The sequence below is a fragment of the Staurois parvus genome, unplaced genomic scaffold, assembly GCF_062004578.1.
Source record: "Staurois parvus isolate SC_StPar_1 unplaced genomic scaffold, SC_StPar_1.0 ptg000056l, whole genome shotgun sequence".
Classification (NCBI taxonomy): domain Eukaryota; kingdom Metazoa; phylum Chordata; class Amphibia; order Anura; family Ranidae; genus Staurois; species Staurois parvus.
Genome location: NW_028317852.1, coordinates 1,315,789 through 1,387,877, shown reverse-complemented (window position 1 = coordinate 1,387,877; position 72,089 = coordinate 1,315,789). Strand labels below are relative to the sequence as shown.

Genomic DNA, 72,089 nt, shown 5'->3' with positions numbered 1-72,089 from the left:
TTAAGACAAGCACAGCAAGATCTAGCAAATCTTAATTCTCACGAACATAGGACTGCATGGTCAGAGGCCAAGCATCAATTTGACACATGGGCTGCTACCCAAGAGGCCATACACAAATCATACAATGACCTGTAATTTCATAAATTCGGCAATAAGCCAGGCAAATTGTTAGCAAGGCTGCGCAAAAAGCCGTTCACACCTACTCTTTTTCATCCCTGAGAGATGCACAGGGAATGCTGAAAAGCGGCCCTCTAGACATTATACACGTTTTAGAACACTTCTATCAAACTCTTTATGGTCCGGACCCTATAGACATATCTAAAGCTACCTCCTTCTTGGACCAAGTCACATTGCCACGGATAGACCCCACCTCACTTCAAGCTTTAAATGCTCCCATTACTTTATCGGATATGTATCTAGCTATTAAATCACTTGCAAACGGTAAAGCCCTGGGCCCTGATGGTTATACAGCTGAATTTTACAAGTTAATGGCTGAATCTCTTTCTCCCACACTACAATCAGTGTTCCAGACCATTCAGGCAGGAGGAGACTACATTCCCTCAGGATCCCAAGCCTACATTAAATTGATAGCCAAAAAAGACAAAGACCCGTTAGAACCTGGCTCGTATCATCCTATATCCCTGCTGAATCTTGATGCAAAACTCTTATCAAAAATCATAGCCTCCCGCCTAGCAAGTATTTTACCTACTCTTATATACCCTTCCCAAGCGGGATTCATACAAGGGCGCTCAGCAGCTTCGAATATTCGGAAGGTGATATCTGCTTTGAATCAAGCCACAAATGACACACTCCTAGACGCGGCAATAGTTTCATTAGACGCCGAAAAGGCTTTTGATAATGTTAGTTTTGAATGGCTTTTTTTAGCGCTCGGAAAGTTTGGATTTGAAGGCCCATTTATGCATTTGATTCATACCATGTACTCATCTCCAACAGCCCGAGTTGTAGCAGCAGGACATATATCTAACCCTATTCATCTTCACAAAGGCACTAGACAGGGATGCCCCTTGTCCCCGCTACTTTTCAATCTAGTCCTAGAACCGTTAGCGCGCTTCCTATTGTTTAAGTCTGATCTACACGGCATCAATATTGGACAAAAGGAATTGAGACTCACGTTGTTTGCGGATGATATTTTAATTTTTACCTCACGCCCCTCCCTCGACTTGCCCTATATTCAACATATCTTCTCTTCCTTCCGCCTTTACTCCAGACTCTGCATTCATTTTTCAGAAAGCGAGGTGCTTCCACTATTTCACTCCCGCCTTCCGGTATGGACTCAAAATTCGCAATTCAAAAGCGCTCCCAAACATATTACCTATTTAGGTAAAAAGATAGGGAAACTTGCTTCATCCTTATACACGTTAAACTATACGCCAATAATTACAAAAATTATTGGGGAACTGGACATGTGGAAGGAATTACCACTTTCCCTCCTGGGCAGATCACACCTCTTCAAGATGGTCAGCCTTCCAAAACTCCTTTACCCACTCCAAACCATACCTCTCCTGCTCAAACACAACGACATAGCGAGGCTGAACAGGGCAATATCGACTTTCTTATGGAAAGGCAAACGTTCCCGTATAGCATTGGATAAGTTGTTCCTACCAAGATGCGAGGGAGGCTCCGGTCTCCCGAATATTCGCATTTACAATCTTTCTCATCTACTTCGTATAGGCCTAGACTGGCTCACCCAATCCTCCAAATATTCTAACTATCATTTAGAATCTGCACTAGCATATCCTTATGATCTCTCGGACCTGTTACACTCCAATGTTAATTCTCTGCCATCCCACTTAAAACATAACCCACTCATCCGCGACACCCTTATTACATGGAGGGAAGTCAGGCGCAAATTGGGGGTCTCTCCGTGGCTTTCACACTTCCTTCCTATTCACCATAAAAACTCTTTTCTTCCCCCTCAATCTCACGATGCATATGATACTTGGCAATCTCAACAACTAACTTTGGTACAACAATTATATGACATCTCTACGGGTTCCCCGAGACCTCCTAATAGTATTCTACAAAACTATGGACTTCCGGCACATAATTTCTTCTACATACTACAAGTAAGGAACTTTGTCAACTCCATGGCTCCCACTAAATCTATCAGATTTCAATCGACATTCATTGACGTCTTAGCGAACTCTTGCAAATACAACATCTCAACCATATATAGTCCGCTGAATCTTCTTTTTACCAAGCCTTTAGAGACGTTCAATACAGTGAAATCCTGGGTCAAAGATTTTAATAATGCACTCACAGCTGACCAATTATTGTCAGGTTTCCAATCCACTTGTGCCTTTAAGAGCAACGAGTTCTGGCGTGAACAACAGCTCAAGATTTTACATCGTGCCTACATACCATGTCTCTACTCCAAAATAAATCCGGCTCTGTCTACCTGCCCTCTGTGTGGAATTCAAAAACCATCCCTACAACACAGATTTTGGACCTGTCCTACTATTTCGGCATTCTGGCAGCAAGTGGTTAATTTCATATCTGTCATCACAGCTTTCCGACTACCCATCCACCCGCTGCCGTTGCTCTTCGGATTTATGGAACAGCCAATCATTGGTCTCTTCTCTTCACAAACATCATCCTTCAGAGACAACAAATCCTGGATATCAACCTGTCTCTTTATTGCAAGACGTCTCATTCTCCGTCAATGGGTATCCAACTCCCCCCCAACCATGACGGGGGTCAAACAAGAACTCAACTCTCTCTTACGCCTGGACAGGCTTCACCTAATCACCTCTCCGACTACATCAAAGGAATCCCATTACTTTAGAAAATGGAACTCATATATTACAGGCTCCCTATCCATACAGGAGCAGGCCTTCTTTACCCAGATACGGACTCGCTATAACTTTATCTGTTAATCGGCCGTGTGCGTTGGTTATTTGTCTAATTGCTCTTGATTGTCTCTAGTTTTCACATTCGACTCCATAATTATTTTCTCGATCTATGATCCTTTACAAACTCGACACTATTCTTACACAATAGACCCTCATTAGCCAGATGGAGGATGACACTTCCTTCACATCACATTACATCACCCATGGTGGAACCTGTACAAATACATATATAATACATATACAATCTATAATTATTTATTTCATCATCATTACTCTCCAATTTCTCTTTGCAACTTTCTAAATACGGATCACTGACCTGTATCTCGTTGCTTTTTCCATATCTCGGTCTTTTGGTCTCCTATTTCTCTATACTATCTCTACACCTTCGAATATAATCTTCTCTATTCCTGTGTGTTTACTGATTTGAGGCCATACTATCTTATCGTTTCCATATTTCACATTCACACTGACTTCTTTGATTATTCACAAACTTCCCCCCCCCCCCCTTTTGCTACTCATTTCTTTTCTCTTTTTTCTTCTCCTTTCCCACTGTCATTTATTCCCGCCACCCGATTCCTCAGATGCTCTCTCCTGTACTGTGTTTTGGACACAGTATGGGCGGTATACTGTGGACGTCTACATTACTTAACATCAGTTACTGGCAAATTACACCATCATCAGCTCATAGTCGGATTGCATAATCCCTACTGGATGCTATTATTTTCTCTACGCACAAACCTCTTCCTTCACACCTCCTCATACTACTTTTCCTAACTGTTCAACATCACGACTAGTATACCCTAGTATTGTAATAACGCCCTTTCCTAACGGCTATCACCACTCTAGGGTTGTGTTCTGTTTATTTGCCACAATACTATACCCTGCTAGAAATGATGTCACATGGGTACCATAACTGGTTCATTATTTCTATCTGTTTGTAATTTGTTAAAACCTAATAAAATTTTTCTCAAAAAAAAAAAAAATTATAGGCAACATTCTTTGAAAATTTCCACATAATGCACTCAGTGACCTTTTTGTCTGGACATTTTGAAAAGCTATGGATGATTTTATTATTATTGTATTACAGTTGTGGCCAAAATTATTCAACCCCCAATGCTGTAAAGGGGTTTAGGGACTATAGTGTACATTTGGAATTGTATTCAGAATCAAATCCTACAAGGACGTTGTAACTACCCAAATGCAACTAAAATGACATCAATTGTTTATGTAATACAGTAGTAAATGGTTCTTATGTGGTTTCTTCATTGCCACAATTATTCAACCCCTTAAAGACTACCACTCTGAAGAACAGAGGTTCATACAGGTGCTTTCCATCAGGTATTGAAAACACCTGTGGATGTCACCGAGCAGCAATCAAGCATAATAAGCACCAATTAGGCAGCTTTAAAATGACTGTGATACTCAGCTCCTTCTAGACATTTACTGGTGTGGTTACAAACATGGTGAAGGCAAGAGAATGGTCCAGGAAGACAAGAGAAGAGGTGATTTCTCTTCACAGGAAGGGCAATGGCTATAAGAAGATTGCAAAGATGTTAAACATACCAAGAGACACCTTAGGAAGCATCATTCGCAAATTCAAGGCAAAGGGCACTGTTGAAACGCTACCTGGTCGTGGCAGAAAGAAGATGCTGACTTCGACTGCTGTGCGCTACCTGAAGCGTAGAGTGGAGAGAAGTCCCCGTGTGACTGCTGAGGAACTGAGAAAAGATTTGTCAGATGTGGGTACAGAAGTTTCAGCCCAGACAATAAGACGCACACTGCGTAATGAAGGCCTCCGTGCCAGAACTCCCAGGCGTACCCCCTTGCTGTCTCCAAAGAATAAGAAGAGTCGACTGCAGTATGCCAAAAGCCATGTGGACAAACCACAAAAGTTGTGGGATAGTGTTCTGTGGACTGATGAAACAAAATTAGAACTGTTTGGGCCCATGGATCAACGCTATGTTTGGAGGAGGAAGAACAAGGCCTATGATGAAAAGAACACCTTGCCTACTGTGAAGCATGGTGGAGGGTCAATCATGCTTTGGGGCTGTTTTGCTTCTGCAGGTACAGGGAAGCTTCAGCGTGTGCAAGGTACCATGAATTCTCTTCAGTACCAGGAGATATTGGATGGAAACGTGATGCAGTCCGTCACACACCTGAGGCTTGGGAGACGTTGGACCTTTCAACAGGACAATGATCCCAAGCATACCTCCAAGTCCACTAGAGCATGGTTGCAGAGGAAAGGCTGGAACATTTTGGAGTGGCCATCGCAGTCACCAGACTTAAATCCGATTGAGAACCTCTGGTGGGACTTAAAGAAAGCAGTTGCAGTGCGCAAGCCTAAGAATGTGACTGAACTGGAGGCCTTTGCCCATGAAGAATGGGCGAAGATACCCGTAGATCGCTGCAAGACACTTGTGTCAAGCTATGCTTCACGTTTACAGTTGTGTCCAAAATTATTCAACCCCCAATGCTGTAAAGGGGTTTAGGGACTATAGTGTACATTTGGAATTGTATTCAGAATCAAATCCTACAAGGACGTTGTAACTACCCAAATGCAACTAAAATGACATCAATTGTTTATGTAATACAGTAGTAAATGGTTCTTATGTGGTTTCTTCATTGCCACAATTATTCAACCCCTTAAAGACTACCACTCTGAAGAACAGAGGTTCATACAGGTGCTTTCCATCAGGTATTGAAAACACCTGTGGATGTCACCGAGCAGCAATCAAGCATAATAAGCACCAATTAGGCAGCTTTAAAATGACTGTGATACTCAGCTCCTTCTAGACATTTACTGGTGTGGTTACAAACATGGTGAAGGCAAGAGAATGGTCCAGGAAGACAAGAGAAGAGGTGATTTCTCTTCACAGGAAGGGCAATGGCTATAAGAAGATTGCAAAGATGTTAAACATACCAAGAGACACCTTAGGAAGCATCATTCGCAAATTCAAGGCAAAGGGCACTGTTGAAACGCTACCTGGTCGTGGCAGAAAGAAGATGCTGACTTCGACTGCTGTGCGCTACCTGAAGCGTAGAGTGGAGAGAAGTCCCCGTGTGACTGCTGAGGAACTGAGAAAAGATTTGTCAGATGTGGGTACAGAAGTTTCAGCCCAGACAATAAGACGCACACTGCGTAATGAAGGCCTCCGTGCCAGAACTCCCAGGCGTACCCCCTTGCTGTCTCCAAAGAATAAGAAGAGTCGACTGCAGTATGCCAAAAGCCATGTGGACAAACCACAAAAGTTGTGGGATAGTGTTCTGTGGACTGATGAAACAAAATTAGAACTGTTTGGGCCCATGGATCAACGCTATGTTTGGAGGAGGAAGAACAAGGCCTATGATGAAAAGAACACCTTGCCTACTGTGAAGCATGGTGGAGGGTCAATCATGCTTTGGGGCTGTTTTGCTTCTGCAGGTACAGGGAAGCTTCAGCGTGTGCAAGGTACCATGAATTCTCTTCAGTACCAGGAGATATTGGATGGAAACGTGATGCAGTCCGTCACACACCTGAGGCTTGGGAGACGTTGGACCTTTCAACAGGACAATGATCCCAAGCATACCTCCAAGTCCACTAGAGCATGGTTGCAGAGGAAAGGCTGGAACATTTTGGAGTGGCCATCGCAGTCACCAGACTTAAATCCGATTGAGAACCTCTGGTGGGACTTAAAGAAAGCAGTTGCAGTGCGCAAGCCTAAGAATGTGACTGAACTGGAGGCCTTTGCCCATGAAGAATGGGCGAAGATACCCGTAGATCGCTGCAAGACACTTGTGTCAAGCTATGCTTCACGTTTAAAAGCTGTTATAACTGTAAAAGGATGCTGTACTAAGTACTAAGATTGAATGTCACTTGGGGGTTGAATAAAACTGATAATGCTGTGAGCACAGAAAAGACATTTGTGGTTATTTCATTATAACTGTTATGTTATATTTGTCTGACCTACAAGTGCCTCTTTAATGTAAATGTAAGCAAGATGACTGAATGATCAAAAGCAATGTCAAACTGGCCAAAACACTCAATTTCAGTGGGGGTTGAATAATTTTGGACACAACTGTAAAAGCTGTTATAACTGTAAAAGGATGCTGTACTAAGTACTAAGATTGAATGTCACTTGGGGGTTGAATAAAACTGATAATGCTGTGAGCACAGAAAAGACATTTGTGGTTATTTCATTATAACTGTTATGTTATATTTGTCTGACCTACAAGTGCCTCTTTAATGTAAATGTAAGCAAGATGACTGAATGATCAAAAGCAATGTCAAACTGGCCAAAACACTCAATTTCAGTGGGGGTTGAATAATTTTGGCCACAACTGTACCTACTTCAGACAGGTTAGTATAGTATATCTACTGGAAATATGTTTTTTAAAATTGAAAGAACACTATATGTAAGGAAACACATACGGACACTACTTCATAGCTTAACACAAATATTTATTATTGATGACTCAGCAACCTGTTTAACTACATGCACCCTCCCTATTAGGTATATTAAATACAGTAAATAAAAAAATCCAACAAGGAGTGAGGGAATGCATCAAAAAGATCACAGCAGGTGTGCAGATCCAGGAACTCAATCACAGAGATTTCCCTAACGGAGTTCCCAAATGATATAACATACTGTAGATATCCAGCATCTACTAAATATTGAGATACTAGTTTTGTTGTGCTGACCATTTCAAGTCAAATTAAAGTGGTTGTAAACTTCAGATATAAAATTGGAAAGAAGCACATCCCTCTATAGTGTGTACCTGCCTCAATTAGTATCACCAATTGTCATTTCTGTCTGCTGCTTCGTTCCTCTGCTATCAACATGAATCACGTTTGACAAATTTTCCTGACACCAAGAGAAATATGGTGATGGAGAGGGACCTCCAGCTGATTGACAACCTCAGCTCTGTTCCTGTTAGCTGCATGGAGGGGGTGTGTCTCTTCCCTCCAATCATCTCTCAGAGCTCTCCTCACTTCTGCAAGTGTAACTTCAACTCCCTGTCCCCTTTTTTTCTGAGCTCTCAGATGAGCTTTCTAAATCCAGCAATTTGAACGGACATAGAGAAGAGAAAACTGCAAATAGCCAGGTAAAACATATGTGGGAGGATGTGTTTCATCTCTGTGTATCACCTGAGGCCAGTCACTGCACTGGGTATATGTAAGGGTTTACAACCATAATAATACATTTTCTTTTCATTGTGGATAGAGTTGGGAGATAGTTAAACCCCCTGACAATTTTTTTCCAATCTATGTCCCATTTAGGGATATCTCTCCACTAACAGGAAGTGAGAATAAGTTTCTCCAAAGTAAGGTAAATCCCTTCTTAGAAAGCTTTCATCAGAAAAAGTGTCCTCATTGGACGATTTCCCTCTTTTCCTTTTCTGGAGGTAACTCAACATTTTGAATTTTTCTTCACTTTCACTCCTAGTGACATTGGTCACTGGGACAAATTAAGAGAGTTAATCTCTCTTAATTGCTTTGTCTCTAGGGACAAAGCAATAAAAATCTAAAAGAGGTTCTAACCGGCCACCTCTCTATTCAAAGCTAAAAACAAGTTTTTGGTTTAGGTAGAAACGTTATAAGCAAATTGTTCAAATTTACAAGCTTAGATTATAATTATGCCCACTTAAAGAAGAACTAAAAGCTCTTATCCTTTACAGCCAAGGAAGCTGCCATGTTATCCTCAGTTTGATCTGCAGATGCCATGGTACTGCACATGTGATCAGCTAAGATTTCAGCCATAGTTTGGCTTGACAGTTAGATTTACAGCTAACATAAGCACACTAGTAACTGTTGTCACTCAAGTCATGCTTTCAATATAACAGTTTTGGGGAACTGTGAAATCGATGGGTTTTGTTCCACTTCAAGTGGTGTCCTTTAGTCAGTATACATTCTGGTGGCAATCTGTAACATATTGCAAAGACCTTGTTACCATTTTATTTTGCTTTTCCTGCTTTGTGTTTTAAACTAGATATTTAATGAGTTAATCCTAAAATTCATACTGCACTATATTTGACAAAAGCTGTGATCTAATTTTTGTGGTTTCATTATTTACTGGCCCTTGCCAAGTAGACTCATCAGCAGTGTAATTCAGTGTTTCTCAACCTTTTTTCAGTCAAGGCACCCTTTAAAATGATGGACCCTCTAAAATTATGGACAGTTTTGAGGCACCCCATTCTAAAATGTAAACAACTATTCCAATAGTTTTATATAACGCAGCAGCATCCACACATGTAGGACACCCAATGCTAGAGGTGATTTATTCTTCCAAATCAAATACTTTTGCACACTGGTACTGACTAGTATTCTCGTGTTTCTCTCAGTTTTTCTCCATCACTGAGCTAATGTGACCCCAGCACTGATGGAGAGGGGCAGGGGAGGGTCAAACTGGGAATCTGTGAAGGCAACTGACATCCTGTTTATCAACTGATGGTGTCATTGGTTGTCAGGACGTCGATGGCTAGGAGGTTGTAATGGTGCACAATGAAGACCTGCGGCTTTGTGTCTTTTAAACATTTTGCCAAGGCACCCCTGAAGAACTCTCAAGGCACCCCAGGGTGCCTGAGCACTCTGGTTGAGATAGGCTGGTGTAATTACACCTTGGAGACCAAGAGGCACAAAGCAATACATATTCATCTACAATATTAGTTTATTTTCTCTTTTAGCATGTTCTTGCCATGTAAAAATGGAAATATAAACCAAAGTTATCAGTTTACTTAGACGTATCATGTGTCTGCCGCGTGTCATAAAGATTGAGAAAGTGTCAACCCAAAAAGATTTGTTACAGGAAAGACACCATAAAAGTAGCCTATAAGGATAAAGAAATAAAATCTGGTCATATATTCATGGTGCACAAAGACTATCAAACAACAATTGTACTATGCTATCTCACCAGTATATATCCAAACCCGTAGGTACATTACCTAAATTAGCAATCAAGACAAGATACAGTACAGTATATACACACTAGCAAAGTATGCCTGTTCCTTCAATTACTAATTTGGAAAGCTGCATTTTATTTAAAGGTTAAATCCACTTCCAGAAAACAGCCTATGCAGTCGAGGAGCCCCATTAGATATTAAAATACTATGCAGTTTTGTAAAATGTTCAATAATTTTTTTTTAATCATACCTATAGGCCATTCAGGCCTCCTCCCCCAGAAGCTTTCCTAAATTATTCCCATTTGGCAACCCCCACATGCTAACTTGTTGCCAGGATGCAAAAACTGTTGGTTTCCACTCCTGCAATGCTGGGATTGAGTGTCCAACAGTTTTCACATCCTAGCAACATGGCAGGACATGGGGGTTGCCAAATGGGAGTTTTTCAGCCAAGCTTCTGGGGGACCCAAACAGCCTGCAGGTATGACAAGGACTACTGCTGGTCTGTGTACTGTTAGGCCTCATTCACACAGGCGCTGATAATGTGACAGGTGTGTGGGTGCAGGTGCACAGCCCAGAATATACAGTCTATGTTTGGGGCTGCTTACCCACACGTCTGTCACATTAGAACCAGCAGCTGTGTCCCCACAGCCTCTGTATCCTAGATTCCATCGGGTTATCTGCATGCAGCACCAAGAAGTTGAGATACTGCAAAATACAGCCTACTACAGGTAAGTCATATAACACTTGTTTTAAGCAGAGGATCTACCATCCGCAGCAATCCTGGAACCTCCACCTCTCCTCTTATTGAAGTTGGGATACAATCACAGATGAGGCATATGGAAAATAAGGGAGATCTGTTATAGTGTAAAACTGATTAACTTTATTAAAACATATATATATATATATATATATATATATATATATACTGTACATATATATACACACCAAGGTATCCCCTACTCACATTAAAATGCATTAAGGATAAATCGCATGTTGCATGATTCACGATTAGTGGCACGTTAATGATTTATAAAAGGTAATACACTATTTTGAGTTTATTTTTTTGAGGTACAAGAAAATCTGTATACATCACAGTGACTAAAGTAAAGAGATACATTGATTTTGGAGGAAGAAAAGACTTTATTATATGGAGACTGATTTTTAATAAAAAAATTTTGGGGGGAATATATTGTGATTGAGGACATTTGGGACACTTATGATTGGGTGCTGATATAGGTTTATTGCTTGAGAAAAGGTTTTATATTTACACCTGACAGCTTGCTTCCGAGCTGTGCTGCCTGTGTCCATAGACACAGACAGCACAGCTCGGCCCCACCCCCCACTCCCTCGTCACAGGATGTGATCGACAGCAGCCAAAGGCTCCTGCTGCCTCAGCAAAGCCTGTGAAACCAGAAAGTGAGAGGAGAGAGTCACTACAGATGGGTAAGTATATGTGGGTGTTTTACCTTAATGCAAGGAATGCAATAATGTAATAAATGTTTAGGCTTTAGAACCACTTTCAGTCCCTCTTCATGAATATGTTTCAGTACATTCTCCAGTTGTTATTTGTGTTCTTCAAGCATTCTTCCAAAAATTATCAGGTTATCTAGGTTTACCAACAATTTGATTATATTCATGTCTTGGGATGACGAAAGCAGTCTTCTCTCTATCTTCAAGGTGCATAGGAATCTGATGGTACCTGTTCCTCAAGTCGAACACGCTGAACCACTTGGTCCTGGAAAGGCACTGTAGTGCATCTTCTATTTGCGGATTGGTGTATGGACCTGGAATAGTCCTCCAACTGAAAGTGTGGTACTTGATGCACATTCTAATAGATCCACTACATTAGAAACATCAAGACTTCTAGACTCTCGGATGATCCCAGTCCTCTTCTGTTCTGCCAGCTGTTCCTTTGGGCCCTCAAAATTTCCTAATGGAATCTGCCAGGAGCTCTCTCTAAATGGTTTATCCTCTTGCAAATAAATTGGTGCTTTTGGCACACCTCACATCATAATCATTCATAGAGAACAGTTGTTGCTACTTCAGGAATAAAGCTGAGAGCCTACCTTTCCATTCAGGCAAGATCTGAGTATTTTTTGTGTAAAACTGTTCTACCAAAATGTCACTTTCAGATCCCCACGCCAAAACAGATGTTGAGATGGGGCTGCTTGAATTTACCTGCCCCAGCAGCATTTGGGCCTGAAACATCACACGGGAGTCAGTGATAGTGTGGTGACTGACCAAGATTGTCTACAAAGCTCTAGTCGAGACTACTTCAAGAATCAGCTCTACTCCAGAGTCCATCTCTCCCTTTAGACCAGATTCAAGGATGTAAGGGCCTGGCTGTTCCAAGCTCAACTTGAGTGAAGGCTGGAGACAAGCCACTTCACCCAATTTCAGTACCGTTTCCATTATTTCTAAATAAGATGAATTATACAGTTGTCTCTGGAATATTTGCTCTCATTGGGTAATTTATCCTCACCTCTTGCTTTAGTGACAACAACTCTGAAATGCTGGGCTTCTCCTGACTTTCTGTCTGGGCACAATGGTCAACAGGACAGAAAGAAAAGGGAATCTTGGCAGCTGAGACAAAGGATCTAACCCTTCCTTATTTTATTCAATACTAAAAAAAAAGCCTTGCCTTTAAATACACTATACAGTAACTACTTATCGACCACCCACAGTATTTTTTGTGCGGGCAGGTGGAACGTGCAGGCACAATAACGTACATGTACATGATTGTGCCAGCAGCAGATCACTGTTACTAATAACTAGGTATCATGTGATCGTACTGATTGGTTATAACGATCACATGGTAACAATGAAAACAACTTGTCTCAAATGGGGTTCCATTAATGAACAGCTTGCTTACTGTTGTGATCTGTGATTGGTCCACAGCAATCACATGGTACTTGGCTAGCTGTACCATGTAATTAGCTGTAGCCAATCACAGATCACATTCAAAAGCAAGATGTTCAATAATTAACCCGTTTGTGACAGCTAAAACTATTGTTCATACAGTGATCTTCACTGTATCGGCAATAACAGTGTAAAACAAAATCTATGATTAACCCCAGAGTAGTACTGTGTCTAGTGTGTCACTATGGGGATGCTGAGCTACTCTGATGACAGAGAGTTAAAAAAAAAATTAGTAAAATAAATAAATAATGCTAAAAAAAATAAATGTATAAAACTTGCATTAAAAATTATTTTAAAAATTGTGAAAAAACACGTTATTTGATTTTCCAAAAAACTGTGACAAAAAAAATTACAACTTCAAAAAACTAGCCATGCCTCTTACTAGACACCTCAGTCTGTCTACTTTCCAAAAATGGGTCACTTGGAGGGTAATTTGTACTGTACTTGTGTTTCAGAGCCTGAAGAAATGAGATAGGCCATCAGTACATCAAGATTCGTCAATTTTTAAATATACTGTATATACCATAGTTTGTAGACGCTATAACTTTCACACAAACCAATTAATATATACCCTTATTGGGATTTTTTTTACCAAAGACATGTAGCAGAACACATTTTGGCCTAAATTTATGAAGAATTAGATTTTTTTATTTTTTTTATTGGATACGTTTTATAACAGAAAGTATTTGGGTTTTTTTTTTTCAAAATTTCAAATGTTTTTTAGTGGTCAAATACCACCAAAAGAAAGCTCTATTTGTGTGGAAAAAATTATAAAAGTTTCATTTGGTCACAGTGTTGCATGACCACACAATTGCCAATTAAAGTAGCGAAGTGCCAAATAGCCAATTTGATCTGGTGATGAAGTGGGTAAAACCTTCCAGAGCTCAACTGGTTGGTGATTTCTAGGTACAGTATATACATACACAGAGTAACTTAACCCTCTATTGAGGGTATTATGATTTATTTAGCAAGGCAGCAATTACACTATCAGTATAAAGGATAGTGAGCGCTCTTATATATACAGCAGCTAGAACACTTCAGGTAACCACAATACCTCTAAATCTCAATATAACCGTAAAAAAATCAAAGTGCAGCGTTTAGAAAAGTATGTATGTGATTGACAATAGCAGAAAGTCAATAAAGTATCCACAGCGTTTCTCTGGAGTAATGCGATGCCAGAGATAGTGTAGTATTGTCTGGGAAATACTACACTATCTCTGGCATCTGTTTTCTGGGGCTCCTATGTGGAGTTATTACCCCCACAGAGAAAGCATTTTGCCACCCAGAGAAGAGTTTTGTGTGGAGCACCTGACTGACCTTAAGGGGACCCCTGGATCTGATTAAAGAGTCTGTGATGACCCACCATGAGGGAGATGCCTGCTCTCTAACCTTTGATGTACCTATCATCTGGGATGTTTGATCATATATGCGCATAACCCATGCGTTTCTGGTGAGTGCGCATTTCTGTTATTTGAGGCAGTAAAGGCCGTGGAAGTTCGCATTACTCCAGAGAAACACTGTGGATACTTTATTGACTTTCTGATATTGTCAATCACATACATACTTTTCTAAGCGCTGCACTTTGATTTTTTTACGGTTATATTAGCATTTACACTATATCCAGGCAAATAGCTTTAAATTTATTTGTCAGGTCTTTCTTATGCATTTATCTGCTACAACTTCTGGCCATTTTTACATTCATGACTGACTGACTTGTTCACTTAATCGTGGTAACCAAACTCCAGTGCTCATTTGATTAGTGAAGATTAGATATTGAAATTCATCTCACCATCATCAGAATTACATAGATATAAAATGATGTAAGTTTGTGAATACATACTTCAATATATTTAGTCTTCTCTTTATCAACTTAGCTTCAAGAAGGGTAATATTTGATGGCAATGACAGAGGTGATGACACTCCTGAGAATCAGCATTTAATCTGGAAATTAACTGGCAACTGGTTCTAGAAAATGAAGTGTCTTAGTCATAATAGCTGTTCTATTGTCTGAATGGCTCGCGAGTGTATATAAGGGTCTGCAAAGAATTCCACATTCACTAACTGGCCAGAGGATTATCTCCCTGTCTGCGAAGCAGTTCCTAATCTTCACTTACAAGACCCTGGTACCCTACTTTCTTGTAAGTACACATTTTTATTTATGCAATGCCTGCTTAATAATAGTTGATGCAACAAAGACATGATACAAGCATTGTGCTGTATACATATAGTCAATAATACATGATGCATTGGCAAATGTAGCTTGGAGAAGGCATGGGGATTGTTACAAAGACAGATATTAGGACACTGATTTACAGTCCATATACCTGGCATATAGAGGGTCCAATGAGCCAGCAGACAGTCATAGAGAACCCTACAGAATAATATTATAGTCATAAAATGGACATAGACATTAAATAAGTACACATGAAATTATGATTCTAAAGGGTACTTTTAAAGATTGGTGAAAAATGTGCTTGAAAATACATTCAATATATATTTGTGATATCTATTAGTATACCTTTTAAGAAACAGAACAGTAACCATTAGGATAGTAACAATTACAAACTAACAGTTATTTATAATACAAGTAACAGTCAAAAGATCAATAAGACGATTGTGATTTTAAAAACATTACCATTGTTAGCTAGTGTTCAAAATGCAGCTGCAGGTTGAAGATGCTTCTAATTAGCAAATATTTAAAAATAAAAAAATAAAAGAGAAAAAAAAATCATAAAATTTTCATTATTAAGGATGATTGTGGAGAAGGGATCTTTACTGCTTATTACTGCTGTTTACGTTTTTCTTCAAAACTGTATGTACTTTTCCTTTAGAATTGTTTTATGCATTTGTATTATCTGTATAATTAATTCTTCTTTTAGGTTCACTATCGCAAATTATATTATGTTGTAAAAGTCCTTAAAAACAATCATCTCAAGTAGAGCAAAGCTCTCAACAATTTAGTGAGACGATTCAAACTTAGAATAAGACAGACAGAGAGATAGATTAGATAGATAGATAGATAGATAGATAGATAGATAGAGAGATAGAGAGATAGAGAGATAGAGAGATAGAGAGATAGATAGATAGATAGATAGATAGATAGATAGATAGATAGATAGATAGATAGATAGATAGATAGATAGATAGGTTATGTTAGATAGAGTAAACAGTTATGTTTAAAAAAATTGAAAATTCCATGTGGGTAAATGTTTTCCTGTGGTTTGACTTGGATGACCTTTACAAATCTGCAGGTAGACTAAAACACATCTATAACATGATAATATTCCATAATACTTGGAACAGATGTCAGATGGAACTGTTGTGGGAATAATGGGAAAGCTCATGTTGTTAAAGAGGAACTCCAGGCAAACAGATAAATATATGGGTGAGCTTCACATTTTGTGGTTTTATATGTCAAAGGATTTGACAGTTTGTTCAACCAGTCTTATGATTTACACAACTCTACCAAACTGCACAAACAGAAAGGATCACTGACCACTACCCAATACAGCTGTCTGGATCACCTTCACGCTGTACAGAATTACAAACCCATTGGCAGCTGTAATTCAGGTGTCTATTAGTCATTTGCCTGGAGTCCTACACTTAATATATGAATTGATAAGTGCAGGTAAGTTTTACTACAGTGTTCTTTCTTGTAGTTATACAGTCATGCATAATATTTATATACATAGGTGTCCATTTATGACACAGAGAATAGCTGCGATTCAGAGGATCGCAGCTATTCTCTGGTCATTCACAGTTTATGACACTCAGGAGCAGGGGCGGACTGACTATTTGGAAACTCGGGCACTGCCCGAGGGCCCGGGGTCAGTAGGGGGCCCCATGAGATGCCCCTGGTACCTTTTTCATAGGCTTTTTTGAGTTTGAGCAAGGACATAGGGGCCCCATGATCCCCTATTGCCCGGGGGCCCCATGAGTTGTCAGTCCGCCCCTGCTCAGGAGAACAGCGGAGAACATGTTCAGCCCTTCACTGGAGATCTGTGTTCTCCCTCCAGATTCTCCAGCCCAGAGCTGGAGAATCGGAGGAACCACAAACTAAGCAGAGATAATTTACCTCTGCTTAGTAAACTGATCTTTTACTGTAATCTCATGAGATTATAGTAACATCAGCCGTTTTCCAGCATTTGTAAACCGTTTTCCAGCGTTTGCAGATTGTTCTCCCTTTGTTTGGAGAAATGATCTACACCGCTTCATAAAAGGCATTCACAGGAGAACGGTGTTCTCTGAGAATGCCGGAGAACTAAGCAGCAATCTATTACCGCTGGTTCATAAACGGACACCATAGTTACACAGTTAGTCTGGCTGAAAAAAGACAAAAGTCCATCCAGTTCAACCATAGAAAGAAAAAAAAAATTATAATCCTATACCCACAGTTGATCCAGAGGAAGGCAAAAAAAAACCCCAGCATATATCACAATATATCACACAAATATTATATACCTAAACGAACTTTGTTAGGAACGAATACTGAAAACTCCTGTTGGTACCTAATTTTTAACAGATATCTAAACCCAAGAAAAAAATGGAATATACTGCAGTTTATCAGCCCTTAGATGCTGTGTCTATAATGGTTTTCATTTGTCAGGAAAAAGAGCATTTTAAGCATGTACAGAAAATATTTGCTGAACTTGCCAGAAATTCAGTGTTCTTGTCACTGCCTGTGAACTAAACTGAAAGCACAAACAATTTTATCTTCCTTCTGTAAACTAATCCCTCCAACACCCATGTAATAGAGATTAATTGAGGAAGCCGTCCATCCAGGGTGAGAATCATGGCTCCGTACAGTGAGTGAGCATAGCTATCCAGAGACAAGAGGTATGTTGTTCACAGAATTACCAAGTGAAAATAAAGAGAAAAAAAAATAAAAATTAATGTTGACACCTCATCTAAGGGCAGGTAAGCTGCAATAAATTACATTTTTACTTTTGGGCTAAGAGCCGTACAGCTGTCATCCTCATTTTTCCTTTACTACATAGCAAATAACTGACTGAGAAACAGAATGTAGCCAGTGCAGTACTTTCCATTAAATTAATGAACTAATTCTAATTACTCTTAGAAGTTGAACTCTGTTCAGAAAGGTTAAGGTAGCTTTGGGAATTACATGTTTTACCTTCAACAAATATGGTCATCCTTTATAATACAATGGTGAAGCCACTGTAAAATCACTACTAGAAGTCTGCTTAATAAGGGCTCCGTATTCCCTATTCCCTGTTTGTATGAGTAGTGGCTGCTGTGCCCACTCCTTTCATAGGCCACTGGTTCCATAGCATCCTTTGTCAAGTAACTGTATAAGGAGCCCAAGAGGATGAGGTGACCTCTTGCACAATTCTCATCCAAGCCCACGTAGGAGTTAAGATGGGACCTGCAATGGTGATGGAAGGGCACAAGTGTCTGGGTGCCAGGACTGGTGACTGGATCTTGAGGCGGTGGTACCAGATGTGCAGGAATACAGCTGGTAATCCACAGAGGAAACAATAAGTTCAAATGTGAGGAAAGTCAGGTAACAGGTCAGGGTTCAATAGGCAGAATTTTGGTCAGGCCGAGGTTGTTAACTGAAGCGAACAGCAATCATAAGCAGACAGAGGATATCCAAATGCAGATGAGGTGGAAGATGAGTCAGCAACAGGGGCGGACTGACCATTTGGAAACTCGGGCAATGCCCGAGGGCCCGGGGTCAGTAGGGGGCCCCATGAGATGCCCCTGGTACCTTTTTCATAGGCTTTTTGAGTTTGGGCAAGCACACAGGGACCCCATGATCCCCTATTTCCCGGGGGCCCCATAAGTTGTCAGTCTGCCCCTGGTCAGCAATGAAGGTCAGGCACAAGTTCATAATCAGGAATCACAGCGGTATACAGACAAAGACCATACCATACAAGTCCATAGGCATGTAGCCTATGCAGAACTCAGGTTTAAATTGCCAGCTTGGTACTAATGTCTGTGGTAGACATGTACGCATGTTGCTGGACAAGCTGTGATGTGCATGTGATAATTAGGCTTCTATGCACAAAAACATGTATGCTTATGCACTTGTGTGTGAGTCTGATGGCTGGCACACTACTCACGACATCCCCGCTGTTGTTTTTTTCCTTACCTGTGGTAACCTAATCACATCACAGCTAGCTGTAGTGGGAAGTCTTGGGCATATCAGACTCCTGCTTTGTCCTGACCACCACGACATAATGTTAAATGATTATTAGGGCAGAAGAATTTACTCATTTACACCCACAATCCCACACACATTATAGTTAATTGGCAGCAATTCTCATTTGATGTTGGAAATTGTAGTTTGTTCCAGCAGTGTCCTGTATTTATGTAATTTTTTTTTAAAAAAAAGATTTATTTGTAATAAAAATAAGTTAAAAACAAAAAATCAAATATGGAGTTAATGCTACTGCAAAGGCATCAGAGAACATCATACAGTATACTATTATTTTTAAGCTTTTAAAAACTGGCATTTTTTCAACAGTTTGCAAAATATGATGTTTCAATAAATGCTTATTGCTATTATTTATTAGGTATAACTGCTTTTACCACACTTGATATTTTGGAGCAGAGCTACCAGCTCAAAAATCTGAATGAACCCCTAATCTTACTTCTTATTGCTTATCCTAAACCCCGAAACAAAAGCCTAACCTTAAACCCAACAATGAAATGCTTAACTATAACAACTGACAGTAATCTGCAACCTACATTAACCCCAACAACTGACAGTAATCTGCAACCTACATTAACCCCAACAACTGACAATAATCTGCAACCTACATTAACCCCAACAACTGACAGTAATCTGCAACCTACATTAACCCCAACAACTGACAGTAATCTGCAACCTACATTAATAGACATCAACCTAAAACTGGCTATACATGGATCAAAGTTCAGCCAAATTTTGATCAATCTATAGCTGTTCCAGTTCATGAGAAGCTGATCTATCGATCAACTTCTAATGAATGATCCTGCCAGAAAATTTCCATTTGATCAGTGCTTGCAGCCAATCGGCTGAAGCACTTACTAGTGTAATGGCTAACCAGTGTACAGCGATGCTTCCAACACTCCATTCCTATCGCACTGTCCTTGCAATCTGCTGCGGGTGTCGTGTCAGTGCAAAGTTAACGGCACCCCAAACACAGGTAGCAAACGCAATGTGTTTGCGCACCAGCCCACCCCGGATTGCAGGGTACAAAAGTACCATGCAATATAGTCACCGTGCATTTCAAAAAGTAGTGCATGCACTACTTTTTGTGCAGTGCGCTTTCACCCTATTCAAAATGAGTGGGCTGAAAATTACACTGCATAGAACTGCACGTGAATCAAACAGGAGCCACACAGCGTGGCACGTCGCATTGTGAGATTCACATGCAGTTCCTAGTGTGAATGGGCCCTTAGACTTGCAAGGTTGTACTGCTGTTTCCAGGAGATAGGGGTTCTGGTACCAAAAAGGCCTTTAGCCAATGCAGGATAATGCCACATACATCCATTATGTTTCAGTTTTGTATCAAACTGGTATCAACAGCTTGAAAATAAACTTAGAGGGGAGGGGAGGGAAGTAATAGAATTCATGAAAAGAATTTTAAAATAGACATATGCGATTCGTTTCATCACATCTAAATTTGGATTAAATTTTCATTATTTGGAAATTCAGATGTATCCAAATTTTTGAATTACAATAGCAATGAATTCAGTAATGAATCGGAAATATATTATAACAAAACAAAATATCCAAATTTGAAAATGAATTTGAATTTGAAATGGAAACACATTGCAATAAAGACAGTAAGGTATAAAAGTGAAGTAAGATGATGAGTCCTACTTAGGCTGCTGATTAGAATGGAAGAGAATATAATCTAAAACAAAAGAATAGAACAGAACAGAAAGGAATAGAATAGAATATAATATAATATATTAGAATAGAATAAAATAGAATAGAACAATGAAAGCCGTTTTATGAAATTCGAATTTCAATATTTGAATTTCAAATTCAAATTTTGAATTTGAATAAATTTGAAGATAATGAATATGTGGAAAAAAATTTGAATATACGAAACAAATTCCAAAAATGAATCATTCTAACATAACAAATATGACAAAACAAAATTATTAACTAAACAATAAATCCAAAACTAAAGGAATTTTTCCGTCATGCATAGCTCTATTTTAACCACTTGGTGCCGGCACCTCCCGGGTCTTTGAGGGATTTCAGATACCTAGAGTCAGGGCGGGATTTATGATCATGTCACTGCCATGTTTGGCTGTCAAAGTGGTCACATGACCAGAAAGCTCCCAATCGCAAGTGATCGGGAGCTTTCCATTAGCCGCCAGTAACCGTGCCAGGAGAGTGCAGGGTGCACACTCTCGGCCCAGCTATATTTACATTTTGGTACGCATACATGCAGCCTCTTGGCATTAAGACCCACCCAGCGAGAGGCTGCATATATGCATACTTGGCGCCAAGGAGTTCAGGTGAGTATATAAATCCTAATATCTCATCCATTGAGGGACACAGGAATTTTCAGTATACTTAAACTGTTGGTCATCCAAAAGCAATATAGCAGAGAGGTGGGCAACATAGTTACAATGGCTAATAGACCCAAGCAAAAAAAAACTGGAGACTGCCATCTGAAAGATACAATGCCTGAAGCTGGCATCAGATGAAGCTTTAATATCTGACCGGTAGAACTTAGAAAAGAGCATAAGACCAAGTGGTGGTTATGCAAACCTAGAAAGGATGCTTGATGCCATAAAGATCAGGGAGCACTCACAGATCTAATGAAGTGCACCTTGACAGGAAGTAGTGAAAAACAATCCTAAATACCATACATCTGGATGATGGTCAGCTTGAGTCACATAGAGAATGTGGGACCAGAAACCAGTGTACCCCTAAGGGAAACAAAGGAATAAGTCTTCATGAAGAAACAGTGGCTGAGAGATAGACTCTCACAGCCCAACCAGACAATGACGGGTACTGTATGTTCCTTTTGTTTTACTGGAGCCAGAGAAAGAGAGACAGGAGAACAAAATCCAGGTAAAGGTGACCACAGAACCTCAGCAGGAAGGAAGTCCTGGGCCTCAACACCACCTTGTTCTATGCAAAACCAGAAAGGGTTGGACAGAATGAGGCTGCACCTCACAGAAGTGAGGGCTATAAGAACACAGCCTTGTGGGTGAGAGTAAAGAGAGGAGGAGGAATATCTCTACTGGGTCAAATGGCAGTTTCTGAAGCGCAGAGAGGAGTGAAAGGCCAATGGTTTCTGAAAACAGAATAGAAAAGGCAGAAACCTTGCTCTAGACAGTGCTGTAAGCTAAACACAGGTCCATGCCTAGCTTCAGGAAGGATTGTTCCTACAGAGAAACTCAGAGGGTGGAAGCAACAAGTGGAAAATATGCATTCAACATCAGATGATAGACTTAGCAGGAACTAACCTTCCTAACCTGAAGCATTGCAGAAATCCCAGATTCAGAGATAACTATCTATATAAAAACCTGGGCTTTAACAGTCAGTAACAGGCTAGCGACTGTGAATCGGGATGGTAAAACTGACATTGAGACAAAGGCTCCCGACAACGTGATAGAACCCATATATAACCCATATAATGTAAAACATTCACTTCCATCTTGACGAGGAAGAAGTTACAAGGGAGAAAAGTCAAAGAACAGGGTGTGCTGATCCCATGGAACCATTAGAACATCCACTGCTTCTTCTAGATGATCCCTGTACCAAAGAGTGCAAAATCTGATGCAGCTGTGCATAGAAACCAATTAACTTTCAGGTTTTTTGTCAAAGCTTAATTGAACAAGCTGAAGCTGGAAGCTGATTGACTACCATGCACAGCTGTACCAGATTTTGCACTCTCCGCTTTTAGTAAATTAACCACCATATGTTGGCAAATGTGCTCCTTTCCACAGGTCTTAACAGATTCAGAGGGAATGGGAGGAACTGTGAGGATTGTGGACAGTATATATGTGTCACCTAGGTTTCTCACCTACACAGCTGCATGTTTGCTTTGGGGGACCCAATAAGGGCCATCCTGTTATTCAGGAACTGAATTCAGTTTAGTTGGTTGTTTGGATGAGCACATGTTTTGTTTGTCTATACCAGGGGTGGGCAACTGTGGCCCTCCAGCTGTTGGTGAACTACAAGTCCCATCATGCCTCTGCCTTTGGGAGTCATGCTTGTAACTGCCTCATGGGACTTGTAGTTCTACAACAGCTGAAGGGCCACAATTGCCCACCCCTGGTCTATACTATGGACTTGCTGTACAAACCCCTCTAGCATTAAAACTTTTGTTTTCTGCCTTGCTGAATAAAAGTTAAGTCAACTCTGCTTGGACTGTTTCCGGGTATCCCTGTCATACATGGTTTACTGCTACCACTACAAGTTGATCCTGACCCCTTACTATTTTGTGGATGTTGCATGCGGCATCTTAAAGAGACAGACACCTATTGTTGAGTAAAATCGAGGAACTTCTAAAGCAGCTTTTGTTGGCAAATGCTAACCAACAGCACATTAATCAGCTACAGCAAAAGGTGAACTGCTTAACCATTGTACAGATGCAACAGCTAACTGAACTTCACCAGGCCTCCTTAGAGGGACAGCAGCAAGTCATCCTGTCTCTACATCAGCAGATGCAGGACCTGTCAAAGAGGCAGATGGTGCCACGATCGCTGATCTGTACACTGTGACAGCTGGTGCACAGCACTTTACATAAATTGCCCCAAAGGATGATTTTAAAGCCTGCCTTTGGTTCATTTGTCCCATTTTACATGAGCCTATGGAATGTGACCTGGGGAGGCATATGTCACTATTTTACAAGCCTGTCATTGCAGACCACTTAGCAATTGAGAATGGAAGGCAAATATATCCTCTCACCATAGGACAAAAGGTGGAGTAATTATTAAACTCCTGAAGCATTATCATCTTGCCAAGCTTGGCTCAAACTGAATGGCTATGCTAAAGACGACCCTCCTGTAGTGCTGTTGGTGAAGATGTCTAGTGAAACTGTAAAGCATGTCATGGGTGTGGTTAAGAAATTGCTATGGAGTGCAATACTGCACTGTGATTTCCCTTTATTTTGAGAACTGTGGAGTAAAAACTAACAGGCAGTTCTGTAAATGATGCAGGATCTCAGCTTGGCAAATGCATAGAAAATGAAAAAGTAATAGATGGAGTACCCCAAGAACCAAAAATTAAACTGGTATATCGTTGTTTTCCAGTATCCAATGACATACTGTAAAATGCAAATAAAGAACAAGAGAGAATTGTGCAGCAAATGATGGTACCACTCTCATACAAGAATGGTACTGGATTTAGCCCATTCTCATGTGTTGGGTGGTTTATTTAGGGGTTAAAAATCAAAAGAGTGAATTGAGCAGCAATTTCTATCAAAAAGCTATCAAGGTGTATTGTAAATCATGTTGCCACACCCTTCTTTTAAATGCAATTGGGATGTGTCTCAGCTTTCTGTAATACTACTCAGAACAGACTGAGACTGGAGGTCAGCACTAGTCGGCATTTGGGTTCTGTTGACGTGCATGCTGCTGTCAATATATATTCCCATCCATAATTCAAACCAATTGTTCAATAGTTCTATAATCATATTTATTTAATATGCAATCATATCTACCTAACATTGAACCATGTAAAGATGTTACTAGGATTTAAAAGGACCTGGGGCATGCCTGCCCATACCAAAGACTATAAAAGCTTAATGTAAAAAAACACTAGAACCAGATACTGTAATATACACCCGACAATCCTCAAAGAACTTAGCCTTGTTATAGTCAAACCATTGTTCCTAACATTTAAGGACAGCTTACTGATTGGAACAATACGAATAGATTGGCAGAAAACAAACATAGTATCAATATTCTAAAAAGGGCTGAGATATATACCAGGAAATTACAGACCAGTCAGCCTAATATCATGTGTAAAGTATATAAAGTATTGGAAGCAGTTGTAAGGGACCATATCCAAGAATTTGCCAGTGAAAATGGTAGCTTTAGTAGTAATGTACAGTGCTGAGCGAACTGTTGGCGCTATATAAATACTGTATAATAATAATAATAATAATAATAATAACCAGCATGGATTTATTAAAGGCAATTGTTGCCAGTCCAATCTTTTAACATTCTATGAGGAAATCAGTAATTTGGATAGATGGAGGCCCATAGACGTAGAGTACCTAGATTTTAGACAATTGATACAGTACCCCCAAACACTCAATTTACAAATTAAAGCAGTATTAAACTTATTTTGGAGGCTTTTTTGCTTTATTTTCACCAGATCCAGCCAGTAACATGCCTTCTGCCTTAGACTATCTCAACTCTGGATGGAGGAGCAATGGAGACACTGATGGACAGAAGCATTGTCAATCTGGAGTGAGGGTAATGTTAGAAGAACTAACAGATTTAGGTTGAAAAGACTAAAAAATGAAAGCAAAGCTCCAAATAACACTTTTTAAGCAAGTTTTTTTTCCCTTTTTGTAAGAAAGAGGAATAAAAGTTGACCATTGTAACCACCCGACAGTTAAAATAAAGGGAAAAGCCTAAAATAAAGCAAACTAATGAACATCTAAGAATTGGTAATCTGCAATATAATACATTTTTGTTTTTTGCATACTGCTTTAACTACTTCAATACAGGGCACTTTTACCCCCTTCCTGCCCAGGCCGATTTTCAGCTTTCAGCTCTCTCGCACTTTGAATGATAATTGAGCAGTCATGCAACACTGTATCCAAACAAAATTTTTATAATTTTGTTCACACAACTAGAGCTTTCCTTTGGTGGTAGTTAATCACCACTGGGTTTGTTATTTCTTGGTAAGTTAACAAAAAGAGGCTGAAAGTTTGAAAAAAAAACACGTTTTTGCAAATAAATAATTGTTCTTCATAAATTTTGGCCAAGATGAATTCTGCTACCTTTCTTTGGTTAAAATAACCAAGTCAGTATTTATTATTTAGTCAGTAGGAAAGTTATAGAGTCCACAAACTATGGTATATATCTGAAAATCAATCAGTCCTGAAGTACTGACGGCCAATCTAATTTCTTGAGGCCCAAAAATGTCAGGACTGTACAGATATCCCCCAAATGACCCGTTTTTGCAAAGTAGACAGTTTTTTGAAGTTGTAATTTTTTGTCATAATATTTTGGAAAATGCATAAATTAAAAAAAACATGTTTTCACAATTTTTTTTTACATACATTTGTAGTACAGCGTCATCATATAACTGGTTTTTTTTCATTTTTTTATTAAATTTTTTTCTTTTTTTATTGATTTTGTTTCATAACACACTGTGACCAGAGTAGCGTAATGTTACCATAGTAACATTGTACTACTCTGGGGAAGTGATCAGTATTTTTTTTTTTTTACACATTGCACATTCAGGGTTTTTTTTGTTGTGAATAGTTGTGATTGGCCCAGTCTGTACCATGTGATTACTATGACCAATCACAGCTAGTGACACATTTGTATACAATGGATGGCATGAAAGGAATCCATCCATTGTTTACAATTGTCATGTGACCTTTTGTGATTGGGCACAGAGGTTACATGGTACTGGCAACAGGCCGGTTCACAGATCTGTCATCAGTGACAGGTGACAGATCTCGCCACAGCACAGCCCCACGGGCATGCGCAAGGCGCAATTTGGAAAGACGTCATATGATGCCCACCTGGATAGACGAGCATCCTGCTCGGCCTTCATTTTGCTATTGGCCGGGCGGGAACTGGTTAAGGTCTATTGGCATTGAATAAATTGTATGTATATCAATAGAAAACTGATTAAAATAGCAGTGTGCCTCCGGGCTCTGGCCCAGGACTAATTTTGTTTAACTTATTCATAAACAACGTGAGGTTGGAATCAATAGTTCAATCTCTGTGTGTGCTGATGATACAAAGCTGAACAGGGAAATAACTTCCCAACAATATATCAATTTTACAAGAAGGCCTAGATAAAATAGAGGAGTGGGCAGCTATATGGCAGATTAGTTTTAATATAAGAAAATGTAAAGAAATGTACTTGGGAGCTAAAAATATGCACACATATTATCCACTAGAGGAAGAAGCCCTGGGAGCATCAAGGATGGAAAAGGATCTGGGGTCCCAGTAGATCACAGACTCAGCAATAACATGCAAGGTGCAGCAAACAAGGCTAGCAGACTTCTATCAGGCATTAAAAAAGATATTTATTTGAGAGATAAAACTATAATACTATGAATTAACAAAACTCTGTATTAGCCACATCTTGAGTGTTATGAGGAATGGCTACAAAAATTAAACATACTCCCTGTAGAAAAGGCACTTAAGGAATATATTACCCCAACATTTCATATTCCTGATATGTGTCTGTTGTACCATTTACTTGTGTTAAATAGTATCCTGTTCTCTTTGTATTACTTCCTTTGTGTAGTCCTGCCAGTCCCCCTGCTTTCCTATTTCAAATTGACCACGCTAGGCATGAGAGCACATCCATCCTAGCATTGCCAGTTTTCTGGCTGTGCTGGGCGAACAGCCTGCCTGTCCTCCAATGGATGAAGACTTGTGCTGATACACCTGTGTGTGTGTTGCGGGGGCTGGGGGTTCAGGGAGGTGCGGTGGCAGTTACAGTAAACTGAACTTGCAATAAAGTCAGAGTTCAAACTTTACAAACAACCACATGATGGCTTTGTTTGAAAGTCCATAACATTCCCAGCAGGGAGTGGTTGAACCCTTCACAAGATCCATTACCCTGCAGGTGATAAGGAGTAGTGTGTGATTTCCGGATACCACTGAGGCAGCCCAGCTCAGACAAAATTACTGATTCAAAGTTCGGGCCTTGGTCCAAAAGTATACATTTGGGGCATCAGTATGCTTGGAGTATATGCTCCCAGAACAATATAGCCATGGTTGGAGATGTCTGGTAGTGAATACCGCTATGAACTTGGTGAAGTGGTCAACAAAGACCAGAGCATAGTGATACCTTAGGGATGAATTGGATTTTGTCAAGAAGTACATGCTAACCAGTTCAAAGAGCTCAAAGGTGGTGATAGCCGTGGATGTTGCCTTTTCAGAGGGGGCCTTATGCAAACATGCAATATGTAGCACTTGGCAGATTTGTAGGATGTGCGACTAGGGGATCATGACCTGTAGGATGTCCCACTATTCATTAGGAATGCGTGCCTGCTGATAAAGCACTTTGTCCTGCATTTCGAGGCAATCCCACTGCCTCAGGATTGTACGAGCTGTGTTGGATAGTTTTTTACATTCACGCGAGAAAGGCTTATGCACCACGACAGGAAGCATTGTAGTAAAATGTATACCTTATGATGCCACTCCAAGCTCTGTGACCAAGCCCCGTGAGCAGGGCAAAACACGCCAAAGGGCACGGCCAGTACAGCGGCTGAGGCCATTGGACTCCTGAGGTCGGTTGAGCAGCGTCCATCCCTGCACTTGTATTGGCTGACACAGGAAGCATTGTACCTGCATGAGATCGGGATCCTGCTGTTGGATTAGTGCCCATTCTTCTTGGTTGGTTGTAAACTCCGGAAACTTTCACCTGGGGGGCTGCAATTTGCTCTTTGAGAGAGCATGAGATGATGGACATACAGTTGCAAGAAAAAGTATGTGAACCCCTTGGGATTACGTGGAGTTTTGCATGAATTGGGCATAAAATGTGCTCTGAACGTCATCTAAGTCACAACAATAGAAGAACACAGTCTGCTGAACATAATACTACACAAACATTAGATGTTGCCATGGTTTAACTGCACATAACATGTAAACATTCACAGTGCAGGGAGGAAAAAGTATGTGAACCTTTGGACTTAATAACTGGTTGACCCTCCTTTGGCAGCAATAACCTCAACCAAACATTTCCTGTAGTTGCAGATCAGACCTGCACAACGATCTGGAGTAATTTTGGACCACTCTTCTTCACAAAACTGTTTCAGTGTAGCAATATTCTTGGGATGTCTGGTGTGAATCGCTCTCTTAAGGTCATGCCACAGCATTTCAATCGGGTTGAGGTCAGGACTCTGACTGGGCCACTCCAGAAGGCGTATTCTGTGCTGTTGCAGCCATTGTTTTGTTGAATTACTTGTATGCTTTGGGTCATTGTCCTGTTGCATCACCCATCCTCTGCGGAGCTTCAGTTGGCGGACAGATGGTCGTACGTTTTCCTGCAGAATGTCTTGATAAACTCTGGAATTCATTTTCCCTCAATGACAACAATCCGTCCAGGCCCTGAGGCAGCAAAGCAGCCCCAAACCATGATGCTCCCTCCGCCATGTTTTACAGTGGGGATGAGGTTTTGATGTTGGTGTGCTGTGCCTTTTTTTCTCCACACATAGTGTTGTGTGTTCTTCCCAAACAACTCAATCTTGGTTTCATCTGTCCAAAGTATATTTTGCCAGTAGTGCTGTGGAACATCCAGGTGCTCTTTTGCAAACTTCAAACGTGCTGCAATATTCTTTTTGGACAGCAATGGCTTCCTCCGTGGTGTCCTCTCATGTACTCCATTCTTGTTTAATGTTTTCCTTATTGTAGATGTGTCAACAAAAATGTTAGCATGTGCCAGAGATTTCTGTAGGTCTTTAGCTGACACTCTGGGATTCTTCTTTACCTCATGCAGCATTCTGCGCTGTGCTCTTGCAGTCATTTGTACAGGACGACCGCGCCTAGGGAGAGTAGCAACAGTGCTAAACTTTCTCCATTTGTAGACAGTCTGTCTTACCGTGGACACATGAACATCAAGGCTTTTGGAGATACTTTTGTAACCCTTTCCAGCTTCATGCAAGTCAACTATTCTTGATCGTAGGTCTTCTGAGAGCTCTTTTCTGCGAGGCATGGTTCACATCAGACAGTGCTTCTTGAAACCAATAAACCCAAAACAGGTGTGTGTTTTTTAAGGGCAGGACAGCTGTCAGCAACACATCCAATATCATCACACTGATTGGAGTCAAGGTTGGCTCACTCCTGGCTCCAATTAGCTCTGGGAGAAGTCATTAAGCTAGGGCTTCGCATACTTTTTCCTCCCTGCACTGTGAATGTTTACATGTTATGTGCAATTAAACCATGGCAACATCTTATGTTTGTGTAGTATTATGTTCAGCAGACTGTGTTCTTCTATTGTTGTGACTTAGATGACGTTCAGAGCACATTTTATGCCCAATTCATGCACAACTCCACGTAATCCCAAGGGGTTCACATACTTTTTCTTGCAACTGTAGGTAAGACAAGGGATACCTAGATGTCTTCTTGGCTAGAGTACATATCTTCCCCAGGGTATTCCATCAGATCACCTGCATGCCCTTTAAATTTCCAGGTCTGTAGTGAAATTTGAGCTTGAATTGCGCTACTGCAAATGTCTTGGTGATGGCCCACACTCTCTGTAAAGAATAGGCTGCAACTTGCATAGGCAATCACTCGTTCACAACCATCCTGCACCTGGGTTAGGACAGCTCCTAGGCATTGTATCCTATCCGTATACACATGTAAGTGCTTTGAGTAGTCCGCATAGGCCAGCAAAGATGCCAAAGTCAACTTTTCTTTCAAGGCTTCAAAGTCCTATTGCTGAAGGTCTTGCCATTGTATGGATGGCGATGGTCCACTCTTCTTTTTTGTAGCATGCCCACTCAATAGCTGGGTAAGAGGGGCAGCTATTTTCGTGAACCTTCGGGATGAATCGAGGATAGTACCCCTCCAATCAAAGAAAAGAGCGGAGCTCAGTGGCAGTCTTTGGGAGATGCCAGTCATGCATGGTCTGAACTTTGACTAGGTCTGGGGAGGGGAGACCCCCCCCCCCTCCAGATTCAACAATGTGCTCCAGGTACTGGATCGTCTGTCTCATTAGATGGCATTTACTAGGCTTGATCCATACTGTCTTACTTGAGTGAACAGCCAGTCTAAGTACTTAACATGATCCTCAAAGGTTTTGGAGAGGATTATGATATCTTCCAAGTCCAAGACTAACACAGTCTCAAAGTTGAAATCTCACAGGCATCTCTCCCTTAGACAATGGAATGAGCTTGGGGCCTTACTTAGCCCAAAGGGCATGCAGCTAAACTTGAACAGTCCCAGGGATGTGATAAAAACAGTATTTGCACAATCTTTGTCCCTTACAGAGACTTGCCAGGAACCACTGTCCAGGTCAACGGTGGAGAAGTTTTTGGCTTGGCCCAATGCCATAAGTGAATCCTCCACCCTGGGCAATGGGTAATCATCCTTGTGTGTGCAGGCATTTAGCTTGCAGTAGTCCACACAGAATCCCAGGCTTCCATCTTTTTTTCTTACCATAAACACTAGGGCAGCCCAGGGGCTATAGCTTTCCCGAATCATCCCGCCTGTAGCATGTTGCAGAGCAAGTCTTAGACTTCTTGGAACAGGGCTGGGGGAATGTGACGGTACAGCTCCTGGATGGTAGAGCATCCCCTGTATTACTCAGGTGATCAATGGCCTAGTCTTCTTGACTGGTAGTGAAGATCAGTAGATTTTTCTACAGCAGTTGATGAAGCAGCCACTGCTGTGGTACGGGAAACTCCTGGAAGGGGATGTCCAGCTGTTCCAGCAATTTTTATTAGGGTTAAACTAATGAAGCCACAGTTACTTGCAGAGGGGCACAAACTGCTTCCACCTCTGGTTGATACAAGACAAGGCACCATATAGAGGTTTGTTATGGTGGCATGGTTGGAGAGTGATAATCGAGGTTGTCCCCAGTTTGATGAGCTGCACCAGGATTATCCCTTTAGGAATCTTGGATAAGGCACTAGCAACTAGCCACTCCCCTAGCACCACTGAGTCCTTGCAGGCTTCAACAATCACTGTGGCCCCTTGCAGCTTTCTGTGAGCCCCGCTGGGTAGTGACCAGATCACTTCTTGGAGAGATGCCAGGAGTAACTTTTGTTTGGGGGGTGTTCAAAAAAACACCACCCGCTCAGGATGTTTCTTTGCTGCCCTTTGTTGAGCCTCATAGGCTTACGTTCAGCCGTACAGCTTGAATTTGGCCAGCAAACGGGGCAGGTCCAAGTCCTTCAGCACATTGGTACTGCAGAACTTATTGGGCTTCAAGTCAATACTACCCACTAATTCTACCACCTGGTCCTCTATCTGGATCCTCATCCAGGTGATACCTTCTACCCAAGATAGGTAAGTTATTGGCCACCTTGAGGGATAGCCACGAGGGGTCCAGCTGTTCTCATATCCCAAACAGATGGGCGTAGAATCATTCTCCATGACAGTGACCTCTGAGCCTGTATTGCTCAAGCATTGGACCTCCTGGTCATTGATGAGGGCAGACACTACTGAGCTTGGCATGACCATAGACTCCAGTTTGCTGGGACCTTGTGTCAACTGTCCCAGGGATCGTCCCGCTGCCCTGGGAGAAACTAGTTAATGACAGCTTGCGTATGCTTTTGAACTCAGGCTGACCACAGTTCTCGGTCACATTACCAAAACGCCCACATCACCAGCATTTCCGGTCACTCTGCAATGGATTCTCGCCCTTAGAGGGGTAGGCTGAATCCTGTCTGAATGAGGACATTTACTTTTTCTGGGTGGCCATGTCTTTTTTGAGTCCCCTCAACACCGTCTGTATAGCTGACAGAAGTGAGAGGGCTAAGGCCTCCTCTTTCAGGTGCAACAGATCATACCTCTTTGTCACTGCCACTGATGCTTACGTATCTTCTTGCTCCTGCAGAACCGTATCTAGCACAATGTCTTGGAAAGAGATGGGTTATGCTCCAATCCTGACTGGGCCGACTTTCATGCCCACCACAAACTGATCCCTTGGTAGATAATATGAAGCATTAATATTGACATAGCCACACACATTTCTCTTCTCCAGGCATTTCCAGAGATTCTGGAGTAAGGGAAGCTCATCTTCCTGTTGCCTCCAGACAAAGAATCTCTGCCTCAAGTCATGTGTGCCACAATCTATTCCAGGGCAGCCTGTTCCTCTTCCAAGAGGGCCATACCCGCTCGTCAGGCATCATCCTCTAGGAGTTAATTGCCAGCTCCACAAGCATCTGGGCAGGAACCTGATACAGGTGCGCAGCACTTTCTAATCTTTCCTCCCACTCAGCCAGAAGCATGTTGGAGCCATTAAACTTAGGCACTAGAGCCAGGGCAAATTCTAACCTGCAGCAAGAAGGGACATATCCTGCCAAGTGCCGCCAATTGTAGGGGTGCAGTGTGGTGTAGCTGTTCAATCTAAGGTCCGTAAAGAAGACACTTAACCACACAAGGAAGTTGGATGAGAAGTGGTCCAGTCGTAAACTGTGTAAGGGGTTCTTTATTGTTAAAGCAATAAAGATGTGGAACTCCCCACCACAGTTAGTGGTGTCAGTAGATAGTGTTCATAAATTCAAAAAACTTTTAGATGTGTTTTTCACCACAAACAATAAACAGGGATGTGGAAATTGGTAGCAACATAAACACACTCACACTCTCACACACACACACACACACACACACACACACACACACACACACACACACACACACACACACACACACACGTATAGGTAGAACTGGATAGACCTGTGTTTTAATTCAACCTTACCAACTCTGTAACTATGTATGTAAATCTTTTGGCAGATAAGACATACATATTTATGTTAAGCATGCGTGTATTTAGCTAGTTGCCTGGAGTTGAGCTTTGATCACAGAATAATATATCAAGCATCATTGTTCAAGTATCCTTTAATATTAAAAATGTCTTTTACCAATATAATTAACATGACATTCATTAATCACCAACTGCATTTACATAGAAAACATGATTGATCTATGAAAAATACGAAGAATGTGTTTCTGATACCTTTTGAGGCTCTGTGACAGCATAATAGAATTTTACTAATTAGATGTATTAGAAAGTAGAAAATGTATGGAACACAATGTAATTAGATCATGAGATCATTCATTATAAATTTGCATAACATGACATACATTATGTGATAAAAGTAACTTTTAATCTGAATATAAATTTAACTTTTGCGAGCTGAGAGTTCCAAAGCCTTATAGGTAACAATATACTGTATAGTGTGTGAAAATACTATGAAGGAATATGAATGTAGGTCAACCTTGGAAAGCTTAACATCAGCAAGGGCAGCAGTGGAACCTAGCATAACAATTAATGATGGTACATAGTTCTGGGAAGGCACCCTCAATATTTTCATTTGTACATCTAATCCTAGTTTGGATGTGCATACAATTTGTTTTGACTACACATTCGATTCACTGATTTAATTTCACAAAACATCAATGTTAACTTGTACTTTGAAAATGCTACAGCACTACAGGTGTTGATTTGCTACCAGCCCTTTTTTGATGAGCCCCAGTAGGCCAAAACACTACTATCATTTCTTCCTTTGGAGAGGTTTATTTGCATGTAAATCAGTGAATTCCTAGTCAGGGCTGCTGTTAGAAATCATGTTGCCCCATCAGCTTTCCTGCCAGTGGGTGGGAGGTTTGTTGTTTGGGGGCACTATTTGCATGCACCTGTCATTCCATCTGCAAGAATCCACTGATTCTTGCCACTTGATTCTGGTGGATGAATGTGGGTATGCCAGGCACCATAGACTGGGTCGCTCACCCTGCACATGGGGTACCTTTACTTGTGTCATGCTTATCAAGGCCCAGGGACAAGGCAAAGAGCACTCTTGGGGATAACTCAACCTTAAAGCAAATCTCCAACTTAGAGATGGCTGTACACCATGAACACTTGAACAAATAAACTGGACCCCATGCGTGCACTTAGTTAACTCTTTCCCTTCCATACATAGTGGCTAGGCTGATAGCCTCTGTGGTGCTGATCTGCTTCCATTGCTATAGGAGATGGACTGCTCAGGGAGAGGGAGATAGAAGTATGTCCCTAGAGGACACCCCACCAGTCACAGGTACCACGTTTCATGACAGGCTGCTTGGACTGATCACTAGACTTAAATTCGCCATGGTAATCACCTGTTTCTACCCTGTACCATGTTGACTCTTCATACCCCAATGTGCTGCAAAGTATATACACACATTGCTGGTTAATTTCATACACCATATGCATTGCAAAGTGTCAATTCTTTACTTAAGAAACTTCCGCACAACAGGCAAACAGTCTCTACCTCTCTAAAACCCTAACCAGGGCTTTGGCTGCCCCAGTATACCAGCACAGGAAGAGTTAATACATGGCAAAGTCCATGATGGTGTCTTCAATGTGGACTGCATATCCCAGCAGAGAGAGCCCCCTGGCAGAAACAGCTCTCTGTATACAGCTGGAGATTATATCTTGGAGGTCTGTCTGTGTCCTCTTTCCATACAGCAGGCTGAGACTGGGCATAGCCCTACTCCTTTTATTTACAGCACAAGCTTAGAAGTGAGGAAACTGCATTTCCTCCCAACTAGGGCAACCAGCTGTCTAACTAACATCAGGAAACCTGCTTACATGCAGCTAAATGGCTATGTGATGGAGGCCTTGAAGCAACATTACATCCAGTTGTGAATGGGCTTGATTATCAAGTACCGCAGAAATCCTGGTGTCGAGTGCTGAAGCACTTTTAGGCCCCTTTCACACTGCCCTGCTGTGGTTTCCTCATATTGAGGGTGTAGATCAGTGTACCTGTGGTTTTTGTGTGGGTTACCTCTGCTTTCCCATAATCTTCCACTGGACCAGGAGTTTTTGGTGCATTTTCTGAAATCGTACCAGAAGTTCTGCATGCTACATCATTGGTGCGCTTTCATAAAATATACAAATTCCCTGATCTAATAGAAGACTATGAGAAAGCGCAGGTAACTCACATGAAAACCACGAGTACACTGTGCTGCACTGAGGAGAAAATGAAGTGGGGCACTTTGAAAGGGGCCTTAGTGAGACTTAAAGCCTAACTTCAACAATCTTGAAATCATCACTTGGATTTTGGTTGCACTTCATTGTGAGAGTTAATTGCTTGTTTAGCCTGGGAAAGAGTAAAAGTGATTTTACTTACCTTATCTTCTGCTACCCCACACTCGGGTGGTGGACTGTCCCTTGGTGTCATCAAGTCCAGTGCAGGGCTAGACGGTGCAGAGACTGGTCTAGCAGTGCAGAGGAATAAGGATTAGTGAGGGTATGTAAAGCTACTTTATTAAGTCCCCTAAACCTAAATGAGCAATTAACCCTTGCACTGTGGGTGCAGCATCGCTGCAAGGGAATATTTTCAGATTTTTCCAGAGTTGGGTTTTAGGAGCACTTCAAATTGCTCAGGTTATTTATGAAAGTCTTACATAGCCCAGGGGTGATTTGTAGGACTCTGATAATATAAAAAAAAGAAGAAAGCCAAATGAAAAATTATACAATTGAAGAACTGATATGTCTGCGCAAACCAGGAGAGCCCAGCAAGCACTCAGCTCACACTTAGCTCAGCTGGTGCTATCCCTCCAGCAGGGGGTGCTAAAGAGACACTCAGCCTGGATTGCAGAAGAAGGATGCAGAGGAATGGAGACATCATTATGGAGTCCACCAATTTTAAACAAGCTACATTATCCTGGTGTAGAAGAGTTCCAGGCATCTGGGCATCCAGAGCAGTGCCAGTCTGAGCCACACACAAATTTCCACTGTGAAGTGCAGACTGTGGAGAGGAAGATGCCTGCCTACCTCCAACATGAGCCCAATTATTATGCAGGTTATGAAGACGCCAATCCACTGAGCCTGACCTGCCCCTCCTCCCCAGGATAGCCCCACTTTCTCCAGGATTGCTCTGCCCAATTAACCTGCCACTGTCCACTTTCTCTGACAGCTGGACCTGCTGAGTGTGATAACACTGCTGGATCTGTCCTCACAGTCCTGTCAGTTTGGATGTCACAGGACACCCTCTCCCACCCATGAAAGCACTGAGCCCATGGATACAGCCTGCCCTCTTCTCAGCACTTACTTACTGAAGCAGGAAGGCAGTGATATGACTCCGCCAGGGACTGAGGCCAGAACTTTCATTTTGGTATTAGCAACTGGAATGCTGGCTTTTGTTATTCCACTATGCGCCAGAAAAAGGTCCTTCTGTGTTCCAGCCTTCTGGGCCCCTCTGCAAAATGGATGGGACCCAGGAAAATGTAATTAAAAAAACTAAACCACTGGGGAGCCACACAGGAAGCATACATAAACTGCCTAGTCTGCCTGCATAAGTAATGAAACCCAAAGCTGCCTGGACCCCCCTGTTAAATTGATGGCGTCTGGGCACCCTACAGGGGGACCGTTGGTACCCGATTATCAGCAGTCCTGTTCCTAGTAATATGAGGAAATATCAGCTTCTAGCTAATGAAATGTATTAGCATCTGAACTGTTTGCTGTACTGCACAAGGTTGCAGGGCAATTGCAGAGCGTCCTCATTCACTTGAATGGGTTATGCTTGGCAGGCACTACACCCACCAAACTCCTGCTGCAGCTGCGATATGTGTACACCCCTGGCCACTGCAGTTAAAGGGGTTGTGGTTGGGGCAGGAGTGGTAAAAACACATCTATGGGGTTTTTACCACGCCCTAAACTGCAAATGTAAAGAAACCCTTATTGTTCTGAGCCCCCTATAAGGCTGCTTTCATACTGACGTGCTGTAGTTTACCTGCAGGTGCAGCGCAGTGCATATGCGACTTTCCTGGGTTAGCTGTGCTTTGCCATAATATATGCTATTATATCCTGCAGGTGTGGTGCACTTTTTGAAAGTGCACCAAAACTCCTGCATTCAGAAGTTAGCTAAGTGCAGCTAACCCACAGGAAAGTTGCAGGTACACTGCATTGCACCTGCGGAGTCGGTAAACCAGTGTGACAGCATCCCTATACTATTATGCCCAGTGTATTGCTTTATACTGACCAGAAGATCTCTTTTTTCCTGCTGCTGGCACCACTCTGGAAACTGCTAGCTGGGACAAGTGGTGGACTGCACACCACATGGGACAACATGGGACAACAGCCAGCACTACAGAGGAAGCATCGGCTTATGGGACTTTTGCTCCCTACTACAGCTCCAACTTTACAAGTAGTCCACTCTGTTTGATGCTCTGGGGTGGTAGGTCAGCAAGCCCAGACCGTGATTTACCAATTGTGGCTGCGTTGTACTGGTATATCACAACCCACGGATTAGAGTTTTACATTTTAGAATAGGGTGCCTGCAGATTGTACAGAATTTTAAAGGGTGCCTTGATTGAAACAAGGTTGAGAAACACTGGTATAAAGGAACCCTGTGCTGAATAAAATTTGGAGGCTGCCATTGTGTGACTGTCTTATGAAAATAACATGTGCCTGGATATCAGTTCTCGGCCTGCTTAGAGTGGAGAGCAGTGACTGTCAGTATACGCTTTCTGATCTACTCCTTCAGTGCTCACTGGAATTCTGGGCTTGAGAGGGTGCAGGCACAGCTGGCTTCGGCTCTCAGTCACTCGTTAAGAGTCAGAGCCAGCTGTCAGTCAGGCAACTAGGTGGATCCCAACAATGTGGTCGGGATCCTTCCAGAGTCTGGACCAGCTCTGCCATGTCAGCTGACCGTGGCAATAGCCCACTACAAGCTGACTCTGGGTAACAAGAGAACAAACGTAAGTGTACTCCTGTGGCTCAAAAGCCAAAAAGCTTTATCCATACTTCTCTTTTAAAACACAACTAAAAACTGAACTTTTAAGCCAGCTAAATACATTCCAGGTGAAGCACAACTAAAAGGTGTGCAAAGCCATACAGTCTGTTTTCTTTAAATAGCTTGGAAAATGCCAGCATGCTGATGGGAATGACCCTTGTTCTTTGTGTGGAAGCAATGGGTCTCCCTGCAGAAGTCTGACATGCCCCTTTACAGTCAGAGATAGAGCTCTCCAGCATGAGCTTTGCTGATTGCAGAACTATAGGTTTGACTCAACAGGGGGTGTATCAGACTTCTTCAGAGAGACCATTTCTTCCACATAAAGGGCAAGGATCCTTCTCTACAACATGATGGGGCAGATGTTTCCACGCAGGCTGTGGCTGCTTTCAAAAGACAACACATTTTCAATTTCAGTCTGGTTTTTTAAAAAGTTTTCAAAAGTTCAATTTAATTTTAAGATATACTTGTTTTACTTGCTCCAGGTTTTCCAGGACTTCTGTTGAATAGGCTTGATGGAAAATTTTTCTAGATCTTCGGCTGCAGCAGCTGATAAGTGTATTCTGACAGCGGAGAGTCCATACTGTCAGAGTACAATGTCTCAGAGGGGAGGATTCCACTATCCACCTCAACTGTATGGATGGAGGAATTTGTACTTTTTTTGTTCAGCTCGCTGACTGAACGAAAAAAAACAATCCCTCTATGGCCAGCCTTAGTGACTTAGCAACTCTAAAGACATTAGAGCAACATAACACTCAGATTACAAGCATTTTCAAAAGGAGGTCAATAACAGAGGCTTAGAGGTATATTTTAGAGGCACTAAGTGTGATATCAGCGGTAGTGGTATATTATAAAAAACATTTTGGACTTGTTTTGTCACATAAATAAAAGATTAAAAAAAACATTTTGGATGGAAACGTTAAACCCTCCCTCTATTTAAATTCCAGCATATCTCCCATCAGATTTATAAAACCTTACATATTTCTGCTTTGTCTTCTAATATTTCAGAATCAAGAGATGTTCCTGTCATTGAAGTCTCTTCAAGTGTTGACCTTCCTAGGCGTTTTCTGCTTCAGCTATCTTCTTGCATCAGTGAACAACGAAAAGTAATGGTTTTATCCAGTTTAAAAACCTTTTTTTAAAACATTTCGAATGCAGTCAGAAGAAATGTTATAATACCAAGACTAATGTGTTGGTCGGTACTTTTGATCCTAAAGCCTACTGCCAGTCAAAACATTTTGTTTTAAACAGAGTACGGAAAGGTTAGAATCCCTGTCAGACCGATCTCCATTGGGGAGTTTTATCATCGCTTCCTGTCAAGAAGTGATGGGAAATCCCAGCACTGTGGACACAACAGCAAAACACTTTTTTCAGTAAAATGGGTTTAGGTTAGAACTTCTAATCACATTATAATTACTGTCTTAGTTGTCCTCTCTTAGTGACAATTACGTCCTTTATTTCTTGTCCTGCCATTACAAGGACAGGGAGTAAGGTGAAATTTTTCTAACAAAGTCACAGACAGCAATAAAAGATTTTAAAAAGTTATCCAGAGCAAAAAGAAAACATAAATCAAGAAAAGAAGTTTTATCTTGAGTTAAGCTTTACTTACAACATGCTGTAGATTATTGTATTATGCTGTCCAGACATGCATCAATATGATCATTTATTAATATATTATATAGTGGGGAAAATAATTATTTGATCCTCTGCAGATTTTGTACATTTGCCCACATATATATAAAATATACTAAATATATTTTTTATCATAGATGTATTTTACATGATAGACAGAATATCAAACAAAAATCCAGAAAAAAACATGATACAAATGTTATAAATTGAGTTGCAGTTCAGTGAGTAAAAAAGGTATAAGATCCTCAAGCAAAACATGACTTAGTACTTGGTGGAGAAACCCTTGTTGGCAAGCGCAGAGGTAAGATATTTCTTGTAGTTGGTTACCAGGTTTGCACACATCTCAGGAGGGATTTTGGTCCACTCTTTGGTCCAGTTCTTCTTTAAACCCTAAACGTTTCTTGGCTGTCGCTTGGCAACTTGATGTTTCAGCTCCCTCCATAAATTTTCTATAGGATTAGGGTCTGGAGACTGGTTAGGCCACTCCATGACCTTAATGTGCTTCTTCTTGAGCCACTCCTTTGTTGCCTTGGCGGTATTTTTTTTTTGTCATTGTGACACAGGAAGACCCATCCACGACCCATCTTCAGTGTTCTGGCTGAGGGAAGAAGGTTCTCATCCAAGATTTTACAATACATGGCCCCATCCATTGGCTCCTCAATGCGGCAAAGTCATCCTGTACCTTTAGCAGAGAAACAGCCCCAAAGCATCATGTTTCCACCTCCGTGCTTGGCTGTAGGGATGGTGTTCTTAGGGCATAGTCAGCTTTTTTCTTCAAGTCGTGTTAATGCCAAAGAGCTCAATTTGGGTCTCATCTGACCACAGCACTTTCTCCTAATCCTTCTCTGAATCAATTAGATGTTCATTTGCAAACTTCAGATGGGCCTGTGCATGTACCTTCTTGAGGAGTGGGGACCTTGCGGGCGCTGATGGATTTCAATCCATTGTGACGTATTGTGTTATCAATGATTTGTTTGGTGACCGTGGTCCCAACTGCCTTGAGATCATTGAAAAGCTCCACCCATGTAGTCAGAGCGGCCAATAAGGGGGTAACTCTGGGTCTCCTGTAGAGGACCCAGGCCCTTCTCTTTGACGGGGGGGCCTGGCAAGCCCGCAGCTTATAATGCATTAGTATTAGGACTTTTTTTTCAGAATCTTGTGCGCTGGTCCCTTTCATTACTACTCAATACAGTCACTTATAAACACAGAAGCACGTCTTCTGTTTTTTTAAGTGACAGCAATCCCGGCAGCACACTCAAAACCCTCTCTGCTCTCCCTGCATATACAACAGAGGAGGGGGGTGGGTTGGAACGAGGAGGGGGCAGGATGGATCTGGACTGAGTGGGGCACACAGATCTAGCTTTGCACCCGCAGCATCATCAGAAGCCCGAACCGGCAACATGACCTCCTCCTGTAAGTGACAGTACATTGTTTTCTGTGGAGTAGAGGAGCTCTGTGCACTGACAGGGAGAAGAGGGAAGGTCTGGAAGAGGAGGAGAGGGGCACTCTGTATTAGGCAGGGAGGAGAGAAGAACTCTGCACTGAGGTGGGGGGGAGAAATTAGGGGGAGAGCTCTGTGGGGGGGGGGGGGGATTGTAAACTGGCTTGTGAAATATGCACACCTGCACTCTGTACATAGTGTACTCCTCAACCCTGCACTGTGTACACAGTGCAGTCCTCAACCCTGCACTCTGAACATAACACACTCCTTAACCCTGCACACAGCACAGTCGACAACCCTGCACTCTGAATGCAATGCACACCTTAAAGTGTTACTAAACCCACAATAGTAAAATCAGCCTGTATATGCAGTAAAGCATGCTTGTTATACTCACTGTGGTACCTAAGAGGTTAATCCTCTGCATTGTGTAAAAGACCATTTGATCCTGTCTTTTCTGCCCCTCCTGTTGTTCAAATGTCCATGTCTTGTCTCCTGATAAGACAGACTAAACCCTTAGCCATTCTGCACATGCTCAGTTTAGTGTGTATTGCTAGAGAGGTTTTTTTTTTCTTGGGAGAGTGCATGTGATCAGCACAGGGCCAATCAGCACTGTCCAGACAGAGGTAAGGGGTTTTGCATTCTCCTAGAGCAGAAAATTCCTCCCACAAGCTGTAACCAGTGCTCTGCTGAACACTAATAGAAGTCACAAGACTGCTCTAACTGCTGTTGAGAAAAGTTATTTAGCAGTTTATAGTTTATAAAATAATTGCACTTCCATGTTCTGTGTACTGTGGAAGACCAGATATAGTGAATGCAGGGTCCTGGGCTTAGTAACACTTTAACCCTGCACTCTGTACCTAGTGCACTCCTGAACTCTGTACTCTGAATGTAACACACTCCTAATCCCTGCACTCTGTATGTAGCACAATCTTGAACCCTGCACTGTGTATGCAGCACTCTCCCAAACCCTGCACTGTGTACACTGTGCACTCTGTACACAGCGCTCTCCTGAACCCTGCACTCTGCACACTGCCCACTCTGTATGTAGGGCACTCCTGGACCCTATATACTGCACACTCTGTACATAGCACAATCCTGAACCCTGCACTCTGCACACTGCCCACTCTGTATGTAGGGCACTCCTGGACCCTATATACTGCACACTCTGTACATAGCACAATCCTGAACCCTGCACTGTGTATGCAGCACACTCCTGAACCCTGCACTCTTTACACAGTGCACTCCTGAACTCTTAACTTTGTACACTGCGCACTCTTCAATCCTGCAATCAGTATGTAGCACATCGCTGAATTCTGCACTTTGTACGTAGCACACTCCTCAACTCTGTTCTTAGCGCACTGCTAAAACCCTGCACTCCAAATGCAACACACTTTTCAACTCTGCACTCTGTACATAGGGCACTGCTGAATTCTGCACTTTTTTGGGAAATACATTGCTGAATCCTGCACTCCTGAAGTCTGTATTCTGTATATAGCACATTGTTGATGATATTGATGACAAGTGGTGCGATTAGGGCGTGATAGAGTTTCTGCACCTATTTTCTGAGAAAAAAGCCCTGTAGCCTCATTTACACTTGTATTTGTAACTATATGTGTAACTGCTCCCCCTTCTACTGAATGCACTTGAAAACAAAGCTGCATTTTGTTTTGAGAGAGACGAGGAGCCACGTGTGTGGTCAAGAGCAGGGTCAGGGGGTCAAAGGGGGCCCTATCAGATAGAAATCATGGGGCCCCATACAGCCTAATAGCAGCCCTGCATGTAGTTCTGGGCTGATCCCTCACCTTTCTCCTGATCATCCTTACCCCATGAGGCGAAATCTTGTATGGAGCTCCAGGGCTCCAAGGACGATTGCTGGTTATTTTGCATTTCTTCCACTTGGGAATAATCGCTCCAACAGTTGACTCCTTCTCACTAAGCTTCTTACTGATGGTCTTGTAGGTCGTTTCAGCCTTGTGCATGTCTACAGTCTTGTTCTAGACTTCCTTTGACAGCTCACCATGATGGTGAGGTTTGAATGGAAGAAAGATTCTGTGGACAAGTGTCTTTTTATACACATAACAAGTTGTTTGGAGCAACTTCATAAACTGACAGGACTATTCTATTTGCCACATGAGCCACTGTGGGAGCCAGAATTATTGCTGGTTGGTAGGGGATACATCACTTATTTTACTCACTGAACTGCAACTCCCATTTATAACATTTGTATGATGTGTTTTTTTCTGGATTTGTGGTTGATATTCCGTCTCTATCATTTACAATACACCTATGATAAAAATTATAGACCCTTCATTACAAAATCTTCAAGGGATCAAATAATTATTTTCGCCACTGTAAGTTCAATGAAAGAATCATATCTGTAAATGATTGACTGCAGTACCTGTTCCAGGCAAGTCAAGGCATTTGAATTCAACCAATATCTTTTGTGTGCAGTAAGATGGATTGTTTTGAAACCAAATGTCTTTAAAAACAATCTAATTATTACTTAATATTAATCTAATTATTTTACATTACTAAATTATACAAATTGCTATGTGTATGGCCAACATTACAGCCATCTTTGGTAGTGAAGTACATAATTCACATAAATACATAGCTATAATAACTTTAATGATGAAATTTACCTGAAAAAAGAATTTCCATGCAGCTTCATTCACATCACTTACCTGTACTGAGGTTTTGTTTTATGCTGTGATGGCAGCTGGATGCTGGAGAGATCTTCACTAAAGGGATGCCTGTCCTCTTCCTGTACTTGAACTTCTGGTGCTGCATGGGTTTTCAGGCAGAACAGCAGTACAGATGTTCTGATGGAAGCACGCCCCCTCCTCCTGCCTCCTCCACTGAAAAAAGTTATTTCATTCATTTTCTGCTCAAATTACAATCTGTGAATAGGGGGAGAACCCTATGACAGATCAGACTCCCCCTGCATTCACAGATTGTGTTACAAACAGTCTAGCCAGTAAAAGGTTTCAAATCATTTGTACTGCTATTGTGCCTGAAGACATTAAGTTGTTAACCATTGCAGCATGAAGGTGAAACAGGAAGAGGACAGGCAACCCTGCGCAGAAAATTTCTCCAGGATCTAGCTGTATGAACAATGGGGGACATACTTCATTACAGTATTTTTTTTTTAGCAAAACATAAGCTTTAATATTTTTACAGCCTGCAATTGTATGAAGGCAAAGCTCCACCCCTGGTAGAGTCACTATGTTAATGGAGGATGCCACTGGCTATACACTAGCCTTCTTTGCAAAAAATAGGAGAACCAGGTTATCTCTGTCAGGAGCATTGCTGCATCGTGTATTACTTACTGAATAGGTTCCAATAAAACTGGACAGGCTGAAAATCTACAGATTGGCAATCAGCCTACATTTCCGCATGGGACCTGAGCTAAGCTTTATATAACTCTAGGCTGTAAATATACATTTTTAGATTATTTAATTCATGCATGTTTCCCAATTTAAAGACTTTACTAGTGGTATATTTTCACAGAGATTTGCCTTCTGCTGTCTATATATGTTGAGAATATCGAACCACCTGTAGATGTCTGATTGGGAGTACTGGGCAGTGAGGTATGTGTGAACCCTCACAGTTAATTTTAGGGAATACAGGGACCCACTTATGATCTTTTCTCCAAAACTGGTGACTCTGAGCCCCAGAAAAGATGGATTTTCCAACAATAGTAGTTCGGGCCCATGGGGAAATTAATTTAATTTTCAAATTCATTCAATAATTCAGATTTGAGTAAAATCAGTCAGTAGGTTCCACAGTCTAATACAATTATTAGGTTTGAAAAATTCGAGGCTGTTGAATTTTGCATTATTTATTCCATTGTATCTGAAAATATTGAATAGTTTCAATAAATGAATAAAGAATCCACCTGAAATATCAAAACCAAAAACTAATATATCAATCATTCAAAAAAACTTCAAAATGTTTTGAATCCACCCGGACCAATGAATATACAAAACGAATGCCAAAGATATGAAATGAATTCCGAAAACAAATCAGTTCAACACAATGAATATGGCAAAACAAAATTCTTCAATGAATTAATGCATCCGAAACAAATGAAAATTTCCGCCATGTACATGTCCAATTGCTACAAAGATTGGGCCATGCATTACCACACTAATGCTAATTCAAATCTTTAATTGGTCTTAGAAGTCAAGAATAAGCTGATAAGGTGGTAGCAGAAGTAAAATTATCTCCACTCAAAACTGAAGAGAAAAATAACTGAGAAGAGAGTCAATGATGTTTTCTGAATATTTAGAGGTTGTTCATCACATGTAATTAAGTTGTACATATTTTCCAATAAGTGTAAATTTTCTGGAATTATACGACTGATCAAAGCACACTTTCTAAAATCACATAATAGACAAGTGGTCTACAAACTGTAGCCCCTGCTAGCCTTTATCCAGCCCTTGGGACATTATTCTTCCCACTGACACCAAAAGTGGGGCATAATTCCTGCCACTGGCACCAATGATGGGACACTCTTCCTCCAACAAGATATCAATGATGGGACACTATTCCTTTTACTGACCAAAGGCACTATGTAATTTATTTACTCCCACTGAATCCAGGATATTCTCTATCCCACTGTCCCCAATCCAGCCCCTCTAAAGTCTGAAGGACAGTATACTTGCCTTTCATTTAGAAAGTTAGGAGGCTTCTGTAATAGGCTATAAATGGCAAGTATTGATAATGTGATGCAGTATACAAAAGACCATCCAGAACATTTGACTTTTATTGCTTATTTGGATTCCTAAATAAACAGTGGTTTGGTAGTTTAAAAAATACCTGTATCTTTTTAGTTGCCCGCCCAGTTAGTGTGGTGAGTTCCTTTTATCATGCTAGTAGTGTGTCTAGGCAATTGCATCAGCCCTGATTGATGTGCAGGCATAATGACAGTGTGAGATATCACAAACCTTTTGTTTAACTTTTGTCTACTCTATTTTGTTTATTGTAGAGAGAGATCAGTTGCAGAGACTCAGCTAATGCATGATACAGGAAAGATGATTGAAGATATAAGTCGTCAAAGATGGTTGCAAAGTTTACTGGATACCATTCACAACCCAGGCCGAAGAACGCTTTCAGTGTTGAGACAAAATAAGTAAATAAATCAGTAATACACTTCCACAAACTATATGCAATAAAATAAAATTAAAAGTATTAGAAACTGTATGAAACGTTCAGTCAACTGGCCAACAGAGTACTATACATAGCTAAATACTATTTAATTATCAAATGCAATGTGAACATTCAACTTCCATCAATTATACACTACAATCTTATTATGACTGACAACACTATGTTGGCATATACATCTAAACATGTATCTACAATCTATGAAACTGATTTAATAATTTTCCCCAAAAAATTAGGAGACATTCATCTTCAGCTATAGTCCAGCTTCAATGCACAGTTTGAGTTTCTCATTAAAGGTTTAATTCAAGTTACATACCGTATGACTCGAATGAGTCATACTAAGAAAATTCAGGAATGTAAAATATTCCACTTTCCTGGCTGTGACATAACTTTACTAAGCCTAGTATTGCAAGAGTAACTATACAATGGCATCATTGGTTAAAAGTAACTTTATAGGGACCGACGTAAAAGGTGGAGAACACTGGTGTTCAAATCCAGTTGTCAAGGGGCACCAACAGTGCATGCTTTCCCACTACTGGATAGAAGCAGTGCTTCATAAAGTGGCAACATTTTTTGCTACTATGGAACATTGCTAATTATCTTACCTGTGAGACTGAGAAGAGGACAAAAATACAGAGATTCTTGGTGGCCCTTGAGAACTGGTGTTGACCACAAAAGCTACACTGAACACTGGCAGGTATGACTTACTAAGAGCTCCCAGTAGCCTAGAAACCTTCTCAGATAGGCTTGTATTTCTGACAGAAGTGGAAGCTACCAGATTGATAGTTCAGACCTTGACAATGAATCAAAAGACAAGACACTTCACTTGCTTTAAGAATAACTTTCACCTTTTATTTTGTAGAGAAAGGTCTGTTGCTGAAGCCCAGCTAATGCATGACAAAGGAAAGACTATTGAAGAAATCACTCGCCAGAGATGGCTACAAGGATTGCTGGCAGTTATCCACAACCCTGGCCGGAGAGAAGTTTCTTTACTGAGGAACTTACATAGGGAAGTAAATGGAGCAGGCTATGAAGAACGTCAAAAGCTTAACATCAATAAAAACAACCAGAACCTGCAATACAGAAACCTAAATACTGCACACAGTAAAAAGATGTCTGAATAAAAATGCTGGGAATTAAGAGATTAGCTTGTTCAGTGCTACATTTAGACTGAGTCTATGTTTCACCTTCATGAAAGCTGGCATCATGGTAGTGGTTGGGTTGAGGCTCAAAATATACTTAGTATAACAAAATCACAGTTACATCCACATCAGCTTTTTTTTTTGGTAACCTTAACAAAGTTGCGTTTCTTCATTTTAAGTCAGTGAATTAAAGTAATATAAAAGCACAATTCTGAAAATGGATTAAAAAGACCATATATTATAAACATGATTTACAGCTTGGGGAATATTGCTTCACATGATACATGCTTACAAACCTTTAGATGTGTTTTAGATTAAAGACTACTCCCTGGTGCATACCTTACAGGAAACCACTTTTGAGGTGTATGGTTTATTTCAGTGTTCATTTTATTTTACCCATTCCAGTAATCAAAGGAGGAATAAACTAAATTTTTGAACACCAGTCACTTTTCAGCTAGTGAAAATTCCAAGCAGGCCTTTGTGTGGTTCACAATTCAAAAAGCAAACAACAGGAATTCTTGGGGAATAATTCATAATAATTGTGGATACACAATATATACAGTACTTATGCATAAAATAAATTATTTGGCAAGAATAGTAAATGTGACCGAATATGAACACTGCAATCCAAATGCACAATGTTCAGCACAAGCTAATACCATAATACCTCAGAAAGGACAACATTTCCTATTCCCCAGAAGCTCAGGGGAGATTAAAATCCATGAACTATGTACACTAAGCTAGCAAGTCCATTTACTTTACCTTTGGCATTTATTAGACCCATCTAGCAATCAAAGGTCGAAGGTGCTACTAAATTATGCTCAACAACAGTATGCCAGCACCCCAAGCATCTAATGTTGCCATACAGCTGTTGCAATGATGGATCTGTTGCCCAAATTAGTTTTCTTTATTTTTTACTTGCTTATTTGTGTTGATAGGTGTATATAGGAATTCAAAGACCACATTTCGTCTTCCATACCTTTAATGTCTATCCCAGGTTTTCCCTGAACCACTGCAATTGTTTTTATGATGTCAGGAACATACAGTATACCCTGAGATCTGCACTTCAACATTTTTTGTTTTTTGGGATGCATTTTAAAGGGTCTTGGGTCAAAATTTTAACTGATTTAACAGGTTGGTGTAGGCAAGTGTGTAACAGGGACAACGATTGGGCAGGTGTTGGTGCCAAATTAAGCAAGTCCCCAGCACACTTCTTCTCAGATAGAACAGCTACCCACCTGTTGTTGATAGAATCCTCTGCCATATTGTGCCATATACCTGGCCATAGGCCTGCTCACAACATCCCCAAATGGCCTTAATATTTATGAATAACGGAATGACAACACATAAAATACATTTTCCACACTTTACTGTAACTTTAATGATTTCCATGACATTTGAAATCACATTTGACATACTAGCAGAATTCTTCAGTGTGGAATGCCATATACGAGCAGTCATTCTGTAGTTGCCATTTCTATGCAGCATACAAGCACATCATTGTTGTAAGCCATCTTCCCCTTTATACCTCCTCTCCTTGGGAACATCATAGGTTTGGGACCACTTCCCTATATACAGTATACTAAGACCATAGCATTTACCTTCAATCACTGAGTAGGATCAAGATGCCTTCTATAGTATACCAGCCTCTTCCCAACATCCCTCTATGGCTCTGCCAAGCCAGGCATGTTCCCAGATAGCATAGATTTCCATGTTTCCACCACTATTCACGAATGTTGTTCCACCTTGCTTGGGACTTCAGCCCTGAAAAGGGCCCTTTAGGTTAGCACCGCAGAAGATTACATCTTGACAGCTCTGGGGTGTTTGGCTCCTATGCCCCTCCCACAATGACATTTATATGGGCACCAACTCCACCAATTATATCACTAAAGGAGGGTTTTCTCTAAAAGGGGGGCTAATACCTAAATACAGCTTTACCAGTCTTTAATTGGAAAAGAGCCATCTAGTGGCAGGCAAGAAAACTGTGCATTGCATTGCATGTTTCTGAATACAGTCTTTTTTTGCATTTCACCATTTTATTTTTTGTACTGTTAGTAGTAAAAGAAATTAAGCATTGTGAAAAACCCCAGGTTAGGTATAATCACAAAGATAAAAGAAAGCCCTGCCTAGTGCTCTTTTTAATATAGTTTGGTACCCATTGGTGTATTTAGGTTTTGTGCTGCCCTAGGCAACACAAAAATCAGACGCCCCTCCCCGGCAGGGAGAGAGCCTCACACTGACCAACATCAGACCTGCCTCCCCACCCTCCCACGGAGAGAGCTTGAAAGTGACCAACAACACCCCTGCCCCTCCACCCAAGAGAGCTTTCCACTAACACCCCCCCCTCCCTAGGGCAACAGAGAGAAAGAAAGTCACCTTCACAGTTCTGGACATCCCTGGGAACAACAGTTGGGCTCTGCATACACCATCAAGCAGCCCGCAGCCTCTCTCGGATCCCACCTGGTCCCCATGTCGCATAGGCCCCTTCTTCCAGGGGGCAGTGTTGCCCCCTAAAAATGCCGCCCTAGGCAAATGCCTTGTTTGCCTTATGGTAAATATGCCCCTGATGGTACCCCTGATATTGGGGTTGTAAGAGGAATAGTTTTGTTGAGCATATAGTGACCAGTTTTACTTAGGGAGGGTTGTAGAAAAAGCTAGTGCACTAGTTTAAATGTTTTCTTCATGCCTACCAAAAGATAAAATGTTATAGTAAGGATTTTTATTGCATTAAAGTATATCTAAATCCCAAACCAAATATTTTTTATCTTGAAGCTTACCCCTCCTTAGAAGTGGTTTTCTTTTTTTCCCTGTCTTGTTTTTCCTTTCATTTCACCTGGTAATCCTGTTAATAACACAATTCCCATCCTAAGGTGGTTACAATCACTCACTCCTATAAGAAAACTAGTAAGAGGTTACCTGTGATTTGATGGGACCAGATATTTGAGCTACACACAAGAGCATACTATGATTCATTTGAAGATAAAATGTATTAGTGAACATACAAAATATGACACATACGTATACCAAAACCAATCACCAAAAACAGTGTAAAACAGTGTGAAACAAATACCTAACAACTAGTTAACTATTCACAAAGCATCTCAGGGGAACAGGCAAGGGGATGTAGGGAAAACAAGGTCAGGCAAGGATGCAGGATGCCAGAGGTCATAGCATGTCAGGAAAGGCATAAGAAATGCAGGTCAAACAGGAATGGGCTCACAGGCACAATGTTGAGGCAAGGAACATACAGCAGAGTAAGACTAAATAATCGAAAATTGTATCAAATTCTTACCTTAAAGTTTACTTTCCTGATGCCAAACCATACACGTGATATAGCTCCACCCCTATATCCACCCACAGGACCTGTCTAAATCTATAAAAGTGGGACTGAGAGCAACTTCCCCCATTCTCCATACAAAGAACAAGATCAAACAAGGGACGGTTCAGATGCTGCCGTGGATTGGTGTCAGGAAAGCAAAACTACAGTAAGTATTTGATACAATTTTCTGTTTCCCTGATGCCAACATGGCAGCATACATGTGATAAATAATGAACTAAACAGGGAGGGCTAAATTGTATAACCATACTTTATTACAATAGACATGGAAGCCTAGACCACCCTTCTGTTGAAGTCCATTGACGTGCAAGCCCCTGGATCTTCCATGTAGTGCCTGCAACCAGTCTCCATAGATTGTATTACTGCAATGCACGTTAAATTTGTTAGCATCTGGCAGTGCCATTATATTCAACAGAGAAGTGGCGTTTTCCTCCTGGGTAGAGTATAATTTTGCTGCTGTTTACTAATGAAACATTTCATACCACTACTGCCACTCCTGTTAAAACAACCTCTTCACCCTTCTGTTCATCAGGGAGAATAAAAGGTCATGTCTTAAATACATGAAGTATGTTATGACTTCGAAGGCAGTCATTTGGGTCATCCCATTCTGGGCCTGGTTAAACGCCCTAATGAATGACTGGACCCAAGAGACACTTGAACCCTGCTAAGCTATTTCGAGGAGGATAATTGACCTTCTTCTACCTCTGGTGTCCTCAGAGCCAAGAATAAAGATGGCTGTGATGGGTTCAGGGCCTCCTTGGTTAGGAGGGCTAACTGTAGTGCCCTGTACTCCTCTGCAGGGCTGCGTCCTTGACATTGTGCCCAGAGTCTGCTGGCATAAGTGGCTGGAGAACTCAGAGGATTATCAACTATTTGTCCATGAAGGACCATGGCTTGCTGGCTCCCAGTGTCCTTTGTACTTAGAGAGGTCTCAGTGGCAATATCCACAGATATGTTTGTCTGGTAATAAGTCCACGGCGCAGTCACAGCACTTCTTATCCTTTTGTCATTGTTAACGCTCAGGGAAGCAGGAATGCCGACACTCACTGGGAAGTTTATGTGCATCCTATGTAAGACCTGCGGGTAGGGTTGCCACCTCGTCCCTTTAAAACTGAACACATTAATTACACAGGTTCTGTGGCTGATTAAGGTGGTAACTAAACTCACTGAGTACCTTATCTGCAATTAATTAGCTTCATAACCTGTGTAATTAATATGTGTTCAGTTTTAAAGGGATGAAGTGGCAACCCTACCTGCTCAGCTAGATGAGTTATTGTCTACACTGAGCTCGTAATGACATGGCAACACTCTTTTAACTTAACTTTAAGCAAGAGCAGGCTAGGTTGTACCAGAAGATGAAGGCCATGCTCATGGAAAGGCACTCTTTCTCCTCTTCTTACTTACCACATTGATAGGTTCCTACCTGAGCACATAGAGGTCTTGGTTATGTGGCAGAAGGCTCATATTGGAGCAAGGATGTCAGCACTGTACAGAAAGTAAAATGAAAGACGCAGAGAAAGAAGCAGGCAGTTCATAGACATGCGTCCAAATTACCTTGCTCCCCCCCATTCACCTGCACGAGTAAGGGAAAACAGAAGCCGTTTCCAGTGAAAACCCACCTAGCACACGCATGAGCCTGGTCATGCGATAATAAAAATGGCTGCCACAAGAGGCCCCCTGCACTGTGTATACTTGAACGCCATAGCTAGCCATGAGACCAGAAACGGCCACAAAACCCGGACTGGATGGTGCACACACCCAGGTCAAAGGGAGTGCCACAGGTGAAGAAATAAACTGCAGACAAAATAAAAACCCCAAATCGCTCTCACAAAGGAAAAATGCCAAAGCCTAATGAAGGTAGAGGCAAGGGAGTAAAAACAGCAGGGATCGCACAAACCTGTGGGTGAAAAGAAAAAAGGCATCACTAACTCCAGCACCAAGGTGTGCAAAGAAAAACATGCAGCATGGACTGCAGCATACAAACACCAGATCAGGTGCAGCTCAGGAGGTTCTGACCTCTCTAGTTAGAGAACTCCTCAGCCCCATAAGACCACCAGAAGGGGCTACCCACCTTGTTGGTGTATTTAGCAACCAAAGATGTAGGACTGAGCCTTGGAGAGGCTGAACCCAGATGGACTACAACACAGTCGACAGGTAGGGACAACATCACGGTCTTGAGGATGTAATCTTGAGGACAAAAAGGAGAATGGGGGAGGTTGCTCTCAGTTAGACTTTTATAGACTTAGGTCCTGTGGGTGGGGCTATATCACATGTATGCTGCTGTGTTTTGGCGTCAGGAAATACTCATACCAGCCAGCCTCAAATGGTGGTTAATTAAACATGGCTGACCGCTTGGAGAAAACTACTGCTGGACACCAGGATCGCATCATTCCTGCTCATTACCTATACTGCCATCAGCAGGTGCTCTGGCTGTGCTGTATGTTCCTGAAAACACCACAGTACCTATGGATGAGCCATGGTTGCCTCCTAGGAGAAGAATACATTGAATTTCTGGTGAGATCAACAGACAATTTCTGTACCTGCTGAAAATGTTGTTAGCTTGGAAATCGAAAACGAATGCAACCACCACGTCCAACAACTGATAAGCCACAATATATTACATTTTTGTTCTTGGGTTTAGATATACTTTAAAACAGGCTTCTCAACTAGGGGAAAAAAACTCAATCTATCTAACTAAATCTCTATTGGACAGGGAATGTGTGTTAGAACAGCAATGAGAGTGCAGCTAGTATGCAATGCTGTACCTGAAACCCCTGCTGTACTCCTAACCCTAACTATGAGTGTCTACCTTTACTTCATTTTGACTGGCATAAAAGATTATTATATTGAGAAGAAGAGAAGAAAAATCGGATTTCATCCAGGAAGCTTACAATTTTTCTTAATTTAGAGCTCCTCCATTCCATTTGTTGAGAAATCAGAGTGGTTATACATAAAAACTACAAATCCAATATTTCCTTTTCTTACCTTAAAGTGACACTAAAGCTTTGGGGTTTTTTTTAAATACCAAACATGCCTATATTTACCTGCTCTGTGCAGTGGTTTTGCACAGAGTAGCCAAAGTCCTCATCTTTTCGGGTCCCCATCAGAGCTCTTGGCTGATCCCCCTCAAACAGTGCCCCCTAGGGAAAGCTGCTTGCCCTGGGGGCACCTCTGCATGCTTTTCTTCGAGCTACTGCTCTATAAGTCTATAAGACATATAGAGCTGCGGCTTGGTCCCCCCCCCCACACTCTCTACTCATTGGCTCACTGACTGTGATCGACAGCAGCCGGTTCTGTCTCAACCAATGAGGAGGAGGAGTCCCCAGACAGCAGAGACTGTCGACAACATCGCTGGATCGGAGGGGGCTCAGGTAAGGATGGGGGGGCAGGGGCGGTCTGACAACTCATGGGGCCCCCGGGCAATAGGGGATCATGGGGCCCCTGTGTCCTTGCCCAAACTCAAAAAAGCCTATGAAAAAGGTACCAGGGGCATCTCATGGGGCCCCCTACTGACCCTCGGACAGTGCCCCAGTTTCCAAATGGTCAGTCTGCCCCTGGGGGGGGTTGGTAAAGGCGATGCACGCAGAAGGTATTTTACATTCATGCATAGAATACATGAAGGTAAAAAAAAAAAATTTAGCCTTCCTTTAAGGGCCACTTCGCTTTTATTTTGGTGAAAGACTTTGTGTTAAAACCACACATGATCCTTTTTTTTTTTAGCAATGCAGTTCACCACATTTCATGGAAAGTAGTTAGAAAATGGGACTGCTTTGGGAAGCATACCCCCTCCCTCCTATTTTGGGAAGCAGAGCCCCCTAGATCAAAGCCCATATCTTTTCAGGGAGTGTGTAAGTATTCTTTGTGCTGGCACAACTCCTCCACCCCTCCTGTCAGCTCCCCACATCAACTTTTATGTAGTTGCCAGGGGAGGAGCAAAGGCAATATTATATACTGTAGTGTTACTTTACTCTGTTGGGGCTTCTGATATCCCATGCAAAATGGCAGTGCCCAGCAGTAGCACCAGGGCTTTTGGATGTCAATGCAAGGAACATCTTCACGGTCCCGCTATAAGCTGCTGATCACCGCCATTACTAGTATATAAAAATAAAAATACCTGTATATGCAGTATACCATAGTTTGTAGATGCTATAGCTTTTGCGCAAACCATCTAATAAACTCTTTTTGTTTGTTTTTTTACCAAAAATATGTTGCAGAATACACTTTGGCCTAAATTTATGAAGAAATTAGATTTTTTTTCATTGGATATGTTTTACAGCAGAAAGTAAAAAATATTGTTTTTTTTTTCAAACTGTCTGGCCTTTTTTCGTTTATGCAATAAAACATAACAAACTAAATGGTGATCAAATACCACCAAAAGAAAGCTCTATTCGTGTGAAAATATGATACAAATTTCATTTGGGTAGAGCGTTCCATGACTGTGCAGTTACCAGTTAAAGTAGTGTAGTGCGGTATAGCAAAAAATGGCCTGGTCATGAAGGTGGTATAATCCTTTGGAGGTCAAGTGTTAAACTTGTCCTAAAATCAATTGAAGTCAAAATAATAATCCTGAATGCAACACAATGCTTTACAGCCCTGGTGCCCAACCTGCAACAGGGGCCACAAGTGGTCCTTTGATACTTACTGGGCAGTCCTCAGGGCCCAGAAAAAGCATGTCTCACAGTCTCTGACCATCTCCTGCCTCCTGTAGCATGTTTCCAATCTCTGACCATCTTTTGTAGCATGCTAGTAGTATCTGACCACCTCGACAGCCTCTGATCACTTTTCAGCATTACATTCATAGAATACTATTTGTGGCCCATTGGCGCCATCAAGTTTTGCATTTGAGGCCCCCATATCAAGAAGGGTGACCACCACTGCTTTACTGTAATCTGCAGTTTTATCTGTGTGGCCTGAAAATGAGCAAATGGTCTTTTAGTGCTAACACTACTAGGAAATACAGTAGGTGCAGCCTGCAATGCTTACACCATAAAAAGCATTCAAATTCAGGGAATTCTAAACAAAATTCAGGAAGATGAATGATTGTGAATCAGACTCATTTAGGAAAATATAATATATTAATATAAATAGTGTATAAAAGTATGATGAAGAATAATGTTTGTTAAATCACATTCTGGGAAAAAGATGACTCTTAGATAATCAAACACTATTGGCTTCAGTATCAGATTGAAGTAAAAAACAAAATGTTACAAACACGGTCATACGGTTGTACTGCAAATATGTACAGAAAGTCTGCAGGTGGGTATGCCAGCATGGAGATTCAAGCGAAACTTCAATCTCTCAATCAACATGAACTATTTTTAATTCTTATGCTGCTAGCATTAGTAAATAGATAGGAAAGTATATCATATTTACTTGTTTTAATCTTTTTTTTACATTTCTTCAGGTACTTTCTAGCTTCTTACCTAGGCAAATGATGTCATATATCCCAGAAATCATCAAAAGAGGGAGGGCTTTCTCAGCTGAACACACCCTCCTGCCTGCATGTCTGAGTTAAGGGCAGATGGATTCCAGGAAGCAAATGCTACATGAATCGTCTATCCTTACTCAAGATGGCCACAGCCAGGAATGCTTGGAGTGTTTTTCAAAGTGACTTCTCTGCAAAATAAAGCATGGAGAGTTGGATGGATAAGTGAGTTTGCTTGAATATTTCAAATACATTAAATAGCATTTTTGGTTTAAGGTGCTCAGATGCAGTGTAGTTCCACTTTCAGTAGAGCTGGTAACTGGATTTCATAAATTAAAACTATTGCAACAAATCCTATTTCTTAGTACTAGTCATCTTGGTTAAATTGTAAATTTGACAAATCCTGACTGTCTGGCACTTTAATGTACTAAGGCAAAGCACCAGAGTCCCACAAAGCACAACAGTGCAGTATGTTGGGTTTTAAAAAAAGGGTCACATCCCTAGCTGAAGTAGGGTGAAATTTTGCAGTTTTTTGGCTAGCGAGACAGACACTGAAGAAGTACAGTAAGTGAACATTCTATTTTTATCCCCAGAAAGTTTCTGCAAGTCACAGGATCACAGTCTTTAAGATTTTAAAAACCCAACCACAGTTATCTGCCACACATTTCAATTGTTTTACAAGTTTTAGCAGAACATCCTTCCGTTCTGGTGCAAAGTGATTGAAACCATTGAAGTGAAAAAGAAAATGCCTTTTTCATCGATTTCCACAATTTGTGGACTTATGAATAAGGAGGCTGGATTGCTGTGCTTTAATTTTTAGAAAGTATTTGAAAATTCATTTTTCATCACTGAAATCATCTTCCTTTGGGTTGTTTCACTATCTACAGGCTTGGGTGTATAGCTAGTACGAATGATGTCCCTATTACATAGCTACATTGGTAAAGTTGAAAGGTTGAATAAAGACACCAGTCCATCCTGTTCAACCTGTGTAGGTGTGTGTATGCTTGTTTGTCTCTGCCACGTCCCATATCCCTGTATATTGTGTACGATATGATGCCTATCTAAAGGTTTTTGAAATTGTCGACACTTCGCAGACACCACCGATTGTGAAAGTGAGTTCCACATCCTTATTGCTCTAACAGTAAAGAACCCCCTATGCAGTTAAAGGTTAAACCACTTCTCCTCTAACTTCATTGAGTGGCCACATGTCTTCTTGAACAACCTGAGACTGAACAGTTTTCTCCCTATGCTAAAATCACATTTAGATATATATTGCGATTATATTTCCTCTTAAGCATCTCTTCTCCAGGCAAAATAAGCTTAAGCTTAATCTGTTTAGCCTCCAGCCCTTTTATTAGTTGTGTTGCCCTTCTCTGGACTCTCTCCAACTCCAGCACATCCCTCCTGAGGACTGGTGACCAGAACTGGAGACAAAAGAAAGCAAAAAGAGGGCGCACCGGCCTAGTGCATTATCGTAAAGAATATTTATTTAAAAAGATAAAAAATATGTATCATACTCTCAATGGATATATAAAACAAAGGCACATCACAATAAATAGCCGTATCCAATCCATATAGCATATAAATCCAAAACAATGGAACCCTGGACTTCCAACTTGTTAACGCGTTTCGAGGACTTAGCCTCTTCCTCAGAGAGTTTGCTGTGTATTGCGTTGAACAGAACTGGAGAGCATACTCAACATGCAGCCAAACCAGAGTTTTGTAAAGTGGCAGGATTATAGAGTTAACTCTTGAGTAAATACCATTTTTAATGCATGCTAATAGTTTTCTGTTTTTTTCTTCCTGCAGCTTGGCATCACATGCTATTGCTAAGTCCATCATCAACTAGGACTCACAGATCATTTAACATCCTTGATTCTCCCAGGGGTTCTCCCCCTAGCATGTAGCTTCCATTCTTATTTTTAGCCCCCAAGTTCTTCAGTTTACATTTCTCTATATTGAACCTCATTTTGCCATGCAGTTGCCCACCTTGGCATTGCATGCTATTGCTAAGTCCATCATCAACTAGGACTCACAGATCATTTAATATCCTTGATTCTCCCAGGGGTTCTCCCCTTAGCATGTAGCTTCCATTCTTATTTTTAGCCCCCAAGTGCTTCAGTTTACATTTCTCTATATTGAACCTCATTTGCCATGCAGTTTTCCACCCCTCTATTTTATCAAGGTTTTCTTGTAAAGTTTCAATACCCTGTTTTGAAGTTATTGCCCTGCTTAAGTTTGCATCATCAGCAAATACTAAGATTTAACTGACTATCAACCCCTATACTGTTTATGAACAAGTTAAACAGAATTGTTCCCAGGACAGAGCCCTGGAGCCCCCACTCACAATTCCAGAGTATTCAGAAGCTACGCTATTTATCACCACCCTTTGGACATGCCCCTGCAACCAGTTTTCTATCCAGGTACATACATTATCGTCAATGTCAACTGACCTCAATTTGTAAATTAAGTGTTTATGTGGTACTGTGTCAATTGCCTTCCTCTTTTCAGATTACAACTCACTTCCTCACAGAATGTTAAAGTGGCAGTAAAGCCACTTTGGTAATTTTTACAAATTTTTTTAAAGAATATCTCCTAAACGTGCTCTGTTTAGGAGATATTCAGGGGTTTTTTTTACAGCCGGAGCAGATGGCCGGAGCTCTCGAAGACAGAATGAAGACCAGGTGAAGATGGAAGCCTCTACAGCGGTGACATCACGCCTCGGTTAACTTTGTTTTAAGGTAAGTTTTATATAAACATGCTAGTATGTTATGCATACTAGTACATTATGCCTTTACCTTGCAAGAGACTTTTTTTTTGGACGTGGTTTACTACTGCTTTAACAGGTTGGTCAGGCAAGACCGATCTTTCATAAATGCATGCTGGTTGCTACTAATGATACTATTTCCATCAGAAAAGTCTTTGATATAGTCCCTTATTATCCCCTCTGATAATTTACAAACTATTGATGTTGGGCTGACTTGCCTGTAGTTTCCAGGCATGTATCTTGGATCTTTTTTTGAATATTGGTACCACATCAGCTTTCCCCCAGTCTACTGGTGCCATTCTGGTCAGTAGGCTATTAGGTTTATTTCATCATGGTGGACTTGTTCCCTTTAGTGAGATTGGCAAGTGGAGCTGCTTTAGGTCTCATTCGCACCGGTGCACCACTCCATACACCTGTCCAAAGGGCTATCTTCACCTGCACAGTATATACAGGTGTTCCAGGCAGCTGCATGCAGGCAACCTGTTCAAACCAATGGCAGGCAACCAACTGCACACACTTGCTCACATCTCCAAACCCATCTCAGAGTGTACATTCATGCACTCCACCTATGCAAGTCCACCATTGTCAAATAAAATTATTGGGTACAGCTAAAAGTTCTGTAAGGGACCCATGTTACCCACCCCCAACTTGTCAAGAAACAGATGCTTCTGATTTTGGCCTGTGAGCAGTCTTGTTCCAAAAAAATATAATAGGGATACACATCCAGTAGCATATCTCAGCAAGAAACTAATCCTTGAAAAAAGGAATTATTTAATAGTGGAAAGGAAGAGTCTGGTCATAAAGATGGCACTAAGGCACTGACGTATAGGAGCAGTTGGGCGTTTTGTTTCAGAAGCCCCTGAACTCTCCTCTATGTTATCCTATGTGTCTATGTACACATTGTTGTTTAGAGGGGTTTACAGGCAGCTGTGTTTACTGGCATTTCTCTGCAAGCACAAAAACTGCATTCAGGACAAGAGTTTACCGGCATTTAAAATGCCAAACGCTCCTAAACGTGTCTAAATGCATCTAAACGCTAGGTACTTTTAGCACTTCAGCATTTATTCATTTCAGTACCCAGAATAAATTAAAATTCTGGCCAAGGAAATAAACTCCCAAAAACCAAATGCTGCTAAACTCAACTGGTTTCAAAAAATGCAGCTTAGGTGAGTTTTTAACAATGATTTTCTCCTGTCAGGAGAAACAGTTTACAAAAAACCAGTGTACATGACGCCTAGAGTTCAAGGTATTACCTTTTGAGCACATACTTTTGACTGATTACAGACCATGCTTCTTATTGTTTGGAATAAAAAGAATAATGCAAGGATCAAAATATGTTTTCTGGCTCTGCAAGACTTTTTGTAGAACAGAGGCTAGGGACCCAGCAAGGGAATGCTGATGGACTGTTACACCGTATGTGGACAAAATGTGCTTCTTCCTTCAGGTCTCAGCAGATTAAGAGGGAATGGGAGGAACTGTGAGGATTGTGGATAGAATATATGAGTCCCCTAGGTTTGTCACCTACACATGGTACTATCTGTTAAAACCAATTTTTCTTAGAACCTTAATAAGTCCTGTTTTGGTTCATGGAGTCTGAAGGCTTTGTTTTCTTAGAATCTTAATAAGTCCTGTTCTGGTTCCTGGAGCCTGAAGGCTTTGTAGAACTTTGCGTGGGAATAATCCTCTATTCCCAGGTCTACATCTTACCTGGTAGCTCAACCTCTTTATTGTCTTAGCTGTGCACAGGCCTTTAAATATGTGAGCTAACTAATGCTGAGTGTTCTCTCTCTCAGGCTCTCTGCTGTGGAAGGCCACTTCTGGGTAAAAAGGCTGATTGCTGACAGAACACTAAAAAGGTACGTATGCTGCCTTTTTGATTTCAGGGACTCAATAGGGGCCGCCCTGTTACTCAGAAACTGAATTCAGTTTAGTTAGTTGCCTCGACAAGCACATGTTCTGTTTATGCTATGGACTTGCAAGGCAGCACCTTAAAGCGGTATTAAACCCAAAAGCAATCATTTATTATATTGCAATTTATCAGTCCTTAGATGTTGTGGCTTGGAGAGCCTAACAACAGCAAAGGCAACAGTGGAACCTAGAATAAACGTTCTGGCAAGATAGCCACAATATGTCCATTTGTACATCTAATCCTAGTTTTCAAGACAATTAGTCTTGACTACACATTTGATTTCACATAAAAAATGTCAATGTTGGTCAATGCTACACCACTTCAGGCGTTGATTAGCTATCAGCCCTTTAAGATGAGCCCCAGTGGGTCAATACACTACTATAATTTCTTCCTTTGGAGAGGATTATTTGCATATAAATCAGGGATAGCCCCTCTTAGTCCAAAGGCACATCTATTTGCATTCCCAGTAATATGAGGAAACATCAGCTTCCAGCTGATGAAATTATATTAGCACCTGAACTATCTAATGCAGTTACTATTGACCAAGACAGTTGGCAGGTATGTTGAATTTATAATACATTATATTGTGTAGGCATTAAATTTTCCATAGTATGGCTATCGCCAAAAATATCCTCAACTGCTTAGGAATGTGGCACCTGCCCCTGAGAACAGGTCTTCACCCCTTCAAACACCCTTTAGACACTTACACAGAGTATACTCCTACACAATAAAATGAAAGTGTGTCTAGCTACATTAAAGGAAACCTGTGCTGAGAAACATTTTGCAGCTGTCATTGTGTGACCTTCTTTTGAAAATATAATTTTTGTCACAATACAATGTCACAGCAGGGAGAATTCCCCTTTCTACCTTGAATGTGTGGATAGAGGAATGTGTCAATTTTTTTTTATTCAGCCTGCTGGCTGAATTGAAAAAAAAAAAACCCATCTATGGCCGGGCTTAGTGACTTAGCAACTCAGCAAGCTCTGAAGACATGAGACTGACATAACACCCAAGTTGCTAGCATTTTCAGAAGGAGATCAACAACATCAGCCTATAATCCCCCCCATAAATATCTTAGAATAAGTTTATTTCAACACACTGCATGACTACATCATCACTGTATGCCCCAGGCCTGAAGACTATTCTGGAAGGATCATACATTCGCAGTGGATGTTGCAGCTAATGAGAACTTTGCTGGATGCATTGCACAACCAAAGTTAGTTATATTTTAGGTGCCGTGTCAGTAGTGGTGGTGTTTTATTAAAAAATATTTTAGATGGAAGCTGTAAACCCACAGGCATAGCTTAAAGCTTGTGGGCCCCAATGCAAAAGCTAACCTGGGGCCCCCGAACTACCACCCGTCGCTTTCAGTGTGCATCAAGACACTCCTAATGTTTGCTAAGATACTCCAAGAGTTAGATGGGGCTTTGGTGAAATATCAGGGGTCTAAACAGGCTCCTGATGTTTCACTTATTAGAGAAAGGATATCGAGGACTGTGTCCTCATCCTCCATTTCTGCAGCCTCAGCTGCTCATAATGAATGAACAGGAAGAGCTCTGCACTATCTTCCTGTGCATTCATAAACCGAAGCATAGTAAACACAGTTTACTATGCCTTTGTTTATGAAGCAGCAGAAATAAGAGTAACCTTAGGAGGGGCAACGGGAGCAGCATATGCAGGAACTGATCCTCTCCATTTTCTTTCTGCAGCCGCTGAATGCCTGCAGGAGGAAAAGGAGATTCCTGAATTCAGCAGATGCAGGAGGAAAATGGAAGGGATTGGTTCCTATATATGCAGCTCCCATCCCCCCTCCTGTCCAGGTGTGACTGGGAGGCCACACCAGCCCCCTGGAGCATGGATGGGTTCGTCATTGCGACCCCTGATGCTGAGCCAGTGGATGGGGTCCCTTCATACAGGGGTCTCCCTGCTGCCTGTAAACAAAAAAGTATTAGCATGTCGAGGACTCACCCTTCCCCATGCTGGTTCCTGTCACTCCCCTACCCACACATGGGATGTTCCCAGTACAGGGGGAGTCAGGAGAAGTTTCTTTCCCCCTCAGTGTGTAAAAGTCCTTCAGCCCTGTGTCCCGCACTGTAAAATAATGTTCTAACCCCCCCCCCCATGCTTCGCTCTTACCACCTGATGAACTTGCTGCCCTGTTGTAGGATCGCCGGCACCCGGACCGGCTCCAGCAGAGAGCATGTCTATCCCCCTGCCAGGCCCCTGCTATCACTGGGGACAGGTGGGAGAGGTGACAATGAAAAGAAGGAATTAAGGAGAGACCAGCAACTGACTTGAATGGAGAGGTGAGGGAAGGAGACAAGGGAGGAGGGAGTGGGACCAACTCACAGGGGGGCAGAAACAGGGAGGACAAGGAGCTGGGAAGCAGTGGGGAGAAGGTGGGTCTGTGCACCAGGAAGGAAGTGCAATGCAGTACTGCCTATCATTCCACATGGCCCGCCTCCCTCACTCAGTGGCAGTGACAGGAGTGGTCTGTCCTGTCACATACTGGTATCCCAGGTGACCCCCACCACTCACACACAGGCACATTGACATGATCTAATCTGAGAGGGAGGCCGTACGGGCTCCCCTGGAGCAGGGGCGGTGTCGCAGTTGCGACCCTTGTGACCCTGACGCTACTCCCATGTGTGAACCCTCCCTGTCTTTAAATTCCAGTACATCATCCATCAGATTTATGAATGCATACATTGTTTTTGCTTTGTCTTCTGTTATTTCAGAATCAAGAGATGTTCCTGTCAATGAAGTCCCTACAAGTTTTGTCCTTCCTGGGAATTTTCTGCTTGAGCTATCTTCTTGCATCAGTGAACAGCGAAAAGTAATGTTTTTTTAATCCAGTTTACAAACCTTTTTTTAAACATTTCCAATTCAGTCAGAAGAAATGTTTTAATACCAGCATTACTGTGTTGGCCAGTACTTTTATTCCTAAAGCCTACTGCCAGTCAAAACATTCTGTTAAGTTTTCAACAAGTGTGGAAAGGTTAAAACCGTCAGGTTTTTATTTTGTGGTCTATTTCCATTGGGGAGATTTCTCTTCATTTCTTGCCAAGCCACGAAGTGCTGGTAATCGCTTCACTGTGAACACAGACTGCAATAAAACACTTTTTCAGTAAAATGGGGTTGGATTGGAATTTCTGCCACATTATTATAATTGTTTTTTACTTTCCCAGAGACAGCTATTCCCTTATTTCTCATCCTGCAATTACAAAAAAAATGCAATGAAAAAAAGTTTTGACTTGAGTTAAATTGTAACTATAGGCAAAACTTTTTTTCCACATTTTGGATAGAGTAAGGGAGGGTTATAACCCCATCTGTGTCCCATTGGGAAGATTTCCCTTCACTTCCTCTCCCATAACCAAAACAGAAAGTGAGAGGAATCCCAGTGTGTGTCACCAGGACTAGTGTCCCTATTGCAAGATTTCCCCTCTATTAGTGTTCTGATGTCAATCCAAAATTTGGGATCTTTTTTTGCTTTCACTTTAAACGATAACAGTGAACAGGACAAATAGAGAGGGTGAATCTCCCTAATGGGGACACAGGCAGCAGTAAAAACTGACAGGTGTTTTAATCCCTCTCCACTTCAATCCAAAATTAAGAAAAACAGTTTTGCCTTTAGTAACTGGCTAGCCCAGTACAATGACCTGTCATCTGCTGTATCCAGGGGACACAGCAGGTGACAGATTGAGCTACAGTGCGGCCACTAAAGCACACAGGAGGCAAGCTCCTGGAGGATGTCATATGTCATATTACCGCTCTGTAATTTTTTTTTACTATAGGCTGAGTGGGAGGTAGAGCCCTGTGTAGCACCCTCTAGTGTGCTGCTAGGGTAGTGTAGGTAAATTTATTGTGTATGACTCATAATAAATGTGTCAGTCTGTAATTAGGTCGGGTTACTGCAGGTCAGGCTGTACAGCTTAACAGGTTGGGACTCTATCGCTTCCAACTGGTTCTAGAGGACCATGGAAGCTTCCAGAAGCCAGTTGGTGGAAAGGGGCGGGGCCTAATCTGCCTGTTTATGGGAGTCTTGCCAATCTCAGTGGAGCCAAGTTCTGGCACTAGGCAACCAGCCTACTCTCCCTCCCTGAACATAGTGTTGACTAGCACTGTGTCCTGGAGCCCAGTGCCGGAACTTGGCTCCACTAACTTGCTTGGCAGAGGGGCACTAGCCTGGGCACCTGGGGCAATTGCTCATCTCTTGTGGGGTGTCTGGGGTCATCTTCTCTGTGGCGGCCAGCATCTCTTTAGTTTGTGGGGGGGAGGTCATGTCCTCAGCTCTGAGGGGTTCATGCTGGGACTTGTAGTTCTTCACTTTTGGGGGTGGTCATGTCTACAAAAGTGAACCATGACAATTCCCAGCATGAACACCTGAGATCTAAGGATGTGACCTCCTCCTACCCTTTTTTATCCCTTTGAGGGTGCACAGCTCCAACTCAGTTGCCATCCTCTCTGATCCTGCATCTCTGCCCAGGTCCATCATAACAGCCAAACAGGTTCCATCCCCGGCCTCACCTCAGACTCTCAAATCCACTTCCCTTTCCCTTTCTGAGCAGGGGGCTGTCGCCACAGAGGATGGAAGAGGTGGGTGAAGCTGAGCACTAGGAGAAGGAGGAAGTTACATCTACATCCACTCTAAATATGTGGACCTCTCTCTGCTTTACATGATGTCACTGGTTCCTAACAACCAAACAGTGGATAGTAGTGGCCAGCAGTAGAACTAGTGGAACTGGGCCCCGGCCAGGATTAGTACTGTAAGTTAAGTGGATGCCTTTTTTTTGGAACATCAGAGCAGCCTGGGGGGCAATTGCCACCCTGCCCAGTCCACCTCTGACATGCAGCCTGAGCAAATGCCTGTGGCATGTCTTAAGGCCAGTTTGGGCCCGCTTATAGAGGTCCAAGATGCAGGAACCAATGTATTGTAGAACTATTATACAGTACAACAGCCCGGCAGGGAAGGTCACCCGAATGGGAACTTATAACAATTGGAGCGGAGAGTCATTGATGAGTAGGCCTGAACTGCAGAGGGCGCCTGTCACGGAGAGTGGAATGTGGCCTGGCTGGTCCAACCAAAAGGGGAGCATTTTTAAGATAAAGAAGCAGACCCTAAGTTTTCCCTGACAGATGTGTGTCCGCAAAATCAGCAGGACTCGCAGCATGTGGAGCCGAGGCCACCGGACTGTTCATCAGCACAGGATAGAAACTAGCATCCTCATAATACATGGGGGATGGAGGCTCCAGTTCAAGGAGAGGCAGGTACCACTCAAAAGGGACTTCTTGCATAGGTGGAAAATCCATGGAGCTCTGTTCCTCTTGGTATCCAGCAGGCTTGAAAGAGCACTCTTCACTTAGCACACATGGCCTCAACAAGCTGCAGTGGAGCTGATTTTTGACAGCTATGGGGCCTTCTGAGACCATGTTGTATACCGGGGTTGAAGGAAAACGTTTCTCTACCCGGTATGGGATGCACTCCCACTTTGGCGCCAACTTGCTGCCCCTCTCATATTTTTGGTTCTTTAGTAGCACCCAGTCTTTCAGTCGCAACAGCACCTCATGTAGGACAGCTAAGTCCTCAGCTAAATCCTTGCGCTTTTCGGGCACAACCTGCTTGGCCTTTTGTAGTTGGTCCCAGTGCTCTTGCACCCTGGTGCTGGGGGTGCGTTTCCAGGAGCACTCTGGGGAGTCCAAAAAGAGATCCACTGGCAGTTGGCCGTATCACCCAAACACTAAACCTTTAGCTGTTGGGCCCTGCACTCCACTTTTAAACTCAGGTGGCCAGACCTTTTTGTAATTTTTCCATTGCTTTTTTATTTTTCCCTTACAGATTTCAGAGTTTGTGAAAGACCCCACAAACCATATATTTTTTGAAAGCACAAAGACCCTGCTATACTAGCGTGAATGTGTATCAAATTGCTATTTTCACTAAAAATACACGAAAATCATTATAAGTGGATACATATGTAGCACCCTTCTAGTTTAGCTAGGCAGAGCTAGACTCCAATGGTTAGACAGGGGCTGAGCAGCAGCCCAGGTGTAATAGCCAGAGAGGGGTCAAATTGTGGTCAGGGCTGAGAGGCTCTGCAGGCCAGCCCCTCTGGAATTTCTCCCTGCCCTGGGGATTTTGCAGGAAGGCCCTAGAGGCAGTGGGTGGATCTGAGGAGTGGCTGGCTGCACTCTTGAGGGGTCCTAGCCAATCCCCAACAAGAGGTCGGCAAGGGGCTGGACACTCTTAAAAAGTGTTGGAGCCTGCTCAGAGATAATAGTGTGGCATGTGGGAGAGGAGTCTGGTGGAAGAATGAGACAGGAAGATGTGAGGTTGAGGGAAGAGGCTTCCAGGAGGCCTAGTGGGATGAGGCCTGCCTGAGAGTCTGGAGTTGGAAAGGCGGAAAACTTGGAATTTACTAGGCCATTGAGAGAAGACCACCTGTGTGGCAGGGAAGGAGCAGCCCAGCTGATAGGCCTGGTAGCAGCAGCCAACCCACAAGTGGTACAGGAGAGGATCTAAGTGAGTACACCTGCACCCCCTGGGAGGATAGGAGAAGGAGCACTCTGGTGGGAAACCAGATTAGCCCTTACTATTGACTGTTCATCTCTCTAAAGAGACAGGAGCCAGATCGCCTGCTCAGGAAAACCACCAGATTGTGGGGTGAAGAGGATAATTTCATCTAGGGTCTGCGGTGGTACATTGTGGAGACGTTGGCTAGCTCTCCAACAGAGACTGTGCTGCATAGAAAGCTTGTGAATAGTTCCAGGAAATCTGTCCCCAGTTGCCGGTTCCCTTGGGCATCCTATACCCCCTTACCCTATCCCAGTTCTAAATTCCCTTAATAAACCTTAAAAACAAAGCTCAAGGACTGATTTCTAGCTTTGGATGCAAGCTTGTGTGGAGAATGCAGATTGCCTAGCTGTACAGGACTAGAGGGGGACTTAAATCATCAGTAACCCCCAAGGGGGTAGTGCTACACACACATGGCAGAATTTACAAATTTCCTGCTAAATTCCTACTAAATAAGTTAAAACTGTATTGATGTATCATGTGAGAGCTGTAAGCCAATCACAGCTCACCAGGAAGAGAAGCAGAGCAGTTATGAATCAGATTGATTCATAACAGCTTTGCTAACATTGTGATCATGTGATCGCATAGCGATCACATGATCACCAGATCCCATTCACCGTGTGGGGAGTGCTGCGTGCCTGCTCGGTTGCGCCCCTCTGTGCTGGTGCAGCCAGAAAGACATACCTGTGCGGGCAGGTGGCAAGCAGTTAATATGTGATTTTTATTCATTTACAGGGAGATGCTCAGTCATGTATTTACCTTTTATTCGATTTATACGTTAAATGATTGTTTATGGAATTGGTTTATCTCAATAGATTGAGTATCAGTCACTCTTTGTTCACTCTAGGGAGAGGAGCCCAGCTGGGCGTTTATTTATTTTTATTCACATATTTCTTATTCCTTTTCATTACTTTATATGTATTGATGGCTAGTTAGTTTTTTCTGTTATTTGAGTAACGCAGCATCATTTCAGGTGTATATAATCTGTTTGTGGGAACACATTAGGTGCTTGCTGCAACTCGCACAGTTAGGGTAAAGATTGGCAGCGCAGGAGGATTCATTCATTTTCATTAGTATGCTGTCTTAATTCTGTGACCATAATTTGGTTATTTTCCTCCAAAATTAAGAGATATTCTACTTCATTGTACAGTTCGAGCTTCTCAAAAGTTTAATTTAACCTCTATAGTGTATGAGCCATATGCTGGGTCACATTAGGAAAACTTAGGAATGTAAAACATTCCATTTTCCTGGGATTTACATATATTTGCTAAGCTTAGTATGGCAAGAGTAGCTATAGCATGGCATCACTGGTTAAATTAACTTTATAGAGACCAACATGAAAAGTGGAGAATACTGGTGTTCAAATCCAGTTGTCAAGGGCCACAGAGTGTATATTTTGCCACTACTGGATAGATGCAGCGCTGCATAAATTAGTAATATTCATTGGTACTACTGAACATTGCTAACTACCTTATTTGTGAGATTGTGAAGTGGACTAAAATTTTGGTGACCCTTAAGAACTGGTGTTGACCACCAGTGCAAAAGCTCTACTGAATACTGGCACGTGTAACTTAGTACAAGCTCCTGACAGCTTAGAAACTTTCTCAGATAGACTATTATTTTGGACACGTGTGAGTCACCAGACTGACAGTTCAGGCCTTGTCAAATGAATCATAAGACAAGACCACACATTATAATTCACTGGCTTTAAGAATAATCATTTTTACCTTTTATTTTGTAGAGAAAGGGCTGTTTCTGAAATCCAGCTAATGCACAACAAAGCAATGACTAATGCCGACATCAATCGCCAGAATTGGTTACAAGGACTGCTAGCAAATGTACACAACCCTGGCAGGAGAGATGTGTCTTTTACTGAGGAACTTGCGTAAGGAATGAAATGGAGCAGGCTATGAAGAACATCAAAGGCTTAGCATTAATAAAAATAATCAGAACCTTCAACAAAATCATTTTCAGCTACATCTACATCAGCTTTTTTGCTAACCTTAGCATAATTGCCTTTTTTGTTATAAGTCAGTGAATTAATATAGTAATATAAAAGCACAATTCTGAAAATGGATTAAAAAGATCATATATTATAAACATACCTTACAAGAAACCACTCATGAGGTGTATGGTTTATTTCAGTGTTCACATTATTTTACCCATTCCAATAATCACAGGAGGAGTAAATTAAGTTGTTTGAACAATAGTCACTTTTTCAGCTAATGAAAATTGCAAGCATGCCTTTGTGTGAAATGGATCACAATTCAAGAAGCAAACAATAGAATTTTTTGGGGAATAATCCATAATAAATTTGGATGCACATTATATAGTTATGCTTAAAATCAATTATTTGGCAAGAATAGTAAATGCAACTGAATTTGAACGCTGCAAGCAATCAGATATGGGCAATAGATTGTAAGCTCTAATGAGCGGGGTCCTCTGTTTCCTCCTGCACCAAATTGTATTGTGACTGTAATGTTTACCTTCATTATGTAAAACGCTGCGCAGACTGTTGGCGCTATATAAATCCTGCATAATAATAATGCTAAGCAAAAACTAATACATAAAAAAATTTAAACCATGCTCCCCAACACCCTATTAATATGCTTACACCAAGATGTACAGATATATATAGATATACAGACCGTCACTATACTTAAGTGCACAATTTACTAAAGTGCAAAACAAAAAAAAGTGTTGTATGCAAAACAATCCTTAGAATGTTATATATGTCAAACCAATATCAACATATTCTAATAAATATGACAAATCATAGAACACCCCCCATCATAAAACACAGAACACAAATGAGCCAATTTGTGCAAAAAAAAATATATATAACAATAATGTACAAAATTATATGTGCAAAAACAATATATATTTATCTTAACTGTTCATAACAAAACGTGATGCAAGAAAAAGAAGCCCTTCAATTTTTATATATATATATTTTTTTTTTTTTTTGATTATTGTGTTTCCTAAAAGAATCACCACCACACCATGCTTATCCACCACCAAACAAATTGAATAAACTCACCAGAGCTCCAGGCTGGTCAAATTATAAACCAGCTACTGCACATTGGCTCTGGGAGGAATGATCTGCAGAGATGTCAGTGACTCCTATAACCTCTTAGCTGGACATTCCTCATTCATATACATGAAACCGTAGAGAAGGAAAGAAAAAGGGTACTCCATACATTCTTTATTCTATTTTAAAAGATCCACATCACACTCACATTTCTCAGTGTCGTCACTAGTATGATCAGCATACAGGTGAAACTCGAAAAATTAGAATATCGTGCAAAAGTTCATTTATTTCAGTAATGCAACTTAAAAGGTGAAACTAATATATGAGATAGACTCATTACATGCGAAGCAAGACAGTTCAAGCTGTGATTTGTCATAATTGTGATGATTATGGCTTACAGCTCATGAAAACCCCAAATCCACAATCTCAGAAAATTTGAATATTGTGAAAAGGTGCAATATTCTAGGCTCAAAGTGTCCCACTCTAACCAGCTAATTAAGCCACAACACCTGCAAAGGGTTCCTGAGCCTTTAAATGGTCTCTCAGTCTGGTTCAGTAGGAATCACAATCATGGGAAAGACTGCTGACCTGACAGTTGTACAGAAAACCATCATTGACACCCTCCATAAGGAGGGAAAGCCTCAAAAAGGTAATTGCAAAAGAAGTTGGATGTTCCCAAAGTGCTGTATCAAAGCACATTAATAGGAAGTTATGTGGAAGGAAAAGTGTGGAAGAAAAAGGTGCATAAGCAGCAGGGATGACCGCATCCTGGAGAGGATTGTCAGTAAAAAGGCCATTCAAAAGTATTGGGGACTTTCACAAGGAGTGGACTGAGGCTGGAGTCAGTGCATCAAGAGCCACCACACACAGACGGATCTTGGACATGGGCTTCAAATGTCGTATTCCTCTTGTCAAGCCGCTCCTGAACAACAAATAACTTCAGAAGCGTCTTACCTGGGCTAAAGAAAAACAGACCTGGTCTGTTGCTCAGTGGTCCAAAGTCCTCTTTTTTGATGAGAGCAACGTTTGCATCTCATTTGGAAACCAAGGGCCCAGAGTATGGAGGAAGAATGGAGAGGCACACACTGCAAGATGCTTGAAGTCCAGTGTGAAGTTTCCACAGTCTGTATTTATTTGGAGATCTGCTGGTGTTGGTCCACTGTGCTTCATTAAGTCCAGCGTCAACGCAGCCGTCTACCAGGAGATTTTGGAGCACTTCATGCTTCCTTCCGCAGATGAGCTTTATGGGGATGATGACTTCATTTTCCAGCAGGACTTGGCACCTGCCCACACTGACCGTGGGATTACTGTGCTTGATTGGCCAGCAAACTCGCCTGACCTGAACCCCATAGAGAATCTATGGGACATTGCCAGGAGAAAGATGAGAGACATGAGACCGAACAATGCAGAAAAGCTGAAGGCCGCTATTGAA

General features: G+C 41.6%; 1 protein-coding gene and 1 long non-coding RNA gene across 2 annotated transcripts; both read left to right on the top strand.

Annotated features, from left to right (window-relative positions):
- The first annotated feature begins 14,689 nt into the window (after positions 1-14,689).
- Positions 14,690-47,970, top strand: LOC149469957 (uncharacterized). Its single transcript, XM_089668365.1, has 4 exons — positions 14,690-14,806; positions 39,245-39,342; positions 46,300-46,443; positions 47,341-47,970. Exons 2-4 carry the CDS (start codon positions 39,254-39,256, stop codon positions 47,600-47,602), a joined length of 495 nt encoding a protein of 164 aa, XP_089524491.1. The 5' UTR covers positions 14,690-14,806; positions 39,245-39,253; the 3' UTR covers positions 47,603-47,970.
- A 12,884-nt stretch (positions 47,971-60,854) lies between these two features.
- On the top strand, positions 60,855-69,745 carry LOC149469956 (uncharacterized). Its single transcript, XR_016311389.1, has 3 exons — positions 60,855-61,005; positions 63,797-63,894; positions 69,368-69,745. It is a non-coding gene; the product is annotated as an uncharacterized LOC149469956 (long non-coding RNA).
- Positions 69,746-72,089: the final 2,344 nt, after the last annotated feature.

Coding starts and splice junctions, on each gene's coding strand:
- LOC149469957 (XM_089668365.1), top strand. CDS start 39,254: ATGTTCCTGTCATTGAAGTCTCTTCAAGTGTTGACCTTCCTAGGCGTT. Junction 39,343..46,299: donor GCATCAGTGAACAACGAAAA/GTAATGGTTTTA, acceptor TGTTTATTGTAG/AGAGAGATCAGTTGCAGAGA. Junction 46,444..47,340: donor TCAGTGTTGAGACAAAATAA/GTAAATAAATCA, acceptor TTTATTTTGTAG/AGAAAGGTCTGTTGCTGAAG.